This window comes from Petromyzon marinus, assembly GCF_048934315.1.
Source record: "Petromyzon marinus isolate PM22_M1 ecotype Great Lakes invasive population chromosome 76 unlocalized genomic scaffold, UKy_Petmar_22M1.pri1.0 chr76_unloc.1, whole genome shotgun sequence".
Lineage (NCBI taxonomy): Eukaryota > Metazoa > Chordata > Hyperoartia > Petromyzontiformes > Petromyzontidae > Petromyzon > Petromyzon marinus.
The window spans coordinates 1,635,204-1,705,734 of NW_027422618.1; the positions used below are offsets into that span (position 1 = coordinate 1,635,204).

The 70,531-nt window shown below is 52.0% G+C and overlaps 2 protein-coding genes across 2 annotated transcripts; one reads left to right on the forward strand and one right to left on the reverse strand.

Moving 5' to 3' along the window:
* Window positions 1-7,434: 7,434 nt before the first annotated feature.
* On the reverse strand, window positions 7,435-16,242 carry LOC116938313 (uncharacterized). The gene is made up of 4 exons (XM_076058518.1): window positions 16,151-16,242; window positions 10,337-10,414; window positions 8,899-9,121; window positions 7,435-8,018 (listed from the first exon to the last, which is right to left on the reverse strand). The coding sequence occupies exons 2-4, from the start codon at window positions 10,383-10,385 to the stop codon at window positions 7,613-7,615; spliced, it is 678 nt and encodes a 225-aa protein (XP_075914633.1). The 5' UTR covers window positions 10,386-10,414; window positions 16,151-16,242; the 3' UTR covers window positions 7,435-7,612.
* A 52-nt stretch (window positions 16,243-16,294) lies between these two features.
* On the forward strand, window positions 16,295-55,447 carry LOC142908192 (uncharacterized). The gene is made up of 4 exons (XM_076058510.1): window positions 16,295-16,520; window positions 41,164-42,274; window positions 47,074-47,157; window positions 55,124-55,447. Exons 1-2 carry the CDS (start codon window positions 16,295-16,297, stop codon window positions 42,198-42,200), a joined length of 1,263 nt encoding a protein of 420 aa, XP_075914625.1. The 3' UTR covers window positions 42,201-42,274; window positions 47,074-47,157; window positions 55,124-55,447.
* Window positions 55,448-70,531: the final 15,084 nt, after the last annotated feature.

Sequence of the window (70,531 nt, forward strand, 5' to 3'; positions counted from 1 at the left end):
TGGGTGGGTAAGTGAATCAGTGGGTGGGTGAGTGAATCAGTGGGTGGGTGAGTGAATCAGTGGGTTGGTGAGAGAATCAATGGGTTGGTGAGTGAATCAGTGGCTGGGTGACTGAATCAGTGGGTTGGTGACTGAATCAGTGGGTGGGTGAGTGAATCAGTGGCTGGGTGAGTTAATCAGTGGGTTGTTGAGTGAATCAGTGGGTGGGTGAGTGAATCAGTGGGTGTGTAAGTGAATCAGTGGGTTGGTGAGTGAATCAGTGGGTGGGTGAGTGAATCAGTGGGTGGGTGATTGAATCAGTGGGTGGGTGATTGAATCAGTGGGTGGTTGAGTGAATCAGTGGGTGGGTGAGTGAATCAATGGGTGGGTGAGTGAATCAGTGGGTGGATGAGTGAATCAGTGGGTGGTTGAGTGAATCAGTGGGTGGGTGAGTGATTCAGTGGGTTGGTGAGTGAATCAGTGGGTGGGTGAGTGAATCAGTGGGTGGGTGAGTGAATCAGTGGGTCCGTGAGTGAATCAGTGGGTGGGTGAGTGAATCATTGGGTGGCTGAGTGAATCAGTGGGTGGGTGAGTGAATCAGTGGGTGGGTGAGTGAATCAGTGGGTGAATGAGTGAATTGGTGGGTGGGTGAATCAGTGGGTGGGTAAGTGAATCAGTGGGTGTGTGAGTGAATCAGTATGTGGGTGAGTGAATCAGTGGGTTGGTGAGAGAATCAATGGGTTGGTGAGTGAATCAGTGGCTGGGTGAGTGAATCAGTGGGTTGGTGAGTGAATCAGTGGGTGGGTGAGTGAATCAGTGGCTGGGTGAGTGAATCAGTAGGTTGGTGAGTGAATCAGTGGGTGGGTGAGTGAATCAGTGGGTGTGTGAGTGAATCAGTGGGTGGGTGAGTGAATCAGTGGGTGGGTGAGTGAATCAGTGGGTGGATGAGTGAATTAGTGGGTGGGTGAGTGAATCAGTGGGTGGGTAAGTGAATCAGTGGGTGGGTGAGTGAATCAGTGGGTGGGTGAGTGAATAAGTGGGTGGGTGAGAGAATCAGTGGGTTGGTGAGTGAATCAGTGGCTGGGTGAGTGAATCAGTGGGTTGGTGAGTGAATCAGTGGGTCGGTGAGTGAATCATTGGCTGGGTGAGTGAATCAGTGGGTTGGTGAGTGAATCAGTGGGTGGGTGAGTGAATCACTGGGTGGATGAGTGAATCAGTGGGTGGGTGAGTGAATCTGTGGGTGGGTGAGTGAATCAGTGGGTGGATGAGTGAATTAGTGGGTGGGTGAGTGAATCAGTGGGTGGGTAAGTGAATCAATGGGTGGGTGATTGAATCAGTGGGTGGGTGAGTGAATCAGTGGGTGGGTGAGAGAATCAGTGGGTTGGTGAGTGAAACAGTGGGTGGGTGAGTGCATCGGTGGGGGGGTGGGTGAATCGGTGGGTACGTGAGTGAATCAGTGGGTGGGTGATTGAATCAGTGGGTGGGTGATTGAATCAGTGGGTGGGTGAGTGAAACAGTGGGTGGGTGAGTGAATCAGTGGCTGGGTGAGTGAATCAGTGGGTTGGTGAGTGAATCAGTGGGTGGGTGAGTGAATCAGTGGGTGTGTAAGTGAATCAGTGGGTTGGTGAGTGAATCAGTGGGTGGGTGAGTGAATCAGTGGGTGGGTGATTGAATCAGTGGGTGGGTGATTGAATCAGTGGGTGGTTGAGTGAATCAGTGTGTGGGTGAGTGAATCAGTGGGTGGGTGAGTGAATCAGTGGGTGGATGAGTGAATCAGTGGGTGGGTGAGTGAATCAGTGGGTGGGTGAGTGAATCAGTGGGTTGGTGAGAGAATCAGTGGGTGGGTGAGTGAATCAGTGGGTGGGTGAGTGAATCAGTGGGTGGGTGAGTGAATCAGTGGGTGGGTGAGTAAATCAGTGGGTGGGTGAGTGAATCAGTGGGTGGATGAGTGAATTAGTGGGTGGGTGAGTGAATCAGTGGGTGGGTAAGTGAATCAGTGGGTGGGTGAGTGAATCAGTGGGTGGGTGAGTGAATCAGTGGGTTGGTGAGAGAATCAATGGGTTGGTGAGTGAATCAGTGGCTGGGTGACTGAATCAGTGGGTTGGTGACTGAATCAGTGGGTGGGTGAGTGAATCAGTGGCTGGGTGAGTTAATCAGTGGGTTGTTGAGTGAATCAGTGGGTGGGTGAGTGAATCAGTGGGTGTGTAAGTGAATCAGTGGGTTGGTGAGTGAATCAGTGGGTGGGTGAGTGAATCAGTGGGTGGGTGATTGAATCAGTGGGTGGGTGATTGAATCAGTGGGTGGTTGAGTGAATCAGTGGGTGGGTGAGTGAATCAATGGGTGGGTGAGTGAATCAGTGGGTGGATGAGTGAATCAGTGGGTGGGTGAGTGAATCAGTGGGTGGGTGAGTGATTCAGTGGGTTGGTGAGTGAATCAGTGGGTGGGTGAGTGAATCAGTGGGTGGGTGAGTGAATCAGTGGGTCCGTGAGTGAATCAGTGGGTGGGTGAGTGAATCATTGGGTGGGTGAGTGAATCAGTGGGTGGGTGAGTGAATCAGTGGGTGGGTGAGTGAATCAGTGGGTGGGTAAGTGAATCAGTGGGTGTGTGAGTGAATCAGTATGTGGGTGAGTGAATCAGTGGGTTGGTGAGAGAATCAATGGGTTGGTGAGTGAATCAGTGGCTGGGTGAGTGAATCAGTGGGTTGGTGAGTGAATCAGTGGGTGGGTGAGTGAATCAGTGGCTGGGTGAGTGAATCGGTGGGTACGTGAGTGAATCAGTGGGTTGGTGAGTGAATCAGTGGGTTGGTGAGTGAATCAGTGGGTTGGTGAGTGAATCAGTGGGTTGGTGAGTGAATCAGTGGGCGGGTGAGTGAATCAATGGGTGAGTGAGTGAATCAGTGGGTTGGTGAGTGAATCAGTGGTTTGGTGAGTGAATCAGTGGGTGGGTGAGTGAATCAGTGGGTGAGTGAGTGAATCATTGGGTTGGTGAGTGAATCAGTGGGTGGGTGAGTAAATCAGTGGGTGGGAGAGTGAATCAGTGGGTGGGTGAGTGAATCAATGGGTGGGTGAGTGAATCAGTGGGTGGATGAGTGAATTAGTGGGTGGGTGAGTGAATCAGTGTGTGGGTAAGTGAATCAGTGGGTGGGTGAGTGAATCAGTGGGTGGGTGAGTGAATCAGTGGGTTGGTGAGAGAATCAAATGGGTTGGTGAATGAATCAGTGGCTGGGTGAGTGAATCAGTGGGTTGGTGAGTGAATCAGTGGTTGGGTGAGTGAATCAGTGGCTGGGTGAGTGAATCAGTGGGTTGGTGAGTGAATCAGTGGGTGGGTGAGTGAATCAGTGGGTGTGTAAGTGAATCAGTGGGTTGGTGAGTGAATCAGTGGGTGGGTGAGTGAATCAGTGGGTGGGTGATTGAATCAGTGGGTGGGTGATTGAATCAGTGGGTGGTTGAGTGAATCAGTGGGTGGGTGAGTGAATCAGTGGGTGGGTGAGTGAATCAGTGGGTGGATGAGTGAATCAGTGGGTGGGTGAGTGAATCAGTGGGTGGGTGAGTGAATCAGTGGGTTGGTGAGTGAATCAGTGGGTGGGTGAGTGAATCAGTGGGTGGGTGAGTGAATCAGTGGGTGGGTGAGTGAATCAGTGGGTGGGTGAGTAAATCAGTGGGTGGGTGAGTGAATCAGTGGGTGGATGAGTGAATTAGTGGGTGGGTGAGTGAATCAGTGGGTGGGTAAGTGAATCAGTGGGTGGGTGAGTGAATCAGTGGGTGGGTGAGTGAATCAGTGGGTTGGTGAGAGAATCAATGGGTTGGTGAGTGAATCAGTGGCTGGGTGACTGAATCAGTGGGTTGGTGACTGAATCAGTGGGTGGGTGAGTGAATCAGTGGCTGGGTGAGTTAATCAGTGGGTTGTTGAGTGAATCAGTGGGTGGGTGAGTGAATCAGTGGGTGTGTAAGTGAATCAGTGGGTTGGTGAGTGAATCAGTGGGTGGGTGAGTGAATCAGTGGGTGGGTGATTGAATCAGTGGGTGGGTGATTGAATCAGTGGGTGGTTGAGTGAATCAGTGGGTGGGTGAGTGAATCAATGGGTGGGTGAGTGAATCAGTGGGTGGATGAGTGAATCAGTGGGTGGTTGAGTGAATCAGTGGGTGGGTGAGTGATTCAGTGGGTTGGTGAGTGAATCAGTGGGTGGGTGAGTGAATCCGTGGGTGGGTGAGTGAATCAGTGGGTCCGTGAGTGAATCAGTGGGTGGGTGAGTGAATCATTGGGTGGCTGAGTGAATCAGTGGGTGGGTGAGTGAATCAGTGGGTGGGTGAGTGAATCAGTGGGTGGATGAGTGAATTGGTGGGTGGGTGAATCAGTGGGTGGGTAAGTGAATCAGTGGGTGTGTGAGTGAATCAGTATGTGGGTGAGTGAATCAGTGGGTTGGTGAGAGAATCAATGGGTTGGTGAGTGAATCAGTGGCTGGGTGAGTGAATCAGTGGGTTGGTGAGTGAATCAGTGGGTGGGTGAGTGAATCAGTGGCTGGGTGAGTGAATCAGTAGGTTGGTGAGTGAATCAGTGGGTGTGTGAGTGAATCAGTGGGTGTGTGAGTGAATCAGTGGGTGGGTGAGTGAATCAGTGGGTGGGTGAGTGAATCAGTGGGTGGATGAGTGAATTAGTGGGTGGGTGAGTGAATCAGTGGGTGGGTAAGTGAATCAGTGGGTGGGTGAGTGAATCAGTGGGTGGGTGAGTGAATAAGTGGGTGGGTGAGAGAATCAGTGGGTTGGTGAGTGAATCAGTGGCTGGGTGAGTGAATCAGTGGGTTGGTGAGTGAATCAGTGGGTCGGTGAGTGAATCATTGGCTGGGTGAGTGAATCAGTGGGTTGGTGAGTGAATCAGTGGGTGGGTGAGTGAATCACTGGGTGGATGAGTGAATCAGTGGGTGGGTGAGTGAATCTGTGGGTGGGTGAGTGAATCAGTGGGTGGATGAGTGAATTAGTGGGTGGGTGAGTGAATCAGTGGGTGGGTAAGTGAATCAATGGGTGGGTGATTGAATCAGTGGGTGGGTGAGAGAATCAGTGGGTTGGTGAGTGAAACAGTGGGTGGGTGAGTGCATCGGTGGGGGGGTGGGTGAATCGGTGGGTACGTGAGTGAATCAGTGGGTGGGTGATTGAATCAGTGGGTGGGTGATTGAATCAGTGGGTGGGTGAGTGAAACAGTGGGTGGGTGAGTGAATCAGTGGCTGGGTGAGTGAATCAGTGGGTTGGTGAGTGAATCAGTGGGTGGGTGAGTGAATCAGTGGGTGTGTAAGTGAATCAGTGGGTTGGTGAGTGAATCAGTGGGTGGGTGAGTGAATCAGTGGGTGGGTGATTGAATCAGTGGGTGGGTGATTGAATCAGTGGGTGGTTGAGTGAATCAGTGGGTGGGTGAGTGAATCAGTGGGTGGGTGAGTGAATCAGTGGGTGGATGAGTGAATCAGTGGGTGGGTGAGTGAATCAGTGGGTGGGTGAGTGAATCAGTGGGTTGGTGAGTGAATCAGTGGGTGGGTGAGTGAATCAGTGGGTGGGTGAGTGAATCAGTGGGTGGGTGAGTGAATCAGTGGGTGGGTGAGTAAATCAGTGGGTGGGTGAGTGAATCAGTGGGTGGATGAGTGAATTAGTGGGTGGGTGAGTGAATCAGTGGGTGGGTAAGTGAATCAGTGGGTGGGTGAGTGAATCAGTGGGTGGGTGAGTGAATCAGTGGGTTGGTGAGAGAATCAATGGGTTGGTGAGTGAATCAGTGGCTGGGTGACTGAATCAGTGGGTTGGTGACTGAATCAGTGGGTGGGTGAGTGAATCAGTGGCTGGGTGAGTTAATCAGTGGGTTGTTGAGTGAATCAGTGGGTGGGTGAGTGAATCAGTGGGTGTGTAAGTGAATCAGTGGGTTGGTGAGTGAATCAGTGGGTGGGTGAGTGAATCAGTGGGTGGGTGATTGAATCAGTGGGTGGGTGATTGAATCAATGGGTGGGTGAGTGAATCATTGGGTGGGTGAGTGAATCAATGGGTGGGTGAGTGAATCAGTGGGTGGATGAGTGAATCAGTGGGTGGGTGAGTGAATCAGTGGGTGGGTGAGTGATTCAGTGGGTTGGTGAGTGAATCAGTGGGTGGGTGAGTGAATCAGTGGGTGGGTGAGCGAATCAGTGGGTCCGTGAGTGAATCAGTGGGTGGGTGAGTGAATCATTGGGTGGGTGAGTGAATCAGTGGGTGGGTGAGTGAATCAGTGGGTGGGTGAGTGAATCAGTGGGTGGGTAAGTGAATCAGTGGGTGTGTGAGTGAATCAGTATGTGGGTGAGTGAATCAGTGGGTTGGTGAGAGAATCAATGGGTTGGTGAGTGAATCAGTGGCTGGGTGAGTGAATCAGTGGGTTGGTGAGTGAATCAGTGGGTGGGTGAGTGAATCAGTGGCTGGGTGAGTGAATCAGTGGGTTGGTGAGTGAATCAGTGGGTGGGTGAGTGAATCAGTGGGTGTGTGAGTGAATCAGTGGGTGGGTGAGTGAATCAGTGGGTGGGTGAGTGAATCAGTGGGTGGATGAGTGAATTAGTGGGTGGGTGAGTGAATCAGTGGGTGGGTAAGTGAATCAGTGGGTGGGTGAGTAAATCAGTGGGTGGGTGAGTGAATAAGTGGGTGGGTGAGAGAATCAGTGGGTTGGTGAGTGAATCAGTGGCTGGGTGAGTGAATCAGTGGGTTGGTGAGTGAATCAGTGGGTCGGTGAGTGAATCATTGGCTGGGTGAGTGAATCAGTGGGTTGGTGAGTGAATCAGTGGGTGGGTGAGTGAATCACTGGGTGGATGAGTGAATCAGTGGGTCGGTGAGTGAATCTGTGGGTGGGTGAGTGAATCAGTGGGTGGATGAGTGAATTAGTAGGTGGGTGAGTGAATCAGTGGGTGGGTAAGTGAATCAATGGGTGGGTGATTGAATCAGTGGGTGGGTGAGTGAATCAGTGGGTGGGTGAGAGAATCAGTGGGTTGGTGAGTGAAACAGTGGATGGGTGAGTGCATCGGTGGGGGGGTGGGTGAATCGGTGGGTACGTGAGTGAATCAGTGGGTGGGTGATTGAATCAGTGGGTGGGTGATTGAATCAGTGGGTGGGTGAGTGAAACAGTGGGTGGGTGAGTGAATCAGTGGGTGGGTGAGTAAATCAGTGGGTGGATGAGTGAATCAGTGGGTGGGTGAGTGAAACAGTGGGTGGGTGAGAGAATCAGTGGGTTGGTGAGTGAATCAGTGGGTGGGTGATTGAATCAGTGGGTTGGTGAGTGAATCAGTGGGTGGGTGAGTGAATCAGTGGGTTGGTGAGAGAATCAGTGGGTGCGTGAATGAGTCTGAGGAGGAGGCGGAAGGTGGAAGAGGTTGTGGAGGAGGTGCACCCCTGACACGGCCATTATGATCCCAGACCCCACACAGCACTGACAATCGAAGGCACCAAACACCACAAAGTCTGCAACGTCATTTCACCTCCTGCTGTCTGTATTTGCAATGACAATATTTACAATAATTATTTACAAAGCTATGAAATTATTTACAACGCGATACATAATGGGGTGGGTGGGTGGGTGGCTGGGTGGTGCTGCTTGTGGTGGCAGCTGGCACCGACGCCACCACCACCACCACCACCACGACCCCGCTAATGCGCCATGGGCCGGCCACCACAAATCAGCAGGCGGCGGAGGAGCGAGCGGAGCGCGCTGGCCACCTGCGCCAGGCACGCCCCTTGCTTCTTCTTGCTCTGCGGATGCTGCACCTCCTCCGCGTCCACCTCCTCCGCCTTCTCTTCAAGCTCCTTCACCTCCTCGTCCAACTCCACCACCACCTGCTCCGGCTCCACCACCACCTCCTCCTCCTTCTCCTCCTCCTCCTCCGTCTCCTCCTCATCCACCTCTGCCTTCCCTTCCACCTCCTTCACCGCCACCTCTTCCGCCTCCACAAACTCCGTCCACTCCACATTGGTGTAGATGAGCGGTGAGAACGATGAGGATGATGATGAGGAGGAGGAGGATGATGATGATGGGGGCATCTCCTCCGGATCAGCTCTGTGGAGGTAGCAGCAGCACCACAGCAGCACGGCGCCACCACTTTAGCCTCTCGCTACAATAGCCAGAGGCCGTAGTCGCTCTGCATCATCACCGCCACCACCACCACCAGCACCAGATCCTCCCGTGGGTGGACTAACGGACTCAACGCACGGTGGCGGATTTAAAAACAAAATCTAAAACTATCACTCTATTTTACCGGGTGTAAGAAGCGACCTGGCCACCACGAGAGATAGCAGCTCGATCAAGTGGCTGATATCACCGTGGTCATCATCATCATCATCGCGTGGAAATGTAGACACACCCGAAGAGACCCATGCAAAAACTAAACTCTTTTTATTATTTCACCAGGTCTAAGGCTTCCACTGAGCTACTGTGTAGCTATCTTTCAGAAGGCCCGCACAGAGACCCATAGAGATGCAGAGACTCGTGTAGAAGCATAGACACCCACAGAGACCCGCAGAGACCCATGCAAAAACTAAACTCTTTTTTTTATTTCACCAGGTCTAAGGCTTCCACTGATTTTTGTAGCTCTTGATCAGAAGCAGCGTCGCCATCGCAAATGATGGCTCAAGGCAGTGGCTGATATCATCGTGATCATCATCCCCACGTAAGAAATGTATCGCAGCCAAACACTCTAACCACGTGGTGATGTCGATTCTAAATGTGGAGGTGAAAACCCGGAGGGACCCGGAGAGAACCCACGCAGGCACGACCACGGGCAGAGAGACAGACAGACGCAGACTTCAAATATACAGCAGCAGCGGCAGGCGTCGTCAGCGGTCGGGATCGAGCCCATGAACTCCTGCGTACCGGGAAAGGGAGTCGACATCTCGTCCCCAACACCCCCAGCCCTATGAGCACACAGAGGGAGTCTCACCGTGGATCAGAAACCCCAGAGGCCTGCAGAGCACCAGCAGTGCTGATGATGACATTGGCTTCCCTGGAGGTGCCGGCGGCGACGGCGGCGGTGGTGGTGGTGGTGGTGGTCATGGGGTTGAGCCTTTGGCTTGTGAAGGTGCCCGTGCCGATTGGGGGGCGCTTCAGGATGAAGCATCTCGGTTTTTCCTTCTTGTTCAGGCAGCAGTGGCGGACCTGATGATCTGTAGAGAGACAGAGAGACAGAAAGACTCAGACACCGACCCACTTACCCACCCACGTACCGACCCACTCGCCCATTCACCCACCTACCAACCCACCCACGCACCGACCCACTCGCCCATTCACCCACCTACCAACCCACCCACGTACCGACCCACTCGCCCATTCACCCACCTACCAACCCACCCACGTACCGACACACTCGCCCATTCACCCACCTACCAACCCACCCACCCACGTACCGACCCACTCGCCCATTCACCCACCTACCAACCCACCCACGTACCGACCCACTCGCCCATTCACCCACCTACCAACCCACCCACGTACCGGCCCACTCGCCCATTCACCCACCTACCAACCCACACACGTACCGACCCACTCGCCCATTCACCCACCTACAACCCACCCACGTACCGACCCACTCGCACATTCACCCACCCACAAGCCCAGCCACAAGGCCACCCACCCACCAACTAGCCCAGCCACCCACCAACTCACCAACACACCCACCAAACCCACAAACCCACACACCCACTCACCCAACTACCCAATCACCTACTCACTCATTCACTCACCCACAAATCCAACCACTCACCCACTCACTTACTCACCAACAAAACCCACTCACTCATTCACTCACCAACAAACCAACCCACCAACCCACCAACCCACCCACCGACCCACCCACCCACCCACCGACCCACCGACCCACCCACCCACCCACCGACCCACCCACCCACCGACCCACCCACCCACCCACCCACCTACCAACCCACCCACGTACCGACCCACTCGCCCATTCACCCACTTACCAACCCACCCACGTACCGACCAACTCGCACATTCACCCACCCACAAGCCCAGCCACAAGCCCACCCACCCACCCACCAACTAGCCCAGCCACCCACCAACTCACCAACACACCCACCAAACCCACAAACCCACACACCCACTCACCCAACTACCCAATCACCTACTCACTCATTCACCCACCCACAAATCCAACCACTCACCCACTCACTTACTCACCAACAAAACCCACTCACTCATTCACTCACCAACAAACCAACCCACCAACCCACCAACCCACCCACCCACCGACCCACCCACCCACCCACCGACCCACCCACCGACCCACCCACCCACCGACCCACCCACCCACCGACCCACCCACCCACCCACCAACCCACCCACCCACCGACCCACCCACCCACCCATGACATGAATGCCCAGAGCAGCGTCGTTGTGTTGTGCGGCGTTCATGGCGTCTCTCGCTGTAATCCACAGGGTCTCTGTGTGGAGAGCGGTGGGGGGGGGGGAGAGGGTCACAACACAAACTCACCTCGTCACCACAGACTCACAACACAAACTCACCTCGTCACCACAAACCCACAACACAAACTCACCTCGTCACCACAGACTCACAACACAAACTCACCTCGTCACCACAAACCCACAACACAAACTCACCTCGTCACCACAGACTCACAGCACAAACTCACCTCGTCACCACAAACCCACAACACAGACTCACCTCGTCACCACAGACTCACAGCACAAACTCACCTCGTCACCACAAACCCACAACACACACTCACCTCGTCACCACAAACCCATAACACAAACTCACCTCATCAACACAAACTCACAACACAAACTCACCTCATCACCACAAACCCACAACACAAACTCACCTCATCACCACAAACCCACAACACAAACTCACCTCGTCACCACAAACCCACAACACAAACTCACCTCGTCACCACAAACCCACAACACAAACTCACCTCGTCACCACAAACCCACAACACAAACGCACCTCGTCACCACAAACTCACAGCACAAACTCACCTCATCACCACAGACTCACCTCGTCACCACAAACCCACAACACAAACTCACCTCATCACCACAAACCCACAACACAAACTCACCTCGTCACCACAAACCCACAACACAAACTCACCTCATCACCATAAACCCACAAGACAAACTCACCTCATCAACATAGACTGACAACACAGACTCACCTCATCAACACAGACTAACATCATCAACACAGACTCATATCATCAACACAGACTCACAACACAAAGTCACATCATCAACACAGACTCACATCATCAACACAGACTCACACCATCTACACAGACTCACATCATCAACACAGACTCACACCATCTACACAGACACATCAACACAGACTCACATCAACACAGACTCACATCGTCAACCACAGACTCACATCATCAACACAGACTCACATCATCAACACAGACTCACAACACAGACTCACATCATCAACACAGACTGACATCACAGACTGACAACACAGACTCACATCATCAACACAGACTCCCACCATCTACACAGACTCACATCATCAACACAGACTCACATCATCAACACAGACTGACATCACAGACTGACAACACAGACTCACATCATCAACACAGACTCACATAATCAAAACAGACTCACATCATCAACACAGATTCACATCATCAACACAGACTGGCAACACAGAATCACATCATCAACACAGACTCACATCATCAACACAGACTCACATCATCAACACAGACTCACATCATCAACACAGATTCACATCATCAACACAGACTGACAACACAGAATCACATCATCAACACAGACTCACATCATCAACACAGACTCACAACATCAACACAGACTCACAACACAGATTCACAACACGGACTCACAACACAGACTCACAACACAGACTCACATCATCAACACAGACTCACAACACAGACTCACAACACAGACTCACAACACAGATTCACATAATCAACACGGACTCACAACACGGACTCACAACACAGACTCACATCATCAACACGGACTCACAACACAGACTCACAACACAGACTCACATCATCAACACAGACTCACAACACAGACTCACAACACAGACTCACAACACAGACTCACATCATCAACACGGACTCACAACACAGACTCACAACACAGACTCACATCATCAACACAGACTGACAACACAGACTGACAACACAGACTCACATCACAGATTCACAACACAGACTCACATCACAGATTCACATCATCAACACGGACTCACAACACAGACTCACAACACAAAGTCACAACACAGACTCACAACACAGACTCACATCATCAACACAGATTCACATCATCAACACAGACTCACATCATCTACACAGACTCACAACACAGACTCACATCATCAACACAGACTCACATCATCAACACAGACTCACAACACAGACTCACATCACCAACCACAGACTCACATCATCTACACAGACTCACATCACCAACCACAGACTCACGACACAGACTCACATCACCAACCACAGACTCACAACACAGACTCACAACACAGAGTCACATCACCAACCACAGACTCACATCATCTACACAGACTCACAACACAGACTCACATCACCAACCACAGACTCACATCACCAACCACAGACTCACAACACAGACTCACAACACAGACTCACATCACCAACCACAGACTCACATCATCTACACAGACTCACAACACAGACTCACAACACAGACTCACATCACCAACCACAGACTCACAACACAGACTCACATCACCAACCACAGACTCACAACACAGACTCACAACACAAGACTCACAACACAGACTCACATCACCAACCACAGACTCACAACACAGACTCACATCATCAACACGGACTCACAACACAGACTCACATCATCAACACGGACTCACAACACAGACTCACAACACAGACTCACAACACAGACTCACATCATCAACACGGACTCACAACACAGACTCACAACACAGACTCACATCATCAACACAGACTGACAACACAGACTGACAACACAGACTCACATCACAGATTCACAACACAGACTCACATCACAGATTCACATCATCAACACGGACTCATAACACAGACTCACAACACAAAGTCACAACACAGACTCACAACACAGACTCACATCATCAACACAGATTCACATCATCAACACAGACTCACATCATCTACACAGACTCACAACACAGACTCACATCATCAACACAGACTCACATCATCAACACAGACTCACAACACAGACTCACATCACCAACCACAGACTCACATCATCTACACAGACTCACATCACCAACCACAGACTCACGACACAGACTCACATCACCAACCACAGACTCACAACACAGACTCACAACACAGAGTCACATCACCAACCACAGACTCACATCATCTACACAGACTCACAACACAGACTCACATCACCAACCACAGACTCACATCACCAACCACAGACTCACAACACAGACTCACAACACAGACTCACATCACCAACCACAGACTCACATCATCTACACAGACTCACAACACAGACTCACAACACAGACTCACATCACCAACCACAGACTCACAACACAGACTCACATCACCAACCACAGACTCACAACACAGACTCACAACACAAGACTCACAACACAGACTCACATCACCAACCACAGACTCACAACACAGACTCACATCACAGACTCACAACACAGACTCACATCACCAACCACAGACTCACAACACAGACTCACATCACAGACTCACAACACAGACTCACATCACCAACCACAGACTCACATCACCAACCACAGACTCACAACACAGAATCACAACACAGACTCACATCACCAACCACAGACTTACATCATCTACACAGACTCACAACACAGACTCACAACACAGACTCACATCACCAACCACAGACTCACATCACGGACTCACATCATCAACACGGACTCACAACACAGACTCACAACACAGACTTACATCATCTACACAGACTCACAACACAGACTCACAACACAAACTCACATCACCAATCACAGACTCACATCACGGACTCACATCATCAACACGGACTCACAACACAGACTCACAACACAGACTCACATCATCAACACAGACTCACAACACAGACTCACAACACAGACTCACATCACCAACCACAGACTCACAACACAGACTCACATCACCAACCACAGACTCACATCACCAACCACAGACTCACAACACAGACTCACAACACAGACTCACATCACTAACCACAGACTCACACCACAGAATCACAACACAGAGTCACATCACCAACCACAGACTCACATCACCAACCACAGACTCACAACACAGACTCACAACACAGACTGACATCACCAACCACAGACTCACATCATCTACACAGACTCACAACACAGACTCACAACACAGACTCACATCACCAACCACAGACTCACAACACAAACTCACATCACCAACCACAGACTCACAACACAGACTCACAACACAGACTCACAACACAGACTCACATCACCAACCACAGACTCACATCACAGACTCACATCATCAACACGGACTCACAACACAGACTCACAACACAGACTCACAACACAGACTCACAACACAGACTCACATCACCAACCACAGACTCACAACACAGACTCACAACACAGACTCACAACACAGACTCACATCACCAACCACAGACTCACATCACCAACCACAGACTCACAACACAGACTCACAACACAGACTCACATCACCAACCACAGACTCACATCACCAACCACAGACTCACATCACGGACTCACATCACAGACTCACAACACAGACTCACAACACAGACTCACATCATCTACACGGACTCACATCACCAACCACAGACTCACAACACAGACTCACAACACAGACTCACAACACAGACTCACAACACAGACTCACATCATCTACACAGACTCACAACACAGACTCACATCACGGACTCACATCACGGACTCACATCACAGACTCACAACACAGACTCACAACACAGACTCACATCACGGACTCACATCACCAACCACAGACTCACATCACGGACTCACATCACAGACTCACAACACAGACTCACATCACAGACTCACATCATCTACACAGACTCACATCACGGACTCACAACACAGACTCACAACACGGACTCACATCACAGACTCACATCACGGACTCACATCACGGACTCACAACACAGACTCACATCACGGACTCACATCACAGACTCACATCACGGACTCACATCACGGACTCACAACACAGACTCACATCACGGACTCACAACACAGACTCACATCACGGACTCACATCACAGACTCACAACACAGACTCACACCACAAACTCACATCACGGACTCACATCACGGACTCACAACACAGACTCACATCACAGACTCACATCACAGACTCACAACACAGACTCACATCACGGACTCACATCACGGACTCACATCACGGACTCACAACACAGACTCACATCATCATCACAGACTCACAACACAGACTCACATCACGGACTCACATCACGGACTCACATCACAGACTCACATCACGGACTCACATCACAGACTCACAACACAGACTCACAACACAGACTCACATCACGGACTCACATCACGGACTCACAACACAGACTCACATCACAGACTCACAACACAGACTCACATCACAGACTCACATCACGGACTCACAACACAGACTCACATCACAGACTCACATCACAGACTCACAACACAGACTCACATCACAGACTCACATCACGGACTCACATCACAGACTCACATCACAGACTCACATCACGGACTCACATCACGGACTCACAACACAGACTCACAACACGGACTCACAACACGGACTCACATCACAGACTCACATCACGGACTCACATCACGGACTCACATCACGGACTCACAACACGGACTCACAACACGGACTCACAACACGGACTCACATCACGGACTCACATCACGGACTCACATCACAGACTCACATCACGGACTCACATCACAGACTCACATCACAGACTCACAACACAGACTCACATCACGGACTCACATCACAGACTCACAACACAGACTCACAACACAGACTCACAACACAGACTCACATCACGGACTCACATCACGGACTCACATCACGGACTCACGCTCCCACCTGTCTGAGTGGTAACGCTCGGATCACGACGACCACGACGGGGAGCAATCTCAAGAAGCGGCCGTCTGCTGCGCACGTGACCAGGGCTCTGACGACACTTCCGACGACGTCACCTAACCCCGCCCCCAAGTCGATGACGGCGCAATGCTCGCCACGCCCACCAGCCCCGCCCACCAACCCAGCCAACCGCCCCCGTACCGCCCCCCAGCCCCGCCCACCACCCCATCCAACCGCCCCCGTCCCGCTCAACAGCCCCGCCCACCGCCCCAGCAAACCGCCCCCGCCCACCAGCATCGCCCCCACCAACAGCCACCGCCCATCGCCACGCCCCCAATTACCGCCCCGCCCCCATCCCCCGCCGCTACTTCCGGTTTGTCAGGCGCGAGGTCTCCGCCTCCTCGCCCCCCCTAGGTCGACTCAGCCTCAAATGGGCACGCCGGTGCCACGTGCGCGGTGGTCAACATCGCCAGCACTGTGGGAGAGACAAAGGCGGCCGGGCGGGCGTGGTGCTGGCCACCCACCCCCTCCTTGTATGTGTGTGTGTGAGTGTGTGTAAGTGAGTGTGTGTGTGTAAGTGAGTGTGTGTGAGTGTGTGTTAGTGAGTGTGTGTGAGTGAGTGTTAGTGAGTGTGTGTTAGTGAGTGTGTGTTAGTGTGTGTAAGTGATTGTGTGTTAGTGAGTGTGTGTAAGTGTGTGTAAGTGTGTGTGTGTTAGTGAGTGATAGTGAGTGTGTGTAAGTGTGTGATAGTGAGTGTGTGTTAGTGTGTGATAGTGAGTGTGTGTTAGTGTGTGATAGTGAGTGTGTGTGAGTGTGTGTAAGTGAGTGTGTGTGAGTGTGTGTAAGTGAGTGTGTGTAAGTGAGTGTGTGTTAGTGTGTGTAAGTGAGTGTGTGTAAGTGAGTGTGTGTTAGTGAGTGTGTGTTAGTGAGTGTGTGTTAGTGTGTGTAAGTGATTGTGTGTTAGTGAGTGTGTGTTAGTGAGTGTGTGTTAGTGAGTGTGTGTAAGTGAGTGTGTGTGAGTGTGTGTAAGTGAGTGTGTGTGAGTGTGTGATAGTGAGTGTGTGTGAGTGTGTGTGTAAGTGAGTGTGTGTGAGTGTGTGTAAGTGAGTGTGTGTGAGTGTGTAAGTGAGTGTGTGTTAGTGTGTGATAGTGAGTGTGTGTTAGTGTGTGTGTGTGTTAGTGTGTGTGTGTGTGTGTTAGTGAGTGTGTGATAGTGAGTGTGTGTAAGTGAGTGTGTGTTAGTGAGTGTGTGTTAGTGTGTGATAGTGAGTGTGTGTGAGTGTGTGTAAGTGATTGTGTGTTAGTGAGTGTGTGTAAGTGAGTGTGTGTAAGTGAGTGTGTGTGAGTGTGTGTAAGTGATTGTGTGTAAGTGATTGTGTGTTAGTGAGTGTGTGGCCACGTGGAATGTTCGAACGCTCACTGCAGAGGAGAGGCTGCCACTCCTCTGTCGGGAGCTGGACCGGTACCGCCTGGATCTATGCGGCATTCAGGAGGTCCGGTGGACCGGCTCTGGCTCCTGCCACCATGAGGGGTGGACAGTCCTCTACTCGGGGCAGCAGACTGCCAAACAACAGGGTGTGGGTCTTCTTTTGAACAAAAGAATGAAGGGGGCGTGGGAGCGTGGCGGTGAGGTGTGGGAAGCTGTAAGCCCCAGGCTACTTTGGGCTCGCCTTCCCATCAACCGGAGGCGAGGAATGGTAGTCGTGGTTACTTATGCCCCCACCGAAGATGAACATCCGTGGAGGGATGCAGGCAAAGCCGATGAGTCAGATGCCTTCTATGACCTCCTGTCACAGGTGCTGGCTAAAGTGGCCCCTCGGGATAGAGTCATCATGTTGGGTGACTTCAATGCCCGAGTTGGTCATGATACTGGCACCTGGTCTGGAGTGATTGGAGGGCATGGGCCAGATCAGCTCAATAACAACGGTAGGAGGCTGCTAGATTTTTGTGCAGCCCATGGGCTTGTAATTACCAACACGCTGTTCCGGCATCGGCGCATCCACACAACATCATGGATGCATGCCGGGTCCAAGCAAGAACATCTGCTGGACTACATAGTGACGGACCAGCGAATGCGAGCCCATGTCCTTGACACCAGGACCTACCGTGGAGCTGATCTGCCCTCTGACCATCGACTAGTCATCTGTAAGATGCGCCTGCCATTCTTCCACTCCGGTGGTGGGTGTACACCCAGGACCCCATTCCAACCTAAAGTGGCCTGGTCTCAGTTATCTGATGAAAGTTGCAAGCGAGAATTTCATCATCGCTTGCGGCTGGGATTGGCATCGTCCCCGACTCCTGATGTCGAGGGTAAATGGGCGAGGTTTAGGACTGTGACTCATGCAGCTGCAATGGCTGCTCTGGGTACGTGGTCCAGACCTCCCCAGACACCCTGGATGACAGAGGAGTTGTTCAGGATGGTTGAGAAAAAGCGACAGGCCCACTGTCATCGGCTACAGAATCCCACGTCAGAGAATGAGGAGGCTTACCGCAGCCTTCGCTCGGAGGTTCGGAGAGCCGTGAGGCGCTGCAAGGATGGGTGGTGGTCGCGGGTTGCTGAGGAGATGGAGTCTGCCTCAGTGGCCCGTGATCACAAATCTCTATTTAACTCCATCAAAAAAGTAACCTGCAGCGCCACACCTATTACCATCATTAGGGGAAAAAACGGTGATCCAATTTCCGACCCCCAGGAACAGGTTCGCAGATTTGCTGAGCATTTCTGTGAGGTCCTGGGGGAGGGAAAATCCCTCAGCCAGGAAAACATCGTGGCACAAAGTGAGGATGACCCTGCTGAGGCTGCGGTGCCTCAAATATTGGATGAAGTCACCCCCTGTGAGTGGCTGGCTGAGGTGCCATCTGCTGAGGAAGTATTGAAGGCGATCCGGAGTCTGAGACCAGGAAAGGCAGCGGGCAGAGATGATCTCCCAAGCGAAATGCTGAGGGAGGGTGGCGTTTGTGCACAGACTGCCCTATATGACATCATAACAACAGTCTGGACCACTGGACGGGTTCCGCAGGATTGGAAGGATGCCCTGGTGGTCCCCCTTTTTAAGAAGGGGGACCGCACAGACTGTAACAACTACAGGGGCATCTCACTCCTCAGTGTGCCGGGAAAGGTCCTGGCAAGGATTATTCAGCATCGCCTTGCCAGGCACGCTGAGGAGAGGCTTGCGGAGCCCCAATGCGGTTTCAGGAAAGGGCGGTCCTGCACAGATGCCATATTTTCTGTCCGTCTGCTACAGCAGAGGTGTAGGGAATTCCAACAAGACCTACATCTCTGCTTTATTGACCTGGTCAAGGCCTATGATACCATCAGTAGGCCTGGGCTCTGGGTCGTTCTTCGTGCTTTTGGAGTACCTGACCCTCTGCTCACGATCATTAAGGACCTTCATGATGGTGAGCGGGCCGGGGTAAAACTACGTGGCCGGGAGTCAGAGCCATTCCCTGTACACCTTGGGGTGCGACAGGGATGTCCTCTGGCTCCCACATTATTTAACATCTATTTTGACCACGTAGTTCGTGAAGCCTTCAATAGCTGTACCGGGGGAATCTCCATATGGTACAGATATAATGGGAGGCTAATCGATGCCCGGGTGCGGTCAAGGGATGGCTCCCTATTGCTCAACCACGTTATGTATGCTGATGATTTGGTAATAGCTGCTCAGTCAGAGGAGGAGTTGGAGACGCTGCTGCTGAGACTGGAGCGTGCCACTAAGAGGTGGGGCCTTACCATCAGCCCCACCAAAACTAAGCACCTGCCTGGGTATTTTGTACCATCGGACACTCCACCCCCACAACTCCCAATCGGTGATGGGGCAGTTGTGGAGAGAGTGGAGAGTTTCCCATACCTGGGCAGTGTGCTTATGACTGGCTCCAGTTTAACAGCAGAGGTCTCACTCCGAATCAGTCGAGCGGCAATATCTTTTCATCGGTTGCGTAACGTTGTGTGGAAGCTACCTGGTCTGTCGCTCCGCACTAAGCTTCAGGTCTTCTCGGCCACGGTCATTCCCTCCCTTCTCTACGCTTGCGAAACGTGGACCCCCCTAATGGAACATCTTCGCCGGTTAGAAACATTTAGGCTGGCCTGCCTACGATCCATCCTGGGTTTAACCAGACTGGATTGTGTGAGGAGCTCACAAATCCTTGAAAGATCTGGGCAGGGTCCCATCGGTGAGCTCCTCCGGCAGGCAAGGCTGCGATGGCTGGGTCATGTAGCCCGCATGCCCAGCCACCGCATGCCGAAACAGCTTTTGTTTGGCCGGATTGAGGGGGCCAAGCGGGCGCGGCGCGGGCTAGAGAAGAGATGGAGTGATGTGGTACAGGAGGACGTGGACCTGAGTGGACTTGCCGATAACTGGTACCAGCGGTGTCAAGATCGGCCTCTGTGGAGGAGGCTCGTGAAGGATGCTACTGGGCAGTTGGAGGCAGTCGCCCTCCAACAACAACGGAGGGCGGAGGAGCGACGCTCACAACAGCGAGCGGAGCGCCGGGTGGCTAAAGCACAGCAGGTTGGCACAGTAGGGGGCACAGGTGGTGCATCAGCCAGTCATCTCAGTCAGTCGACCCGTGGCACCTGGGTCTGCCCCGTGACCTCCTGCCAGCGGGCGTTCGACACTTCACGTGGCCTCAGGGTGCACATAGCCTGGCACAAGCGTCGTGGTGACGTCACCGCCACTTAGTGGCGAATGGCGGTTGTTGTTGTTGTTGTTGTGTGTAAGTGAGTGTGTGTTAGTGAGTGTGTAATAGTGAGTGTGTGTTAGTGTGTGTAAGTGATTGTGTGTTAGTGAGTGTGTGTTAGTGAGTGTGTTAGTGTGTGATAGTGAGCGTGTGTTAGTGTGTGTAAGTGATTGTGTGTTAGTGAGTGTGTGTTAGTGAGTGTGTGTTAGTGTGTGATAGTGAGTGTGTGGGGGAGCGGTAGTGTAGCGGTTAGCGCTACGCTGCGCTATGAACCTGGCCACCCGGGTTCGATTCCCGCTCACGGCCAACACCAGTGACGATTATCTGAACCGGTCCTGGGCCTCCCCTAGGTCGACTCAGCCTCAAATGAGTACCTAGTGCGGGCTGGCCACTCACCCCCTCGTGTACCGTTCCGGCCTTCATAGGTGCTCGCTAACAGCACTTGCCCCTAGAGTCTGTTAAGGCTATATGGGGGATCTTTGTCTTTGTGTGTGTGTGGTGTGGTATGGTGTGTGTGTGTGGTATGGTGTGTTTGTGTGGTATGGTGTGTGTGTGTGTGGTATGGTGTGTGTGTGTGGTATGGTGTGTGTGTGTGGTATGGTGTGTGTGTGTGTGTGGTATGGTGTGTGTGTGTGGTATGGTGTGTTTGTGTGGTATGGTGTGTGTGTGTGTGGTATGGTGTGTGTGTGTGGTATGGTGTGTGTGTGTGGTATGGTGTGTGTGTGTGTGTGTGTGGTATGGTGTGTGTGTGGTATGGTGTGTGTGTGTGTGTGGTATGGTGTGTGTGTGTGTGGTATGATGTGTGTGTGTGGTATGGTGTGTGTGTGTGGTATGGTGTGTGTGTGTGGTATGGTGTGTGTGTGTGGTATGGTGTGTGTGTGTGCTATGGTGTGTGTGTGTGCTATGGTGTGTGTGTGTGTGTGGTATGGTGTGTGTGTGTGGTATGGTGTGTGTGTGTGTGGTATGGTGTGTGTGTTATGGTGTGTGTGGTATGGTGTGTGTGTTATGGTGTGTGTGGTATGGTGTGTGTGTGTGGTATGGTGTGTGTGTGTGGTATGGTGTGTGTGTGTGGTATGGTGTGTGTATGTGTGTGGTATGGTGTGTGTGTGTGGTATGGTGTGTGTGGTATGGTGTGTGTGTGTGTGTGGTATGGTGTGTGTGTGTGGTATGGTGTGTGTGTGTGGTATGGTGTGTGTGTGTGTGGTATGGTGTGTGTGTGTGGTATGGTGTGTGTGTGTGGTATGGTGTGTGTGTGTGGTATGGTGTGTGTGTGTGTGGTATGGTGTGCGTGTGGTATGGTGTGTGTGTGGTATGGTGTGTGTGTGGTATGGTGTGTGTGGTATGGTGTGTGTGTGGTATGGTGTGTGGTATGGTGTGTGTGTGTGGTATGGTGTGTGTGTGGTATGGTGTGTGTGTGTGGTATGGTGTGTGTGTGGTATGGTGTGTGGTATGGTGTGTGTGTGTGGTGTGGTGTGTGTGTGGTGTGGTGTGTGTGTGGTATGGTGTGTATGTTGGTATGGTGAGGTATGTGTGTGTTGGTGTGTGTGTGTGTGTGGAGTGGTATGGTGTGTGTGTGAGTGGTATTGTGTGTGTGTGTGGTATGGTGTGTGTGTGGTATGGTGTGTGTGTGGTATGGTGTGTGTGTGTGGTATGGTGTGTGTGTGTGGTATGGTGTGTGTGGTATGGTATGGTGTGTGTGTGTGTGGTATGGTGTGTGTGTGTGTGGTATGGTGTGTGTGTGTGGTATGGTGTGTGTGTGGTATGGTGTGTGTGTGGTATGGTGTGTGTGTGGTATGGTTTGTGTGTGGTGTGGTGTGTGTGGTGTGGTGTGTGTGTGGTGTGGTGTGTGTGTGGTGTGTGTGTGGTGTGGTGTGTGTGTGGTGTGTGTGTGGTGTGTGTGGTGTGTGTGTGGTGTGTGTGTGTGGTGTGGTGTGTGTGTGGTGTGTGTGGTGTGTGTGTGGTGTGGTGTGTGTGTGGTGTGTGTGTGTTGTGGTGTGTGTGTGGTGTGGTGTGTGGTGTGGTGCGTGTGTGGTGTGGTGTGTGTGTGGTGTGGTGTGTGTGTGGTGTGTGTGTGGTGTGGTGTGTGGTGTGGTGTGTGTGTGTGTGGTGTGTGTGTGGTGTGGTGTGTGTGTGTGGTATGGTGTGTGTGTGTGTGGTATGGTGTGTGGTATGGTGTGTGTGTGTGTGGTATGGTGTGTGTGTTATGGTGTGTGTGTGTGTGGTATGGTGTGTGTGTTATGGTGTGTGTGTGTGTGGTATGGTGTGTGTGTGTGGTATGGTGTGTGTGTGTGGTATGGTGTGTGTGTGTGGTATGGTGTGTGTGTGTGGTATGGTGTGTGTGTGTGGTATGGTGTGTGTGTGTGTGGTATGGTGTGTGTGTGTGTGGTATGGTGTGTGTGTGTGGTATGGTGTGTGTGTGTGTGGTATGGTGTGTGTGTGTGGTATGGTGTGTGTGTGTGGTATGGTGTGTGTGTGTGGTATGGTGTGTGTGTGTGGTATGGTGTGTGTGGTATGGTGTGTGTGTGTGGTATGGTGTGTGTGTGGTATGGTGTGTGTGGTATGGTGTGTGTGTGGTATGGTGTGTGTGTGGTATGGTGTGTGTGTGTGGTATGGTGTGTGTGGTATGGTGTGTGTGTGTGGTATGGTGTGTGTGTGTGGTATGGTGTGTGTGTGGTATGGTGTGTGTGTGGTATGGTGTGTGTGTGTGGTATGGTGTGTGTGTGGTATGGTGTGTGTGTGTGGTATGGTGTGTGTGTGTGGTATGGTGTGTGTGTGGTATGGTGTGTGTGTGTGGTATGGTGTGTGTGTGTGGTATGGTGTGTGTGTGTGGTATGGCGTGTGTGTGTGGTATGGTGTGTGTGTGTGGTATGGTGTGTGTGTGTGGTATGGTGTGTGTGTGGTATGGTGTGTGTGTGGTATGGTGTGTGTGTGTGTATGGTATGGTGTGTGTGTGGTATGGTGTGTGTGTGTGGTATGGTGTGTGTGTGTGGTATGGTGTGTGTGGTATGGTATGGTGTGTGTGTGTGTGGTATGGTGTGTGTGTGGTATGGTGTGTGTGTGGTATGGTGTGTGTGTGGTATGGTGTGTGTGTGTGGTATGGTGTGTGTGGTATGGGGTGTGTGTGTGGTATGGTGTGTGTGTGGTATGGTGTGTGTGTGGTTTGGTGTGTGGGTGGCATGGTTTGTGTGTGGTGTGTGTGTGGTGTGGTGTGTGGTGTGGTGTGCGTGGTGTTTGCGTGTTGTGTGTGTGGTGTGTGTGTGGTGTGGTGTGTGTGTGTGGTGTGGTGTGTGTGTGGTGTGGTGTGTGTGTGGTGTGGTGTGTGTGGTGTGGTGTGTGTGTGGTGTGGTGTGTGTGGTGTGGTGTGTGTGTGGTGTGGTGTGTGTGTGGTGTGGTGTGTGTGGTGTGTGTGTGTGGTGTGTGTGTGGTGTGTGTGTGGTATGGTGTGTGTGTGTGGTGTGGTGTGTGTGTGGTGTGGTGTGTGTGTGGTGTGGTGTGTGTGTGGTGTGGTGTGTGGTGTGGTGTGTGTGTGTGGTGTGGTGTGTGTGTGGTGTGGTATGGTGTGTGGTGTGGTGTGGTATGGAGTGTGTGTGGTGTGGTATGGTGTGGTGTGTGTGTGGTATGGTGTGTGTGTGTGGTATGGTGTGTGTGTGGTATGGTGTGTGTGTGGTATGGTGTGTGTGTGGTATGGTGTGTGTGTGGTATGGTGTGTGTGTGGTATGGTGTGTGTGTGTGGTATGGTGTGTGTGTGTGGTATGGTGTGTGTGTGTGGTATGGTGTGTGTGTGTGGTATGGTGTGTGTGTGGTATGGTGTGTGTGTGTGTGGTATGGTGTGTGTGTGGTATGGTGTGTGTGTGGTATGGTGTGTGTGTGGTATGGTGTGTGTGTGTGTGGTATGGTGTGTGTGGTATGGTATGGTGTGTGTGGTATGGTATGGTGTGTGTGTGTGTGGTATGGTGTGTGTGTGGTATGGTGTGTGTGTGGTATGGTGTGTGTGTGGTATGGTGTGTGTGTGTGGTATGGTGTGTGTGGTATGGTGTGTGTGTGTGGTATGGTGTGTGTGTGGTATGGTGTGTGTGTGGTTTGGTGTGTGGGTGGCATGGTTTGTGTGTGGTGTGGTGTGGTGTGTGGTGTGTGTGTGGTGTGGTGTGTGTGTGGTGTGGTGTGTGTGTGGTGTGGTGTGTGTGGTGTGGTGTGTGTGTGGTGTGGTGTGTGTGTGGTGTGGTGTGTGTGTGTGGTGTGGTGTGTGTGTGGTGTTGTGTGTGTGTGGTGTGGTGTGTGTGTGGTGTGTGGTGTGGTGTGTGTGTGGTGTGTGTGTGTGGTGTGTGTGTGTGGTGTGGTGTGTGGTGTGGTGTGTGTGGTGTGTGTGTGGTGTGGTGTGTGTGTGGTGTGGTGTGTGTGTGGTGTGGTGTGTGTGCGGTGTGGTGTGTGTGTGGTGTGTGTGTGGTGTGGTGTGTGTGTGGTGTGGGGTGTGTAGTGTGGTGTGTGTGTGGTGTGCTGTGTGTGTGGTGTGTGGTGTGGTGTGTGTGTGGTGTGGTGTGTGTGGTGGTGTGTGTGTGGTGTGGTGTGTGTGTGGTGTGGTGTGTGTGGTGTGGTGTGTGGTGTGGTGTGTGTGTGGTGTGGTGTGTGTGTGCTGTGGTGTGTGGTGTGGTGTGGTGTGTGTGTGGTGTGTGGTGTGGTGTGTGTGTGGTGTGTGTGTGGTGTGGTGTGCGTGTGGTGTGTGTGTGTGTGGTATGGTGTGTGTGTGGTGTGGTGTGTGTGTGGTGTGGTGTGTGTGTGGTATGGTGTGTGTGTGGTATGGTGTGTGTGTGTGTGGTATGGTGTGGGTGTGTGTGTGGTATGGTGTGTGTGTGGTATGGTGTGTGTGTGTGTGTGGTATGGTGTGTGTGTGTGTGTGGTATGGTGTGTGTGTGTGTGTGGTATGGTGTGTGTGTGGTATGGTGTGTGTGTGGTATGGTATGTGTGTGATATGGTGTGTGTGTGATATGGTGTGGCTAGAGAAGAGATGGAGTGATGTGGTACAGGAGGACGTGGAGCTGAGTGGACTTGCCGATGACTGGTACCAGCGGTGTCAAGATCGGCCTGTGGAGGAGGCTTGTGAAGGACGCTACTGGGCAGTTGGAGGCAGTCGCCCTCCAACAACAACAGAGGGCGGAGGAGCGACGCTCACAACAACGAGCGGAGCGCCGGGTGGCCAAAGCACAGCAGGTTGGCACAGTAGGGGGCACAGGTGGTGCATCAGCCCGTCATCTCAGTCAGTCGACCCGTGGCACCTGGGTCTGCCACGTGACCTCCTGCCAGCGGGCGTTCGACACTCCACGTGGCCTCAAGGTGCACATGTCCTGGCACAAGCGTCGTGGTGACGTCACCGCCACTTAGTGGCGAATGGCGGTTGTTGTGTGGTATGGTGTGTGTGGTATGGTGTGTGTGTGGTATGGTGTGTGTGTGGTGTGTGTGTGGCATGCTGTGTGTGTGGTATGGTGTGTGTGGTGTGTGTATGGTGTGCTGTGTGTGTGGTATGGTGTGTGTGTGTGGTATGGTGTGTGTGGTGTGTGTGTGTGTTATGCTGTGTGTGGTATGGTGTGTGTGTGTGGTATGATGTGTGTTTGTATGGTGTGTGTGTGGTATGGGTGTGAGTGGTATGGTGTGTGTGTGGTATGGTGTGTAAGCCCCAGGTTGTTGTGTGGTTGTCCGGCAAAACAACCCCCTACCTCCTCGCGGTGCCGGACGGGCAACTCTGTCGTGGACAGTGCTGTGGGGGGATGTCCAATTCCGATTGGCCCTCTCCCCTTCATGGAGTGTCTGTGACCACCACAGTGGCTAAAAGGGGGCTCTGGACGGGTGCGAGGGGCTGGCAACCCCTCCACCTTCATAAAATTACCACAAAAGTACGACTTAAATATGTAACTAATAAGCTTCTGCCGGAAGCCCCGGGTGGACAGGTGTCTATGACATCTCCTGGCCAAACCCCAATTGGCAGAGCCAGGAGATTGAATCTCTACCCTCGGGGCTCCTCCAGAAACAACGAAAAGCCACTTCGTGTGGCCACGTGGAATGTTCGAATGCTCACTGCGGAGTAGAGGCTGCCACTCCTCTGTTGGGAGCTGGACCGGTACCGCCTGGATCTCTGTGGCATTCAGGAGGTCCGGTGGACCGGTTCTGGCTCCTGCCACCATGAGGGGTGGACAGTCCTCTACTCGTGGCAGCAGACTGTCAAACAACGTGGCTCTTATTTTGAACAAAATAATGAAAGGAGCGTGGGAGCGTGGCGGTGAGGTGTGGGAAGCTGTAAGCCCCAGGCTACTTTGGGCTCGCCTTCCCATCAATTGGAGGCGAGGATTGGTGGTTGTGGTTACTTATGCCCCCAACGAAGACGAACATCCATGGAGGGATGCAGGCAAAGCCGATGAGTCAGATGCCTTCTATGACCTCCTGTCACAGGTGCTGGCTAAAGTGGCCCCTCGGGATAGAGTAATCTTGTTGGGCGACTTCAATGCCCGAGTTTGTCATGATGCTGGCACCTGGTCTGGAGTGATTGGAGCACATGGGCCGGATCAGCTCAATAACAACGGTAGGAGGCTGCTAGATTTTTGTGCAGCCCATGGGCTTGTAATTACCAACACGCTGTTCCGGCATCGGCGCAACCACACAACATCATGGATGCATGCCGGGTCCAAGCAAGAACATCTGCTGGACTACATAGTGACGGACCAGCGGATGCGAGCCCATGTCCTTGACACCAGGATCTAACGTGGAGCTGATCTGCCATTTTTACCATCGACTAGTCATCTGTAAGATGCGCCTGCCATTGTTCCGCTCCGGTGGTGAGTGTACACCCAGGACCCCATTTCAACCAAAAGTGGCCTGGTTTCAGTTATCTGATGAAAGTTGCAAGCGAGAATTTCATCATCGCTTGCGACTGGGATTGTCATCGTCCCCCACTCCTCCTGATGTCGAGGGTAAATGGGCGATGTTTAGGACTGTGACTCATGAAGCTGCAATGGCTGCTTTGGGTACGCGGTCCAGACCTCCCCAGAAACCCTGGCTGACAGAGGAGGTGTTCAGGATGGTTGAGAAAAAGCGACAGGCCCACTGTCATCGGCTACAGAATCCCACATCAGAGAATGAGGAGGCTTGCCGCACCCTTCGCTCAGAGGTTCAGAGAGTCGTGAGGCGCTGCAAGGATGGGTGGTGGTCGCGGGTTGCTGAGGAGATGGAGTCTGCCTCAGTGGCCCGCGATCACAAATCTCTATTTAACTTCATCAAAAAAGTAACCTGCAGCGCCACACCTATTACCATCATTAGGGGAAAAAACTGTGATCCAATCTCTGACCCCCAGGAACAGGTTTGCAGATTTGCTGAGCATTTCTGTGAGGTCCTGGGGGAGGGAAAATCCCACAGCCAGGAAAACATCGTGGCACAAAGTGAGGATGACCCTGCTGAGGCTGCGGTGCCTCAAATATTGGAAGAAGTCACCCCCTGTGAGTGGCTGGCTGAAGTGCCATCTGTTGAGGAAGTATTGAAGGCGATCCGGAGTCTGAGACCATGAAAGGCAGCGGGCAGAGATGATCTCCCAAGCAAAATGCTGAAGGAGGGTGGCGTTTGTGCACAGACTGCCCTATATGACATCATAACAACAGTCTGGACCACTGGACGGGTTCTGCAGGATTGGAAGGATGCGCTGGTGGTCCCCCTCTTTAAGAAGGGGGACCGCACAGACTTTAACAACTACAGGGGCATTTCACTCCTCAGTGTGCCGGGAAAGGTCCTGGCAAGGATTATTCAATATCGCCTTGCCAGGCACGCTGAGGAGAGGCTTGCAGAGCCCCAATGCGGTTTCAGAAAAGGGCGGTCCTGCACAGATGCCATATTTCTGTCTGTCTGCTACAGCAGAGGTGTACGGAATTCCAGCAAGACCTATATCTCTGCTTTATTGACCTGGTGAAGGCCTATGATACCATCAGTAGGCCTGGGCTCTGGGTTGTTCTTCGTGCTTTTGGAATACCTGACCCTCTGCTCACGATCATTAAGGACCTTCATGATGGTGAGCGAGCTTGGGTAAAACTACGTGGCCGGGAGTCCGAGCCATTCCCTTTTCACCTTGGGATGCGACAGGGATGTCCTCTGGCTCCCACATTATTTAACATCTATTTTGACCACGTAGTTCCTGAAGCCTTCAATAGCTGTATCGGGGGAATCTCCATATGGTACAGATATAATGGGAGTCTGATCGATGCCCGGGTGCGGTCAAGGGATGGCTCCCTATTGCTCAACCACGTTATGTATGCTGATGATTTGGTAATAGCTGCTCATTCAGCGGAGGAGTTGGAGACGCTGCTGCTGAGACTGGAGCATGCCACTAATAGATGGGGCCTTACCATCAGCCCCACCAAAACTAAGCACCTGCCTGGGTATTTTGTACCATCGGACACTCCACCCCCACAACTCCCAATCGGTGATGGGGCAGTTGTGGAGAGAGTGGAGAGTTTCCCATACCTGGGCAGTATGCTTATGACCGGCTCCAGTTTAACAGCAGAGGTCTCACTTCGAATCAGTCAAGCGGCAATATCTCTTCATCGGTTGCGTAACACTGTGTGGAAGCTACCTGGTCTGTCGCTCTGCACTAAGCTTCAGGTCTTCTCGGCCACGGTCATTCCCTCCCTTATCTACGCTTGCGAAACGTGGACCCCCTTAATGGAACATCTTCGCCGGTTAGAAACATTTAGGCTGGCCGGCCTACGATCCATCCTGGGTTTAACCAGACTGGATTGTGTGAGGAGCTCACAAATCCTTTAAAGATCTTGGGAAGGTCCCATCGGTGAGCTCCTCTGGTGGGCAAGGCTGCGATGGCTGGGTCATGTAGCCCGCATGCCCAGCCACCGCATGCCGAAACAGCTTTTGCTCGGCCGGATCGAGGGGGCTAAACGGGCGCGGCACGGGCTAGAGAAGGGATGAGTGATGTGGTATAGGAGGACGTGGAGCTGAGTGGACTTGCCGATGACTGGTACCAGCGGTGTCAAGATCGGCCTCTGTGGAGGAGGCTCGTGAAGGACGCTACTGGGCTGTTGGAGGCAGTCTCCCTCCAAAAACAACGGAGGGCGGAGGAGCGATGCTCACAACCACGAGCGGAGAGACGGGTGGCTAAGGCACAGCAGGTTGGCACAGTAGGGGGTACAGGTGGTGCATCAGCCAGTCATCTCAGTCATCTCAGTCAGTCGACCCGTGGCACCTGGGTCTGCCCCGTGACCTCCTGCCAGCGGGCGTTCGATACTTTACGTGGCCTTCAGGTGCACATGGCCTGGCACAAGCGTCGTGGTGACATCACCGCCACTTAGTGGCGAATGGCGGTTGTTGTTTTATGTTTGTATGTGTGTGGGTGTGTGTGAGTGTGTGTGAGTGTGTGTGTGTAAGTGAGTGTGTGGGGGAGCGGTAGTGTAGCGGTTAGCGCGCTGCGCTATGAACCTGGCGACCCGGGTTCGATTTCCGCTTACGGCCAACACCAGTGACGATTATCTGAACCGGTACTGGGCCTCCCCTAGGTCGACTCAGCCTCAAATGAGTACCTGGTGCGGTGGAAAAAAAAAACATTTCCTCTGGGGAGACAAAGGCGGTCGGGCTGGCCACTCACCCCCTCGTGTACCGTTCCGGCCTTCATAGGTGCTCGCTAACAGCACTTGCCCCTACAGTCTGTTAAGGTTATACGGGGGATCTTTGTCTTTGTCTTTGTTTTCCGTGTTTGTGTTTGTATGTGTGTGAGTGTGTGTGTGTATATGTGAGTGTGTGTAAGTGAGTGTGTGTGTGTGTTTGAGTGTGTGTATGTGTGTGTGTGTAAGTGAGTGTGTGTGTTTTAGTGTGTGTGTGTAAGTGAGTGTGTGTGTGTGAGTGTGTGTAAGTGAGTGTGTGTATGTGTGTAAGTGAGTGTAAGTGAGTGTGTGTGAGTGTGTGTGAGTGTGTGTGAGTGTGTTTGAGTGTGTGTCTAAGTGAGTGTGTGTGAGTGTGTGTATGTATGTGTGTGAGTGTGTGTATGTGTGTAAGTGAGTGTGTGTGAGTGTGTGTTTGTGTGTAAGTGAGTATGTGTCTTTGTGAGTGTGTATGTGTGTGTGTAAGTGAGTGAGTGTGTTTGAGTGTGTGTATGTGTGTAAGTGAGTGTGTGTGAGTGTGTTTTAGTGTGTGTATGTGTGTGTGTAAGTGAGTGTGTGTGAGTGTGTGTATGTGTGTAAGTGAGTGTGTGTGAGTGTGTGTATGTGTGTAAGTGAGTGTGTGTCTTTGTGAGTGTGTTTGAGTGTGTGTGTGTAAGTGAGTGAGTGTGTTTGAGTGTGTGTATGTGTGTAAGTGAGTGTGTGTGAGTATGTGTATGTGTGTAAGTGAGTGTGTGTCTTTATGAGTGTGTTTGAGTGTGTGTCTTTATGAGTGTGTTTGAGTGTGTGTATGTGTGTAAGTGAGTATGTGTATGTGTGTAAGTGAGTGTGTGTATGTGTGTAAGTGAGTGTGTGTATGTGTGAGTGTGTGTATATGTGTGTGTGTGTGTAAGTGAGTGAGTGTGTTGAGTGTGTGTATGTGTGTAAGTGAGTGTGTGTGAGTGTGTGTATTTGTGTAAGTGAGTGTGTGTGAGTGTGTGTATGTGTGTAAGTGAGTGTGTGTCTTTATGAGTGTGTTTGAGTGTGTGTATGTGTGTAAGTGAGTGTGTGTATGTGTGTAAGTGAGTGTGTGTATGTGTGTAAGTGAGTGTGTGTCTTTGTGAGTGTGTGTATGTGTGTGTGTGTAAGTGAGTGAGTGTGTTTCAGTGTGTGTATGTGTGTAAGTGAGTGTGTGTGAGTGTGTGTATGTGTCTAAGTGAGTGTGTGTGAGTGTGTGTATGTGTGTAAGTGAGTGTGTGTGAGTGTGTTTATGTGTGTAAGTGAGTGTGTAAGTGAGTGTGTAAGTGAGTGTGTGTATGTGTGTGTGTGTGAGTGAGTGTGTTTCAGTGTGTGTATGTGTGTAAATGAGTGTGTGTGAGTGTATGTGTGTAAGTGAGTGTGTAAGTGAGTGTGTGTATGTGTGTAAGTGAGTGTGTAAGTGAGTGTGTAAGTGAGTGTGTGTATGTGTGTGTGAGTGAGTGTGTTTCAGTGTGTGTATGTGTGTGTGTGAGTGTGTGTGAGAGTGTGTATGTGTGTAAGTGAGTGTGTGTGTATGTGTGTGTGAGTGAGTGTGTTTCAGTGTGTGTATGTGTGTAAGTGAGTGTGTGTATGTGTGTATGTGAGTGGAAGGGTAACATCTGGTTCAGTTTATCGCCGGGAGCCTCGCGTCTCGCCGTGTGGGGGTTGGTGGCTTCCAGAGCCAGCCCAGCCCATCCCACGAATGGTGGTGAGGCGGTGGTGGTGGTGGCGTGGTTGTGGTGGTGGTGGTGGTGGCGTGGTGGTGGTGGTGGCGTGGTGGTGGTGGTGGCGTGGCGGTGGTGGTGGCGTGGTGGTGGTGGTGGCGCGGTGGTGGTGGTGGCGTGGTGGTGATGGTGGTGGTGGCTCGGTGGTGGTGGCGTGGCGGTGGTGGTGGTGGTGGTGGCGTGGTGGTGGTGGTGGTGGCGTGGTGGTGGTGGTGGCGTGGTGGTGGTGGTGGTGGCGGTGGCGTGGTGGTGGTGGTGGTGGCGTGGTGGTGGTGATGGTGGTGGTGGTGGCGTGGTGGTGGTGGTGGTGGCGGTGGCGTGGTGGTGGTGGTGGTGGTGGCGTGGTGGTGGTGGCGTGGTGGTGGCGTGGTGGTGGTAGCGTGGTGGTGGTGGTGGCGTGGTCGTGGTGGTGGTGGCGTGGTGGTGGTGGTGCGGTGGTGGTGGTGGCGTGGTGGTGGTGGTGCGGTGGTGGTGGTGGCGTGGTGGTGGTGGTGGCGTGGTGGTGGTGGTGGCGTGGTGGTGGTGGTGCTGTGGTGGTGGTGGCGTGGTCGTGGTGGTGGTGGCGTGGTGGTGGTGGCGTGGTGGTGAATAATGAACAGGATAATCCCCTCCCTTACTCCAGACCAACTCACACGGTATTAACCACCCATGCCCCACTATGAATATCAACGTCCACCCCACAAAGTCCCATCACAAGGGGAGAGACACAAACGAGCGGACAGGACGATTTTGGTTGCGAAACTGCAAACGAAAATCGATGCCATCAATGGCACCTGGAAATCCAATTTCACCTGGGCAATAACGGGGGTGGACTTTGATTTGAAGCTTTCGAGACCGCAGGGATCAATACTGTTTGGTGCTTTCGGTTAAAGTCGATCGAAACGTCACGATCTATTATTATTATTTATTAATTTTTCTCTCCCACGCTCATGTACCGAAGGAGCCAATTCAGTAGGGGGTAATAAACTGTGCGGGTTGACACGGTGAGCTCTTTATCAAGAGTTGAACAGCTCAGATCAGCCTTACCTGGTCAAATACAAATACATTCTCTTTGGGGGTTTTTCGGTAAAGTCACGTAGGTAAAATAAAATAAAACAACTAAATTAAATTCGCGACGTTTCGGAGGCAAACACCAGCTTCAGTCTTCAGGTGGAACAGTCTGCAGGTGGAACAGTCTCCAGGTGGAACAGTCACAGCAGAATAGCTGAGACTGTTCCACCTGAAGACTGTTCCACTTGAAGACTGTTCTGCCTGAAGACTGTTCCGCCTGATGACTGTTCCGCCTGAAGACTGTTCCACCTGAAGACTGTTCCACCTGAACACTGTTCCACCTGAAGACTGTTCCACATGAAGACTGTTCCACCTGAAGACTGTTCCACCTGGAGACTGTTCCACCTGGAGACTGTTCCACCTGAAGACTGTTCCAACTGAAAACTGTTCCACCTGAAGACTGTTCCACTTGAAGACTGTTCCAACTGAAGACTGTTCCACCTGAAGACTGTTCCAACTGAAGACTGTTCCACTTGAAGACTGTTCCAACTGAAAACTGTTCCACCTGAAGACTGTTCCACTTGAAGACTGTTCCACATGAAGACTGTTCCAACTGAAGACTGCTCCACCTGAAGACTGTTCCAACTGAAAACTGTTCCACCTGAAGACTGTTCCACTTGAAGACTGTTCCACATGAAGACTGTTCCAACTGAAGACTGCTCCACCTGAAGACTGTTCCACCTGAAGACTGTTCCACCTGGAGACTGTTCCGCCTGAAGACTGTTCCAACTGGAGACTGTTCCACCTGGAGACTGTTCCACTTGCAGACTGTTCCAACTGAAGACTGTTCCAACTGAAGACTGTTCCGCCTGAAGACTGTTCCACCTGGAGACTGTTCCACTTGCAGACTGTTCCAACTGAAGACTGTTCCAACTGAAGACTGTTCCGCCTGAAGACTGTTCCGCCTGAAGACTGTTCCACCTGGAGACTGTTCCAACTGAAGACTGTTCCAACTGAAGACTGTTCCGCCTGAAGACTGTTCCACCTGCAGACTGTTCCACCTGAAGACTGTTCCGCCTGAAGACTGTTCCACCTGAAGACTGTTCCGCCTGAAGACTGTTCCACCTGAAGACTGTTCCACCTGAAGACTGTTCCACCTGAAGACTGTTCCACATGAAGACTGTTCCAACTGAAGACTGTTCCAACTGAAGACTGTTCCACCTGGAGACTGTTCCACCTGAAGACTGTTCCACCTGAAGACTGTTCCACCTGAAGACTGTTCCACCTGAAGACTGTTCCACCTGAAGATTGTTCCACCTGAAGACTGTTCAGCCTGAAGACTGTTCCACCTGAAGACTGTTCCACCTGAAGACTGTTCCACCTGAAGACTGTTCCACCTGAAGACTGTTCCACCTGAAGACTGTTCCACCTGAAGACTGTTCCACCTGAAGACTGTTCCACCTGAAGACTGTTCCACCTGCAGACTGTTCCACCTGAAGATTGTTCCACCTGAAGACTGTTCCACCTGAAGACTGTTCCACCTGAAGACTGTTCCACCTGAAGATTGTTCCACCTGAAGATTGTTCCACCTGAAGACTGTTCAGCCTGAAGACTGTTCCACCTGAAGACTGTTCCACCTGAAGACTGTTCCACCTGAAGACTGTTCCACCTGAAGACTGTTCCACCTGAAGACTGTTCCACCTGAAGTCTGTTCCACCTGAAGACTGTTCCACCTGCAGACTGTTCCACCTGAAGACTGTTCCGCCTGAAGACTGTTCCACCTGAAGACTGTTCCACCTGAAGACTGTTCCACCTGAAGACTGTTCCACCTGCAGACTGTTCCACCTGAAGATTGTTCCACCTGAAGACTGTTCCAACTGAAGACTGTTCCGCCTGAAGACTGTTCCACCTGAAGACTGTTCCACCTGAAGACTGTTCCACCTGAAGACTGTTCCACCTGGAGACTGTTCCGCCTGAAGACTGTTCCACCTGAAGACTGTTCCACCTGAAGACTGTTCCACCTGAAGACTGTTCCAACTGAAGACCGTTCCACCTGAAGACTGTTCCACCTGAAGACTGTTCCACCTGAAGACTGTTCCAACTGAAGACTGTTCCACCTGGAGACTGTTCCACATGAAGACTGTTCCACCTGCAGACTGTTCCACCTGCAGACTGTTCCAACTGAAGACTGTTCCGCCTGAAGACTGTTCCGCCTGAAGACTGTTCCACCTGGAGACTGTTCCACTTGCAGACTGTTCCAACTGAAGACTGTTCCAACTGAAGACTGTTCCACCTGCAGACTGTTCCACCTGGAGACTGTTCCACCTGGAGACTGTTCCACCTGGAGACTGTTCCATCTGAAGACTGTTCCACCTGAAGACTGTTCCATCTGAAGACTGTTCCAACTGAAGACTGTTCCACCTGAAGACTGTTCCACCTGAAGACTGTTCCGCCTGGAGACTGTTCCACCTGAAGACTGTTCCACCTGAAGATTGTTCCACCTGCAGACTGTTCCACATGAAGACTGTTCCACCTGCAGACTGTTCCAACTGAAGACTGTTCCACCTGAAGACTGTTCCACATGAAGACTGTTCCAACTGAAGACTGTTCCAACTGAAGACTGTTCCATCTGAAGACTGTTCCACCTGAAGACTGTTCCACCTGAAGACTGTTCCAACTGAAGACTGTTCCACCTGAAGACTGTTCCATCTGAAGACTGTTCCACCTGAAGACTGTTCCAACTGAAGACTGTTCCACCTGAAGACTGTTCCACCTGAAGACTGTTCCACCTGAAGACTGTTCCACCTGAAGACTGTTCCGCCTGAAGACTGTTCCACCTTCAGACTGTTCCACCTTCAGACTGTTCCACCTGAAGACTGTTCCACCTGATGACTGTTCCAACTGAAGATTGTTCCACCTGAAGACTGTTCCACCTGAAGACTGTTCCAACTGAAGACTGTTCCACCTGAAGACTGTTCCGCCTGAAGACTGTTCCGCCTGAAGACTGTTCCGCCTGAAGACTGTTCCGCCTGAAGACTGTTCCACATGAAGACTGTTCCACCTGAAGACTGTTCCACCTGAAGACTGTTCCACCTGGAGACTGTTCCACCTGAAGACTGTTCCACCTGAAGACTGTTCCACCTGAAGACTGTTCCACCTGAAGACTGTTCCACCTGGAGACTGTTCCACCTGGAGACTGTTCCAACTGAAGACTGTTCCACCTGAAGACTGTTCCACCTGAAGACTGTTCCACCTGAAGACTGTTCCAACTGAAGACTGTTCCACCTGGAGATTGTTCCACCTGAAGACTGTTCCAACTGAAGACTGTTCCACCTGAAGACTGTTCCACCTGAAGACTGTTCCACCTGAAGACTGTTCCAACTGAAGACTGTTCCACCTGGAGATTGTTCCACCTGATGACTGTTCCACCTGAAGACTGTTCCACCTGAAGACTGTTCCACCTGAAGACTGTTCCACCTGAAGATTGTTCCACCTGAAGACTGTTCCACCTGAAGACTGTTCCAACTGAAGACTGTTCCACCTGGAGACTGTTCCACCTGGAGACTGTTCCACCTGCAGACTGTTCCAACTGAAGACTGTTCCACCTGAAGACTGTTCCACCTGGAGACTGTTCCACCTGAAGACTGTTCCACCTGCAGACTGTTCCAACTGAAGACTGTTCCACCTGAAGACTGTTCCACCTGAAGACTGTTCCACATGAAGACTGTTCCAACTGAAGACTGTTCCACCTGAAGACTGTTCCAACTGAAGACTGTTCCAACTGAAGACTGTTCCACCTGAAGACTGTTCCACCTGAAGACGGGAGCTGGTGTTGCCTCCGAAACGTCGTGATTTAATTTAGTTGTTTTATTTTATTTTTCCTACGTGACTTGACCGACAAAACCAAAGAGTATTTAATCCTTTGCAGTCACGAAAGCTTCAAATCTAGAATACAAATACACTGTTTAGTATATGTGTCTCTATGTATCTCTATGTGTCTCTGTGTGTCTCTGTGTGTCTCTGTGTGTCTCTATGTATCTCTATGTGTCTCTATGTGTCTCTGTGTCTCTGTGTGTCTCTGTGTGTCTCTATGTATCTCTATGTGTCTCTGTGTGTCTCTATGTATCTCTATGTGCCTCTATGTGTCTCTATGTGTCTCTGTGTGTCTCTATGTATCTCTATGTATCTCTATGTGTCTCTGTGTCTCTGTGTATCTCTATGTGTCTCTATGTGTCTCTATGGTTCTCTATGTGTCTCTATGTGTCTCTACGTGTCTCTATGTGTCTCTGTGTATCTCTATGTGTCTCTATGTGTCTCTATGGTTCTCTATGTGTCTCTATGTGTCTCTATGTGTCTCTGTGTATCGCTATGTGTCTCTATGTGTCTCTGTATCGCTATGGGTCTCTATGTGTCTCTATGTATCTCGATGTGTCTCTATGTGTCTCTATGTATCTCTATGGGTCTCTATGTATCTCTATGTATCTCTGTGTCTCTATGTATCTTTACGTGCCTCTATGTATCTCTATGTGTCTCTGTGGGTCTCTATGTATCTCGATGTATCTCTATGGGTCTCTATGTATCTCTATGGGTCTCTGTGTATCTCCATGTATCTCTATGTAGCTCTATGGGTCTCCATATATCAACAAGGGTCTCTATGTATCTCTATGTATTTCTATGGGTGTCCATGTATCTCTAAGGGCCTCTATGTATTTCTATGGGTGTCCAAGTATCTCTATGGGTCTCAATGGGTCTCTACGTATCTCTATGGGTCTCTATGGGTCTCTATGTGTCTCTATGGGTCTATATATATCTGTGGGTCTCTATGTATCTCTATGTATCTCTATGGGTCTCTATGTATCTCCATGGGTCTCTATGTATCTCTATGGGTCTCTGTATCTCCATGGGTCTCTATGTATCTCTATGGTTCTCTATGTATCTCTATGGGTCTCTGTATCTCTATGTATCTCTATGGGTCTCTGTGTATCTCTAAGGGTCAAACCGGAGCTGGCCATGAGCACACTGCCCAGGTATGGGAAACTCTCCACTCTCTCCACAACTGCCCCATCACCGATTGGGAGTTGTGGGGGTGGAGTGTCCGATGGTACAAAATACCCAGGCAGGTGCTTAGTTTTGGTGGGGCTGATGGTAAGGCCCCACCTCTTAGTGGCACGCTCCAGTCTCAGCAGCAGCATCTCCAACTCCTCCTCTGAATGAGCAGCTATTACCAAATCATCAGCATACATAACGTGGTTGAGCAGTAGGGAGCCATCCCTTGACCGCACCCGGGCATTGATCAACCTCCCATTATATCTGTACCAAATGGAGATTCCTTTGGTACAGCTATTGAAGGCTTCACGAACTACGTGGTCGAAATAGATATTACACACACGGACACAGAGACACACACAGACACTTAGAGACACACACACACAAACACACATAGGCACACACAACCACCGGCATTCGCCACTAAGTGGCGGTGACGTCACCACGACGCTTGTGCCAGGCCATGTGCACCTTGAGGCCACGTGAAGTGTCGAACGCCCGCTGGCAGGAGGTCACGGGGCAGACCCAGGTGCCACGGGTCGACTGACTGAGATGACCGAGACGAATGGCTGATGCACCACCTGTGCCTTTTGCTGTGCCAACATGCTGTGCTTTAGCCACCCGGCGCTCCGCTCGTTGTTGTGAGCGTCGCTCCTCCGCCCTCCGTTGTTGTTGGAGGGCGACTGCCTCCAACTGCCCAGTAGCGTCCTTCACGAGCCTCCTCCACAGAGGCCAATCTTGACACCGCTGGTACCAGTCATCGGCAAGTCCACTCAGCTCCACGTCCTCCTGTACCACATCACTCCATCTCTTCTCTAGCCCGTGCCGCGCCCGTTTAGCCCCTCAATCCGGCCGAACAAAAGCTGTTTCGGGATGCGGTGGCTGGGCATGCGGGCTACATGACCCAGCCAATGCAGCCTTGCCTGCCGGAAGAGCTCACCGATGGAACTTTGCCCAGATCTTTCAAGAATTTGTGAGCTCCTCACACAATCCAGGCTGGTTAAACCCAGGATGGATCGTAGGCAGGCCAGCCTAAATGTTTCTAACCGGCGATGATGATCCATTATGGGGGTCCACGTTTCGCAAGTGTAGAGAAAAGACGGAATGACCATTGCCGAGAAAACCTGAAGCTTCGTGCGGAGCGACAGACCAGGTAGCTTCCACACAGCGTTATGCAACCGATGAAAATATATTGCCGCTCGACTGATTCGGAGTGAGACCTCTGCTGTTAAACTGGAGCCAGTCATAAGCACACTGCCCAGGTATGGGAAACTCTCCACTCTCTCCACAACTGCCCCATCACCGATTGAGAGTTGTGGGGGTGGAATGTCCGATGGTACAAAATACCCAGGCAGGTGCTTAGTTTTGGTGGGGCTGATAGTAAGTCCCCATCTCTTAGTAGCACGCTCCAGTCTCAGCAGTAGCGTCTCCAACTCCTCCTCTGAATGAGCAGCTATTACCAAATCATCAGCATACATAACGTGGTTGAGCAATAGGGAGCCATCCGTTGACCGAACCCGGGCATCGATCAGCCTCCCATTATATCTGTACCATATGGAGATTCCCCCGGTACAGCTATTGAAGGCTTCACAAACTACATGGTCAAAATAGATGTTAAATAATGTGGGAGCCAGAGGACATCCCTGTCGCACCCCAAGGTGAACAGGGAATGGCTCTGACTCCCGGCCACGTAGTTTTACCTGGGCCCGCTCACCATCATGAAGGTCCTTAATGATCGTGAGCAGAGGGTCAGGGACTCCGAAAGCACGAAGAACAACCCAGAGCCCAGGCCTACTGATGGTATCATAGGCCTTGACCAGGTCAATAAAGCAGAGATGTAGGTCTTGTTGGAATTCCCTACACCTCTGCTGTAGCAGACGGACAGAAAATATATAGCATCTGTGCAGGACACACCCACAGACGCACACACATAGACACACACACTCAGACACACAGACACACACACAGACACACAAGCAGTGAGTGGGTGGGTGGGTGAGTGAGTGGGTGAGTGAGTGGGTTGGCAAGTGAGTGGGTGGGTAGGTGAGTGAGTGGGTGATTGGGTGAGTTAGTGGGTGACTGGGTGGGTGAGTGAGTGAGTGGGTGAGTGAGTGAGTGGGTGAGTAGGTGGGTAGGTGAGTAGGTGAGTGAGTGGGTTGGTGAGTGTGTTACTGCTACTCGCTACGAACAGCACTTGCCCCAACAGTCTATTCAAGTCTTCACGAGAGTGGATCTTTGTCTCTGTGGGGGAGACAAAGGCGTCCGGGCGCGGTGAGTCAGTGGTTGCTGGCCTCCCCACCTCCTCTGTGTGTGCCACAGTGCCGCTATCCTTCATAGGCGCTGCTGCTGCTACTGCTGCTGCTACGGCGAGTACACAGCACTTGCCCCTGCAAGCTGTGGGGCCTACACGGGGAAGCTTTGTCTGTGTGGACTCCACCACGGCCCCTTCCCGTCGTCAGAGCGAATTCCCTCCTCCCATTTCCTCTCCTCGCCTTCCTCTCGCCAGAGGAGCCGGGAACACACAGACACAGACAGACACACACACACTCACACACACACCCACACACACACTCACACACACACCCACACACACTCACACACACACTCACACACTTACACACACACCCACACACTCATACACCGACACACTCATACACCCACACACCCACCCACTCACAGACACAGACAGACACACACACTCACACACTCACACACACCCACACACTCATACACACACTCACACACACACCCACACACACACACACCCACCCACCCACTCACACACACACACCCGCACACTCACACACTCACAGACACACACACTCACACACTCACACACTCACAGACACACACACTCACACACACACACACCCACTCACACACTCACACACACACCCACACACTCACACACTCACAGACACACACCCACACACCCACCCACTCACAGACACAGACAAAGACACACTCACACACACACACCCACACACTCACACACACACACACCCACACACTCACACACCCACACACTCACACACTCACACACACACCCACCCACTCACAGACACAGACAGACACACACACACCCACACACACACACCCACCCACACACTCATACACCCACACACTCACAGACACACACACACACACCCACACACCCACCCACTCACAGACACAGACAGACACACACTCACACACACACACTCACCCACACACACTCACACACACACTCACACACACTCACACACACACCCACCCACTCACACACACTCACACACACACTCACTCACCCACCCACTCACACACTCACACACACAGACACAGACACTCACACTCACTCACCCACCCACTCACACACCCACTCACACACACACACAGACACAGACAGACACACACAAACTCACACACACACTCACACACTCACACACCCACACACTCACACACCCACTCACTCACACACCCACACACTCATCCACTCACACACCCACACACTCACACACCCACCCACCCACTCACACACCCACACACTCACACACCCACACACTCACACACTCACTCACTCACACACTCACCCACTCACTCACTCACCCACCTACCTACTCACTCACCCACCCACTCACTCACCTACCCACACACTCACCCACCCACACACTCAGTCACCTACCCACACACTCACTCACTCACCCACCTACTCACTCACCCACTCACTCACTCACCTACCCACACACTCACTCACCTACCCACACACTCACTCACTCACCCACCTACCTACTCACTCACCCACCCACTCACTCACCTACCCACACACCCACTCACCCACTCGCTCACTACCTCACCCACTCACCCACCCATCCATTTAGCCCACCCACCTCTCCCTCACAACTACCACCACCACCACCACCAACTCCGCCCTTCTATAAACATTTTGTGTGGATCTGGTCTCTCTGTGAGCGAGTGCCTTGGGGTGAGCGGTGGCGCAGTGGTTAGCACAGCACAGCGCCTTGTGCTCGCTCCTCCTGGCGGGGTGAGGGAGTTTGGTGGGTGAGGGAGTCGGTGAGTTGGTGAGTTGGTGGGTGGGTGAGTTGGTGAGTGGGTGAGTTGGTGGGTGTGTGTGTGTGAGTGCGTGAGTGAGTTGGTGGGTGAGTTGGTGAGTTGGTGGGTGAGTTGGTGAGTGAGTCGGTGAGTTGGTGAGTTGGTGGGTGGGTGAGTTGGTGAGTCGTTGAGTGGGTGAGTTGGTGGGTGGGTGAGTGAGTTGGTGAGTTGGTGAGTTGGTGGGTGAGTGAGTGTGTTTGGTGCGTGGGTGTGTGAGTGCGTGCGTGAGTTGGTGGGTGAGTTGGTGAGTTGGTGAGTGGGTGAGTGAGTTGGTGAGTGAGTCGGTGAGTTGGCGAGTGAGTGAGTTTGGTGGGTGTGTGTGTGTAAGTGCGTGAGTGAGTTGGTGGGTGAGTGAGTTGGTGGGTGGGTGAGTTGGTGGGTGAGTTGGTGGGTGAGTCGGTGAGTGGGGGAGTTTGTGGGTGAGTGAGTGAATTTGGTGGGTGTGTATGTAAGTGCGTGAGTGAGTTGGTGGGTGAGTGAGTTGGTGAGTGAGTTGGTGAGTGAGTTGGTGGGTGAGTTGGTGGGTGAGTCGGTGAGTGGGGGAGTTGGTGGGGGAGTGAGTTAGTTTGGGTATGTGTGTGTGTGAGTGCGTGAGTGATTTGTGAGTGAGTCGGTGAGTTGGTGAATGAGTGAGTTTGGTGGGTGTGTGTCTAAGTGCGTGAGTGAGTTGGTGGGTGAGTGAGTTGGTGAGTGAGTTAGTGGGTGAATGAGTTGGTGGGTGGGTGAGTTGGTGGGTGAATCGGTGAGTGGAGGAGTTGGTGGGTGAGAGAGTGAGTTTGGTGGGTGCGTGTGTGAGTGCGTGAGTGAGTTGGTGAGTTGGTGAGTGGGAGAGTTTGTGGGTGGGTGAGTGGGTGGGTGGGTGAGTGAGTTTGGTGGGTGGGTGAGTGAGTTTTTGTGGGTGGGTGAGTGGGTGGGTGAGTGTGCCGGTGAATGGGTGAGTGACTTAGTGGGTGGGTGAGTGGGTGGGTGAGTGGGTGGGTGAGTGAGTTTGGTGGGTGGGTGAGTGGGTGGGTGAGTGTGCCGGTGAATGGGTGAGTGAGTTGGTGAGTGACTTAGTGGGTGGGTGAGTGGGTGGGTGAGTGAGTGGGTGGGTGAGTGAGTTTGGTGGCTGTGTTAGTCTGTGTGTGTAACGGCACTTGCCCCTACAGCCTTCTACAGGCTACCCGGGGCAGCTTTGTCTGTGTCTGGGCGCGAGCGTCTGGAATCCCTTCAGGTTCAGAGTCTGTGAGTGTCTCTCTCCCTTAACTCTCTCTTTTAACTCTCTCTTAAATCTCTCTTAACTCTCCCCAAACACTCTCAATCCCCATCTCTCCATCAAGTTATCTCTCTCCCCACTCTCTCTTAACTCTCTCTTTTAACTCTCTCTTAACTCTCACCAAACACTCTCAATCCCCATCTCTCCATCAAGTTATCTCTCTCCTTACTCTCTCTTTTAACTCTCTCTTAACTCTCCCCAAACACTCTCAATCCCCATCTCTCCATCAAGTTATCTCTCTCCCCACTCTCTATTAACTCTCTTTTTTAACTCTCCCCAAACACTCTCAATCCCCATCTCTCCATCAAGTTATCTCTCTCCCCACTCTCTCTTAACTCTCCCCAAACACTCTCAATCCCCATCTCTCCATCAAGTTATCTCTCTCCCCACTCTCTATTAACTCTCTCTTTTAACTCTCTCTTAACTCTCCCCAAACACTCTCAATCCCCATCTCTCCATCAAGTTATCTCTCTCCCCACTCTCTCTTAACTCTCTCTTTTAACTCTCTCTTAACTCTCCCCAAACACTCTCAATCTCCATCTCTCCATCAAGTTATCTCTCTCTTTTAACTCTCTATTAACTCTCTCTTTTAACTCTCTCTTAACTCTCCCCAAACACTCTCAATCTCCATCTCTCCATCAAGTTATCTCTCTCCTTACTCTCTATTAACTCTCTCTTTTAACTCTCTCTTAACTCTCCCCAAACACTCTCAATCCCCATCTCTCCATCAAGTTATCTCTCTCTTTTAACTCTCTATTAACTCTCTCTTTTAACTCTCTCTTAACTCTCCCCAAACACTCTCAATCTCAATCTCTCCATCAAGTTATCTCTCTCCTTACTCTCTATTAACTCTCTCTTTTAACTCTCTCTTAACTCTCCCCAAACAATCTCAATCCCCATCTCTCCATCAAGTTATCTCTCTCCCCACTCTCTCTTAACTCTCCCCAAACACTCTCAATCTCAATCTCTCCATCAAGTTATCTCTCTCCCCTCTCTCTCTTAACTCTCCCCAAACACTCTCAATCTCAATCTCTCCATCAAGTTATCTCTCTCCTTACTCTCTATTAACTCTCTCTTTTAACTCTCTCTTAACTCTCCCCAAACACTCTCAATCCCCATCTCTCCATCAAGTTATCTCTCTCCTTACTCTCTCTTAACTCTCTCTTTTAACTCTCTCTTAACTCTCCCCAAACACTCTCAATCCCCATCTCTCCATCAAGTTATCTCTCCCCACTCTCTCTTAACTCTCTTTTTTAACTCTCTCTTAACTCTCCCCAAACACTCTCAATCCCCATCTCTCCATCAAGTTATCTCTCTCCCCACGCTCTCTTAACTCTCTCTTTTAACTCTCTCTTAACTCTCACCAAACACTCTGAATCTCCATCTCTCCATCAAGTTATCTCTCCTTACTCTCTATTAACTCTCTCTTTTAACTCTCTCTTAACTCTCCCCAAACACTCTCAATCTCCATCTCTCCATCAAGTTATCTCTCTCCACTCTCTATTAACTCTCTCTTTTAACTCTCTCTTAACTCTCCCCAAACACTCTCAATCCCCATCTCTCCTTCAAGTTATCTCTCTCCCCACTCTCTCTTAACTCTCTCCCTACTCTCTCTTAACTCTCCCCAAACACTCTCAATCCCCATCTCTCCATCAAGTTATCTCTCTCTCTCTCTCTCTACTCTCTATTAACTCTCTCTTTTAACTCTCTCTTAACTCTCCCCAAACACTCTCAATCCCCATCTCTCCATCAAGTTATCTCTCTCCCCACTCTCTCTTAACTCTCCCCAAACACTCTCAATCTCAATCTCTCCATCAAGTTATCTCTCTCCTTACTCTCTATTAACTCTCTCTTTTAACTCTCTCTTAACTCTCCCCAAACACTCTCAATCCCCATCTCTCCATCAAGTTATCTCTCTCCTTACTCTCTCTTAACTCTCTCTTTTAACTCTCTCTTAACTCTCCCCAAACACTCTCAATCCCCATCTCTCCATCAAGTTATCTCTCTCCCCACTCTCTCTTAACTCTCTTTTTTAACTCTCTCTTAACTCTCCCCAAACACTCTCAATCCCCATCTCTCCATCAAGTTATCTCTCTCCCCACGCTCTCTTAACTCTCTCTTTTAACTCTCTCTTAACTCTCCCCAAACACTCTCAATCCCCATCTCTCCATCAAGTTATCTCTCTCCCCACTCTCTCTTAACTCTCTCTTTTAACTCTCTCTTAACTCTCCCCAAACACTCTGAATCTCCATCTCTCCATCAAGTTATCTCTCCTTACTCTCTATTAACTCTCTCTTTTAACTCTCTCTTAACTCTCCCCAAACACTCTCAATCTCCATCTCTCCATCAAGTTATCTCTCTCCACTCTCTATTAACTCTCTCTTTTAACTCTCTCTTAACTCTCCCCAAACACTCTCAATCCCCATCTCTCCTTCAAGTTATCTCTCTCCCCACTCTCTCTTAACTCTCTCCCTACTCTCTCTTAACTCTCCCCAAACACTCTCAATCCCCATCTCTCCATCAAGTTATCTCTCTCTCTCTCTCTACTCTCTATTAACTCTCTCTTTTAACTCTCTCTTAACTCTCCCCAAACACTCTCAATCCCCATCTCTCCATCAAGTTATCTCTCTCCCCTCTCTCTCTTAACTCTCCCCAAACACTCTCAATCCCCATCTCTCCATCAAGTTATCTCTCTCTCTACTCTCTATTAACTCTCTCTTTTAACTCTCTCTTAACTCTCCCTAAACACTCTCAATCCCCATCTCTCCATCAAGTTATCTCTCTCCACTCTCTCTTAACTCTCTCTTTTAACTCTCTCTTAACTCTCCCCAAACACTCTCAATCCCCATCTCTCCATCAAGTTATCTCTCTCCCCACTCTCTCTTAACTCTCTCTTTTAACTCTCTCTTAACTCTCCCCAAACACTCTCAATCCCCATCTCTCCATCAAGTTATCTCTCTCCACTCTCTCTCTCTTAACTCTCCCCAAACACTCTCAATCCCCATCTCTCCATCAAGTTATCTCTCTCCCCACTCTCTCTTAACTCTCTCTTTTAACTCTCTCTTAACTCTCCCCAAACACTCTCAATCCCCATCTCTCCATCAAGTTATCTCTCTCCCCACTCTCTTTTAACTCTCCCCAAACACTCTCAATCCCCATCTCTCCATCAAGTTATCTCTCTCCACTCTCTCTTAACTCTCTTTTAACTCTCTCTTAACTCTCCCCAAACACTCTCAATCCCCATCTCTCCATCAAGTTATCTCTCCCCCCCCTCTCTCTCTCCCCCCCTTCGCTCTCAACTCGCCATCTCTACTCTGATCCATTTCGCTCTCCGTGCATCTCTTTAATATTATTATTTTTATTATTTTTTCTTCACCATCAGTGGAAACGAGAAGATGCTCGTTGTGGTCGGCACTTTGCCTCCTTCATCATTTCCTTTTTTTAAAAGTTTTCTTTTTTGTAATGCCTTGCTTATTGTGGACCACGCCCCCCAATTCCCCTTTTAAATGAAAGATTTCACGAAAGATTTCACGAAAGATTTCACGGTCTGCCCTCGCTCTCACTCCGAACTCTCTCAGCCCTTCCAAGGACTCCCAAGTAAGTGACTGTGTGTGTGAACCTAGCCTGGCACCAGCGTCAGTGTGTGTGTGTGTGTGTGAACCTAGCCTGGTACCAGCGTCACTGTGTGTGTGTGTGTGAACCTAGCCTGGCACCAGCGTCACTGTGTGTATGTGAACGTAGCCTGGCACCAGCCTCACTGTGTGTGTGAACCTAGCCTGGCACCAGCCTCACTGTGTGTGTGAACCTAGCCTGGCACCAGCGTCACTGTGTGTGTGAACCTAGCCTGACACCAGCGTCACTGTGTGTGTGTGAACCTAGCCTGGCACCAGCGTCACTGTGTGTGTGTGAACCTAGCCTGGCACCAGCGTCACTGTGTGTGAACCTAGCCTGGCACCAGCGTCACTGTGTGTGTGAACCTAGCCTGGTACCAGCGTCACTGTGTGTGTGTGTGAACCTAGCCTGGCACCAGCGTCACTGTGTGTGTGAACCTAGCCTGGCACCAGCGTCACTGTGTGTGTGTGAACCTAGCCTGGCACCAGCGTCACTGTGTGTGTGAACCTAGCCTGGTACCAGCGTCACTGGGTGTGTGTGAACCTAGCCTGGTACCAGCGTCACTGTGTGTGTGTGTGAACCTAGCCTGGTACCAGCGTCACTGTGTGTGTGTGTGAACCTAGCCTGGCACCAGCCTCACTGTGTGTGTGTGAACCTAGCCTGGTACCAGCGTCACTGTGTGTGTGTGAACCTAGCCTGGCACCAGCGTCACTGTGTGTGTGAACCTAGCCTGGCACCAGCGTCACTGTGTGTGTGAACCTAGCCTGGTACCAGCATCACCGTGTGTGTGTGAACCTAGCCTGGTACCAGCGTCACTGTGTGTGTGTGAACCTAGCCTGGCACCAGCGTCACTGTGTGTGAACCTAGCCTGGTACTAGCGTCACTGTGTGTGTGAACCTAGTCTGGTACCAGCGTCACTGTGTATGTGAACCTAGCCTGGTACCAGCGTCACTGTGTATGTGAACCTAGCCTGGTACCAGCGTCACTGTGTGTGTGAACCTAGCCTGGCACCAGCGTCACTGTGTGTGTGTGAACCTAGCCTGGTACCAGCGTCACTGTGTGTGAACCTAGCCTGGCACCAGCGTCACTGTGTGTGTGAACCTAGCCTGGCACCAGCGTCACTGTGTGTGAACCTAGCCTGGTACCAGCGTCACTGTGTGTGTGAACCTAGCCTGGTACCAGCGTCACTGTGTGTGTGTGAACCTAGCCTGGTACCAGCGTTACTGTGTGTGTGTGAACCTAGCCTGGTACCAGCGTCACTGTGTGTGTGTGTGAACCTAGCCTGGCACCAGCGTCACTGTGTGTGTGAACCTAGCCTGGTACCAGCGTCACTGTGTGTGTGTGAACCTAGCCTGGTACCAGCGTCACTGTGTGTGTGTGTGAACCTAGCCTGGTACCAGCGTCACTGTGTGTGTGAACCTAGCCTGGTACCTGCGTCACTGTGTGTGTGTGAACCTAGCCTGGCACCAGCGTCACTGTGTGTGTGAACCTAGCCTGGCACCAGCGTCACTGTGTGTGTGTGTGAACCTAGCCTGGTACCAGCGTCACTGTGTGTGTGAACCTAGCCTGGTACCAGCGTCACTGTGTGTGTGTGAACCTAGCCTGGTACCAGCGTCACTGTGTGTGTGTGAACCTAGCCTGGTACCAGCGTCACTGTGTGTGTGTGTGAACCTAGCCTGGTACCAGCGTCACTGTGTGTGAACCTAGCCTGGTACCAGCGTCACTGTGTGTGTGTGAACCTAGCCTGGCACCAGCGTCACTGTGTGTGTGCGTGTGAACCTAGCCTGGTACCAGCGTCACTGTGTGTGAACCTAGCCTGGTACCAGCGTCACTGTGTGTGTGTGAACCTAGCCTGGCACTAGTGTCACTGTGTGTGTGTGTGTGAACCTAGCCTGGTACCAGCCTCACTGTGTGTGAACCTAGCCTGGTACCAGCGTCACTGTGTGTGAACCTAGCCTGGCACCAGCGTCACTGTGTGTGAACCTAGCCTGGCACCAGCGTCACTGTGTGTGTGAACCTAGCCTGGTACCAGCGTCACTGTGTGTGTGAACCTAGCCTGGTACCAGCGTCACTGTGTGTGTGTGAACCTAGCCTGGTACCAGCGTCACTGTGTGTGTGAACCTAGCCTGGCACCAGCGTCACTGTGTGTGTGTGAACCTAGCCTGGTACCAGCGTCACTGTGTGTGTGTGTGAACCTAGCCTGGCACCAGCGTCACTGTGTGTGTGAACCTAGCCTGGTACCAGCGTCACTGTGTGTGTGAACCTAGCCTGGTACCAGCGTCACTGTGTGTGTGTGAACCTAGCCTGGTACCAGCGTCACTGTGTGTGAACCTAGCCTGGTACCAGCGTCACTGTGTGTGTGTGAACCTAGCCTGGCACCAGCGTCACTGTGTGTGTGAACCTAGCCTGGCACCAGCGTCACTGTGTGTGAACCTAGCCTGGCACCAGCGTCACTGTGTGTGTGTGAACCTAGCCTGGTACCAGCGTCACTGTGTGTGTGTGAACCTAGCCTGGCACCAGCGTCACTGTGTGTGAACCTAGCCTGGCACCAGCGTCACTGTGTGTGTGAACCTTGCCTGGCACCAGCGTCACTGTGTGTGTGAACCTAGCCTGGCACCAGCGTCATTGTGTGTGTGTGAACCTAGCCTGGTACCAGCGTCACTGTGTGTGTGAACCTAGCCTGGTACCAGCGTCACTGTGTGTGTGTGTGTGAACCTAGCCTGGCACCAGCGTCACTGTGTGTGTGAACCTAGCTTGGTACCAGCGTCACTGTGTGTGAACCTAGCCTGGTACCAGCGTCACTGTGTGTGTGAACCTAGCCTGGCACCAGCGTCACTGTGTGTGCGAACCTAGCCTGGCACCAGCGTCACTGTGTGTGTGAACCTAGCCTGGCACCAGCGTCACTGTGTGTGTGTGAACCTAGCCTGGCACCAGCGTCACTGTGTGTGTGTGAACCTAGCCTGGCACCAGCGTCACTGTGTGTGAACCTAGCCTGGCACCAGCGTCACTGTGTGTGTGAACCTAGCCTGGCACCAGCGTCACTGTGTGTGTGAACCTAGCCTGGCACCAGCGTCATTGTGTGTGTGTGAACCTAGCCTGGTTCCAGCGTCACTGTGTGTGTGAACCTAGCCTGGTACCAGCGTCACTGTGTGTGTGTGTGAACCTAGCCTGGCACCAGCGTCACTGTGTGTGTGAACCTAGCTTGCTACCAGCGTCACTGTGTGTGTGAACCTAGCCTGGTACCAGCGTCACTGTTTGTGTGTGAACCTAGCCTGGCACCAGCGTCACTGTGTGTGAACCTAGCCTGGTACCAGCGTCACTGTGTGTGTGTGAACCTAGCCTGGCACCAGCGTCACTGTGTGTGTGTGTGAACCTAGCCTGGTACCAGCGTCACTGTGTGTGAACCTAGCCTGGCACCAGCGTCACTGTGTGTGAACCTAGCCTGGTACCAGCGTCACTGTGTGTGTGAACCTAGCCTGGTACCAGCGTCACTGTGTGTGTGTGAACCTAGCCTGGTACCAGCGTCACTGTGTGTGTGTGAACCTAGCCTGGTACCAGCGTCACTGTGTGTGTGAACCTAGCCTGGTACCAGCGTCACTGTGTGTGAACCTAGCCTGGTACCAGCGTCACTGTGTGTGTGAACCTAGCCTGGCACCAGCGTCACTGTGTGTGTGTGTGAACCTAACCTGGTACCAGCGTCACTGTGTGTGTGTGTGAACCTAGCCTGGCACCAGCGTCACTGTGTGTGTGTGAACCTAGCCTGGCACCAGCGTCACTGTGTGTGTGAACCTAGCCTGGCACCAGCGTCACTGCGTGTGTGTGTGAACCTAGCCTGGTACCAGCGTCACTGTGTGTGTGAACCTAGCCTGGTACCAGCGTCACTGTGTGTGTGTGAACCTAGCCTGGCACCAGCGTCACTGTGTGTGTGAACCTAGCCTGGTACCAGTGTCACTGTGTGTGTGAACCTAGCCTGGTACCAGCGTCACTGTGTGTGAACCTAGCCTGGCACCAGCGTCACTGTGTGTGTGTGTGTGAACCTAGCCTGGCACCAGCGTCACTGTGTGTGTGAACCTAGCCTGGTACCAGCGTCACTGTGTGTGTGTGAACCTAGCCTGGCACCAGCGTCACTGTGTGTGTGAACCTAGCCTGGTACCAGTGTCACTGTGTGTGTGAACCTAGCCTGGTACCAGCGTCACTGTGTGTGAACCTAGCCTGGCACCAGCGTCACTGTGTGTGTGTGTGTGAACCTAGCCTGGCACCAGCGTCACTGTGTGTGTGAACCTAGCCTGGTACCAGCGTCACTGTGTGTGTGTGTGTGAACCTAGCCTGGCACCAGCGTCATTGTGTGTGTGAACCTAGCCTGGCACCAGCGTCACTGTGTGTGAACCTAGCCTGGTACCAGCGTCACTGTGTGTGTGTGTGTGTGAACCTAGCCTGGCACCAGCGTCACTGTGTGTGTGAACCTAGCCTGGTAGCAGCGTCACTGTGTGTGTGTGAACCTAGCCTGGTACCAGCGTCACTGTGTGTGTGTGAACCTAGCCTGGTACCAGCATCACTGTGTGTGTGTGAACCTAGCCTGGCACCAGCGTCACTGTGTGTGTGAACCTAGCCTGGCACCAGCGTCACTGTGTGTGTGAACCTAGCCTGGCACCAGCGTCACTGTGTGTGTGTGAACCTAGCCTGGCACCAGCGTCACTGTGTGTGTGTGAACCTAGCCTGGTACCAGCGTCACTGTGTGTGTGTGAACCTAGCCTGGCACCAGCGTCACTGTGTGTATGAACCTAGCCTGGCACCAGCGTCACTGTGTGTGTGTGTGAACCTAGCCTGGCACCAGCGTCACTGTGTGTGTGTGAACCTAGCCTGGTACCAGCGTCACTGTGTGTGTGAACCTAGCCTGGCACCACCGTCACTGTGTGTGTGAACCTAGCCTGGCACCAGCGTCACTGTGTGTGTGTGAACCTAGCCTGAGTGTATAGTGGTGTAGTGTGTATTGTTGTTGTTTATAGTAGTGTAGTGTGTACTGTATAGTAATGTATTGTATAGTGTAGTGTATATTGTAGTGTATTGTATAGTGTAGTGTATATTGTAGTGTATATTAGTGTAGTGTATAGTGTAGTGTATATTAGTTTAGTGTGTAGTAGTGTATAGTAGTGTAATAGTGTAGTGTAAGGTAGTGTAGTAGTGTATAGTAGTGTACTATACACTACTACACACTACTACACACTACACTGCCATACACTATACACTACACTAATATACACTACTACACACTACACTGCCATACACTATACACTACACTACTACACACTACACTACTACATACAACACTACTATACGCTTCACTATATACTACACGACTATACACTACTATACACTACACTACACCACTATACACTACACTATACACTACACTACTATACACTACACTATACAATACACTACTACACACCACACTACTATACACTACACTACTATACACTACACTACTATACACTGTACACTACACTATACACTACACTACTATACACTACACTATACACTACACTACTATACACTACACTACTATACACTACACTATACACTACATGACACCACTCTACACTACTATACACTTCACTACTATACACTACACTATTATACACTGTACACTACACTATGTACTACACTACTATACACTACTATACACTACACTATACACTACACCACTATACACTACACTACTATACTCTTTGGTTCTATTCGGTAGAGTCACGTAGGTAAAAAATAAAACAACAAAAAATCACCACGACGTTTCGGCCACAACACAAGCGGCCTTCATCAGGTGAAGGGACCAGGCTGTCTGGAGGACAGCGCTGGAGTGAAACACAGCCACGCTCAGACCGCGACCTTTAAGCTGTGTGCGAGGAAACAAGGTGCCTTGACAAAGGAATTAGCATAAAAAAATTAGCATTTGATTGGCCGACTTAGCATAGAGGTGGTGTACATTCGGGTGAACTTGCCGTTTGGCGCGGGGGGCGGAGGGGGAGTTTCCCTATTGGTGGTGTGAAAAGGGAATTTGTAAGAGCTGCGAAAGTTTGGGGTACCACTACTTGAAAAAATATACTGTACCATTGAAATTAGTTTAATGTTTGGTTCGATTTAGAACATCTTTCCAATGGTTGCTTAATTTGAAACCATCCTCTCGGTTGAAATTGTGTCTGTGCTTGTAGATCTGAATTGCCTCGTGAACAAATCTCTGATAAAAACCCGTGGGTTTGCAAAGAACCTTGGTATCGGAGAAAATTATATCGTGATCACCCACAGCGTTGTAACAGTGATCAGCCACGGCAGAAGAATTCGTTTTGCCGTGTTTCAAATCTGATTTGTGCTCGCGAATTCGGTCAGAGACATGTCGCTTTGTCTCCCCGATATAGCAGTCACCGCAGGTACAACTCAATTTGTAAACCCCGGGGTACTGTAAGTCAGGAATGACATCCTTCACGGATGGGATCAGATCACGAATTTTGTGTACTGTATTGAACCGGACCTGGGTCTTGTGTTTGTTTAGAATTTTGGAAATCCTTTTAGTAACGCCTGCTATATATGGTAGTGTGATGGTTTTGACCGGAGTATCAAGTGTTTTTTTCTGTATGGAGGGAGAAACAGCTTGGCGGATGGTACGGTCAGAGTATCCATTCCTTTTGAGGGCCAGGTGTACATGTTTTAATTCACTGGTCAGGTGGTGTTGGTCCGAAATGCAATGAGCCCTATTGTATAAAGTTTTGATGAGAGAATTCTTCTGGGCTGGGTGGTGGTGGGAATCAGGCTTCAAGTAGGAATCCGTGTGGGTGGGTTTCCTGTAGACAGAATGCCCCAATGAGCCATCAGGTCTCCTCTCAAACAGAACATCCAAGAATGGCAGCTTGCCATCTTTCTCCACCTCCATGGTGAATTTGATGGCGGGATGTCTGGAATTGATGTGGTGTAGGAAAAGGTTCAGAGCTGGGAGGCCATGTGGCCAAATGACGAAAGTGTCATCCACATATCTCTTCCACAGGGAAGGTCTGCGGGTGGAAGTCTGGATGGCGTCTGATTCAAATTTCTCCATGAAAATATTGGCTATCACTGGTGACAAGGGGGATCCCATGGGGGTACCCTCATTTTGTTTGTAGAAGGAACCATTCCAAGTAAAGTAGGTATTGTTGAGGCAGTGCCTGACTAGTGCAGGTGTATCGGGGTCTAGTCCATGTTGGACCACTACACTACTATACACTTCACTATACACTACACTACTACACACTACACTACTATACACTTCACTATACACTACACTACTATACACTACACTGCCATACACTATACACTACACTACTATACACTACACTACTACACACTACACTGCTATACACTACACCACTATATACTACACTATACACTACACTACTACACACCACACTGCTATACACTTCACTATACACTACACTATACACTACTATACACTACACTATACACTACTATACACTACACTGCCATACACTATACACTACACTACTATACACTACACTATACACTACTATACAATTCACTATACACTACACTGCTATACACTATACACTACACTATACACTACACTGCTATACACTATACACTACACTACTATACACTACACTACTATACACTACACTACTTTATACTAGACTACTATACACTAAACAGTCTGCGGAAGGCTACACGTGCGGATGAATGCCTTCGTCCTGTCTTACGGCTTTTGGTTTTCACAATAAACGTTTCAGGGTTAGATCCCGTTATTCACAAATGTGCCGTAACCCTCCACCACCCGACACGGCCAATCGGTAAAAAAAAAAAGCGTCACGTTGACAAAAGACAAAATAGTTCGCTGCTTCAGCCCACCCGCGATGTCGAAGAGTTGAATCCACAACATTTACACATTTCGTTTTTGGGGTTTTTGCAGAATCGCGCTTCGGAGTCATCCTCGCAAGTGGACGACTCGTCCAGGATGGGACGGGGCGACGGGGAAGTTTCCCTCCGGAGCGGAATCGGTGTCCACCTCTCGCCGAGTGAAAAGATTTTAAACGTAGCAACGGCGACAAATTAAAAAATCTAAATCCAAGACGCGGCCTTTGGGAAAGTCAACGATGGCTCGGAGAATCACAAGTCCAGGCCGACAGTCGTCCGCGAGGATTGCGCGCATCCTTACCCTCTGCCTGACCTTGAGCTCAGTCTTGAAGGCTGCGGCTGATGGCGGCGGTGGTGGTGGTGGTGGTCGTGAAGGCGATGGTGGTGGTGGTGTAGGTTGTGGTGGTGTTGATGGTGGTGGTCGTGAAGGCGATGGTGGTGTCGGTGGTGGTGGTGGTGGTGGTGTAGGTTGTGGTGGTGTTGATGGTGGTGGTCGTGAAGGCGATGGTGGTGTCGGTGGTGGTGTTGTTGGTGGTGATGGTGGTCGTGAAGGCGATGGTGGTGTCGGTGGTGGTGGTGGTGGTGTAGGTTGTGGTGGTGTTGATGGTGGTGGTCGTGAAGGCGGTGGTGGTCCTGAAGGCGATGGTGGTGGTGTAGGTTATGATGGTGTTAATAGTCGTGAAGGCGATGGTGGTGTCGATGGTGGTGGTGGTGGTGGCGTAGGTGACGGTGGTGTTGATGCTGGCGGTGGTGGTGATGGTGGCGGTGTTGATTGGGGTGGTGGTGATGGTGGTGATGGTGGCGGTGGTGGTGGTGAAGGTTATGGTGGTGTTGACGGTGGTGTTGACGGTGGTGATGGTGGTGTTGATTGGGTTGGTGGTGGTGGTGATGGTGGTGATGGTGGCGGTGGTGGTGAAGGTGATGGTGGTGTTGATGGTGGCGAAGGTGATGGTGGTGGTGCTGATGGTGGTGGTGAAGTCTTCCGTATGGCAGGCAAGACCTCCTCAATGTGCTCACCACCTCCTCCTCCACCACGACGACCATCATCGTCAACGTCGTTCGCTCATTTCAAGGCCCAGGCTCGAGGTCCTCAGGAGGGAAGGGTCACTTCTGCAGGGCCAGGCTCTCATACCGCATCGACCAGCAACAACAACAACACCGTCAACAGCAACAACATCAACACCGTCAACGACAACAACATCAACACCGACAACAACATCAACACCGTCAATAACAACAACAACATCAACACCGTCAATGACAACAACATCAACACCATCAACGACAACAACATCAACACCGTCAACGACAACAACATCAACACCGTCAACGACAACAACAACGTCAACAACAACATCAACACCGTCAACGACAACATTAACACCGTCAATAGCAACAACATCAACACCGTCAATAGCAACAACATCAACACCGTCAATGACAACAACATCAACACCGTCAATGACAACAACATCAACACCGTCAACGACAACAACATCAACACCGTCAACAACAACAACATCAACACCGTCAACAACAACAACATCATCAACACCGTCAATGACGACATCATCGCCGACGGCGACATCAAGGACAACAACATCATCAACACCGTCAACGACAACGACATCAACATCGTCAACAACAACATCATCGCCGACAGCGACATCATCAACAACAACAACAACGACATCAACATCGTCAACAACAACATCATCGCCGACAGCGACATCATCAACAACAACAACAACGACATCAACATCGTCAACAACAACATCAACACCGACAGCGACATCATCAACAACAACAACAAGAACAACAACAACAACAACAAGGACAACATCAAGGACAACAACGGGCCGGGGCACCGCAGGCGTCGATCGAAGCCGAGGCCGACGCCAAGTGGCGGCCGAGGTGGCCTCTTGGCCACCGCCACGACGGTCAAAGACGTCAATGGCGAGGCCTGGGGGCCCCGGGTGCCCTGGGGGCCCGGGGTGCCCTGGGGGCACGGGGTGCCCGGAGTGCCCTGGGTGCCCTGGGGGCCCTGGGGGACCCTGGGGCCCAGGCCGAGTGGAGGATCGGCCACAGCGCGCCGCGGTTCGGTCGAAGTGGGCGGAGATTCGGAGGAAGTGGGCGGAGATTCGGAGGAAGTGGGCGGAGATTCGGAGGAAGTGGGCGGAGATTCGGTCGAAGTGGGCGGAGATTCGGAGGAAGTGGGCGGAGATTTGGAGGAAGTGGGTGGAGATTCGGTCGAAGTGGGCGGAGATTCGGTCGAAGGGGGCGGGGATTCCGGCGAAGCGGGCGGGCCTTTTGTGAAAGTGGGCGGGGCTCCCGAAGAAGTGGGCGGGCATTCGGATGGAGCGGGCGTGGCCTCGGAGCAGGGGGAGGAGATTGTAACCGAGGTGCAGGCTGCACGGATGACGTTCATCGATTCCCCATTCTCCTCGTCGTCTTCTGAGCTCGCGCTCGACACGCAGGAGGTGAGGAGCGCCCCCCCCCACACCCCCCCCACACACCCCCCCCCACACAACCCCCCACAACCCCCCCCCCCACAACCCCATCAAGCTGCAGAGGTTCAAACCCGGCGGGCCGCCCGGGTTAATACCGCCACCTATGAGTCTCTGTGTGCTGAGTCTGTGGGTCTCTGTGTGATGAGTCTGTGGGTCTCTGTGTGGTGAGTCTGTGGGTCTCTGTGTGGTGAGTGTGTGGGTCTCTGTGTGGTGAGTCTGTGGGTCTCTGTGTGGTGAGTCTGTGGGTCTCTGTGTGGTGAGTCTGTGGGTCTCTGTGTGGTGAGTCTGTGTGTCTCTGTGTGGTGAGTCTATTGGTCTCTGTGTTGTGAGTCTGTGAGTCTCTGTGTGCTGAGTCTGTGGGTCTCTGTGTGGTGAGTCTGTGGGTCTCTGTGTAGTGAGTCTGTGGGTCTCTGTGTGGTGAGTCTATGGGTCTCTGTGTTAGGAGTCTGTGGGTCTCTGTGTGGTGAGCCTGTGGGTCTGTGTGTGGTGAGTCTGTGGGTCTCTGTGTGATGAGTCTATGGGTCTCTGTGTGGTGAGTCTGTGGGTCTCTGTGTGGTGAGTCTATGGGTCTCTGTGTGGTGAGTCTTTGGGTCTCTGTGTGGTGAGTCTATGGTTCTGTGTGTGGTGAGTCTGTGGGTCTCTGTGTGCTGAGTCTATGGGTCTCTGTGTGGTGAGTCTGTGGGTCTCTGTGTGGTGAGTCTGTGGGTCTCTGTGTTGTGAGTCTGTGGGTCTCTGTGTGGTGAGTCTGTGGGTCTCTGTGTGGTGAGTCTGTGGGTCTCTGTGTAGTGAGTCTGTGGGTCTCTGTGTGGTGAGTCTATGGGTCTCTGTGTGGTGAGTCTGTGGGTCTCTGTGTGGTGAGTCTGTGGGTCTCTGTGTGGTGAGTCTGTGGGTCTCTGTGCGGTGAGTCTGTGGGTCTCTGGGTGGTGAGTCTGTGGGTCTCTGTGTGGTGAGTCTGTGGGTCTCTGTGTGGTGAGTCTGTGGGTCTCTGTGTGGTGAGTCTGTGGGTCTCTGTGTGGTGAGTCTGTGGGTCTCTGTGTGGTGAGTCTGTGGGTCTCTGTGTGGTGAGTCTAAGGGTCTCGGTGTTGTGAGTCTGTGAGTCTCTGTGTGCTGAGTCTGTGAGTTTCTTTGTGGTGAGTCTGTGGGTCTCTGTGTGGTGAGTCTGTGGGTCTCTGTGTGGTGAGTCTATGGGTCTCTGTGTTAGGAGTCTGTGGGTCTCTGTGTGGTGAGCCTGTGGGTCTCTGTGTGCTGAGTCTATGAGTCTCTGTGTGGTGAGTCTGTGGGTCTCTGTGTGGTGAGTCTATGGGTCTCTGTGTGGTGAGTCTATGGGTCTCTGTGTGGTGAGTCTATGGGTCTGTGTGTGATGAGTCTATGGGTCTCTGTGTGGTGAGTCTGTGGGTCTCTGTGTGGTGAGTCTATGGGTCTCTGTGTGGTGAGTCTTTGGGTCTCTGTGTGGTGAGTCTATGGGTCTGTGTGTGGTCAGTCTGTGGGTCTCTGTGTGCTGAGTCTATGGGTCTCTGTGTGGTGAGTCTATGGGTCTCTGTGTGGTGAGTTTGTGGGTCTCTGTGTGGTGAGTCTGTGGGTCTCTGTGTTGTGAGTCTGTGGGTCTCTGTGTGGTGAGTCTGTGGTTCTCTGTGTGGTGAGTCTGTGGGTCTCTGTGTGGTGAGTCTGTGGGTCTCTGTGTGGTGAGTCTATGGGTCTCTGTGTGGTGAGTCTGTGGGTCTCTGTGTGGTGAGTCTGTGGGTCTCTGTGTGGTGAGTCTGTGGGTCTCTGTGTGATGAGTCTATGAGTCTCCGCGTGTTGTGAGTCTGTGGGTCTCTGTGTGGTGAGTCTGTGGGTCTCTATGTGGTGAGTCTATGGGTATCTGTGTGGTGAGTCTATGGGTCTCTGTGTGATGGGTTTATGGGTCTCTGTGTGGTGAGTCTGTGGGTCTCTGTGTGGTGAGTCTATGGGTCTCTGTGTTAGGAGTCTGTGGGTCACTGTGTGCTGAGTCTATGGGTCTCTGTGTGGTGAGTCTGTGGGTCTCTGTGTGGTGAGTCTGTGGGTCTCTGTGTTGTGAGTCTGTGGGTCTCTGTGTGATGAGTCTATGGGTCTCTGTGTGGGGACGCTGTGGGTCTTTGTGTGGTGAGTCTGTGGGTCTCTGTGTGGTGAGTCTATGGGTCTCTGAGTCTGTGAGTCTCTGTGTGGTGAGTCTATGGGTCTCTGTGTAGTGAGTCTATGAGTCTCTGTGTGGTGACGCTGTGGGTCTCTGTGTGGTGAGTCTATGGGTCTCTGTGTGGTGAGTCTGTGGGTCACTGTGTGGTGAGTCTGTGGGTCTCTGTGTGGTGAGTCTATGGGTCTCTGTGTGGTGAGTCTGTGGGTCTCTGTGTGGTGAGTCTGTGGGTCTCTGTGTGGTGAGTCTGTGTGTCTCTGTGTGGTGAGTCTATTGGTCTCTGTGTTGTGAGTCTGTGAGTCTCTGTGTGCTGAGTCTGTGGGTCTCTGTGTGGTGAGTCTGTGGGTCTCTGTGTAGTGAGTCTGTGGGTCTCTGTGTGGTGAGTCTATGGGTCTCTGTGTTAGGAGTCTGTGGGTCTCTGTGTGGTGAGCCTGTGGGTCTGTGTGTGGTGAGTCTGTGGGTCTCTGTGTGATGAGTCTATGGGTCTCTGTGTGGTGAGTCTGTGGGTCTCTGTGTGGTGAGTCTATGGGTCTCTGTGTGGTGAGTCTTTGGGTCTCTGTGTGGTGAGTCTATGGTTCTGTGTGTGGTGAGTCTGTGGGTCTCTGTGTGCTGAGTCTATGGGTCTCTGTGTGGTGAGTCTGTGGGTCTCTGTGTGGTGAGTCTGTGGGTCTCTGTGTTGTGAGTCTGTGGGTCTCTGTGTGGTGAGTCTGTGGGTCTCTGTGTGGTGAGTCTGTGGGTCTCTGTGTGGTGAGTCTGTGGGTCTCTGTGTGGTGAGTCTATGGGTCTCTGTGTGGTGAGTCTGTGGGTCTCTGTGTGGTGAGTCTGTGGGTCTCTGTGTGGTGAGTCTGTGGGTCTCTGTGTGGTGAGTCTGTGGGTCTCTGTGTGGTGAGTCTGTGGGTCTCTGTGTGATGAGTCTATGAGTCTCCGCGTGTTGTGAGTCTGTGGGTCTCTGTGTGGTGAGTCTGTGGGTCTCTATGTGGTGAGTCTATGGGTATCTGTGTGGTGAGTCTATGGGTCTCTGTGTGATGGGTTTATGGGTCTCTGTGTGGTGAGTCTGTGGGTCTCTGTGTGGTGAGTCTATGGGTCTCTGTGTTAGGAGTCTGTGGGTCACTGTGTGCTGAGTCTATGGGTCTCTGTGTGGTGAGTCTGTGGGTCTCTGTGTGGTGAGTCTGTGGGTCTCTGTGTTGTGAGTCTGTGGGTCTCTGTGTGATGAGTCTATGGGTCTCTGTGTGGGGACGCTGTGGGTCTTTGTGTGGTGAGTCTGTGGGTCTCTGTGTGGTGAGTCTATGGGTCTCTGAGTCTGTGAGTCTCTGTGTGGTGAGTCTATGGGTCTCTGTGTAGTGAGTCTATGAGTCTCTGTGTGGTGACGCTGTGGGTCTCTGTGTGGTGAGTCTATGGGTCTCTGTGTGGTGAGTCTGTGGGTCACTGTGTGGTGAGTCTGTGGGTCTCTGTGTGGTGAGTCTATGGGTCTCTGTGTGGTGAGTCTGTGGGTCTCTGTGTGGTGAGTCTGTGGGTCTCTGTGTGGTGAGTCTGTGTGTCTCTGTGTGGTGAGTCTATTGGTCTCTGTGTTGTGAGTCTGTGAGTCTCTGTGTGCTGAGTCTGTGGGTCTCTGTGTGGTGAGTCTGTGGGTCTCTGTGTAGTGAGTCTGTGGGTCTCTGTGTGGTGAGTCTATGGGTCTCTGTGTTAGGAGTCTGTTGGTCTCTGTGTGGTGAGCCTGTGGGTCTGTGTGTGGTGAGTCTGTGGGTCTCTGTGTGATGAGTCTATGGGTCTCTGTGTGGTGAGTCTGTGGGTCTCTGTGTGGTGAGTCTATGGGTCTCTGTGTGGTGAGTCTTTGGGTCTCTGTGTGGTGAGTCTATGGTTCTGTGTGTGGTGAGTCTGTGGGTCTCTGTGTGCTGAGTCTATGGGTCTCTGTGTGGTGAGTCTGTGGGTCTCTGTGTGGTGAGTCTGTGGGTCTCTGTGTTGTGAGTCTGTGGGTCTCTGTGTGGTGAGTCTGTGGGTCTCTGTATGGTGAGTCTGTGGGTCTCTGTGTGGTGAGTCTGTGGGTCTCTGTGTGGTGAGTCTATGGGTCTCTGTGTGGTGAGTCTGTGGGTCTCTGTGTGGTGAGTCTGTGGGTCTCTGTGTGGTGAGTCTGTGGGTCTCTGTGTGATGAGTCTATGAGTCTCCGCGTGTTGTGAGTCTGTGGGTCTCTGTGTGGTGAGTCTGTGGGTCTCTATGTGGTGAGTCTATGGGTCTCTGTGAGGTGAGTCTATGGGTCTCTGTGTGATGGGTTTATGGGTCTCTGTGTGGTGAGTCTGTGGGTCTCTGTGTGGTGAGTCTATGGGTCTCTGTGTTAGGAGTCTGTGGGTCTCTGTGTGGTGAGTCTGTGGGTCTCTGCGTGGTGAGTCTGTGGGTCTAGGTGTGGTGAGTCTGTGGGTCTCTGTGTGGTGAGTCTGTGGGTCTCTGTGTAGTGAGTGTGTGGGTCTCTGTGTGGTGAGTCTGTGGGTCACTGTGTGCTGAGTCTATGGGTCTCTGTGTGGTGAGTCTGTGGGTCTCTGTGTGGTGAGTCTGTGGGTCTCTGTGTTGTGAGTCTGTGGGTCTCTGTGTGGTGAGTCTGTGGGTCTCTGTGTGGTGAGTCTGTGGGTCTCTGTGTGGTGAGTCTGTGGGTCTCTGTGTGGTGAGTCTATGGCTCTCTGTGTGGTGAGTCTGTGGGTCTCTGTGTGGTGAGTCTGTGGGTCTCTGTGTGCTGAGTCTATGAGTCTCTGTGTGGTGAGTCTGTGGGTCTCTGTGTGGTGAGTCTATGGGTCTCTGTGTGGTGAGTCTATGGGTCTCTGTGTGGTGAGTCTATGGGTCTGTGTGTGGTGAGTCTGTGGGTCTCTGTGTGGTGAGTCTGTGGGTCTCTGTATGCTGAGTCTGTGGGTCTCTGTGTGGTTGGTCTGTGGGTCTCTGTGTGGTGAGTCTGTGGGTCTCTGTGTTGTGAGTCTGTGGGTCTCTGTGCGGTGAGTCTGTGGGTCTCTGGGTGGTGAGTCTGTGGGTCTCTGTGTGCTGAGTCTGTGGGTCTCTGTGTGGTGAGTCTGTGGGTCTCTGTGTGGTGAGTCTGTGGGTCTCTGTGTGGTGAGTCTGTGGGTCTCTGTGTGGTGAGTCTGTGGGTCTCTGTGTGGTGAGTCTAAGGGTCTCGGTGTTGTGAGTCTGTGAGTCTCTGTGTGCTGAGTCTGTGAGTCTCTGTGTGGTGAGTCTGTGGGTCTCTGTGTGGTGAGTCTGTGGGTCTCTGTGTGGTGAGCCTGTGGGTCTCTGTGTGCTGAGTCTATGAGTCTCTGTGTGGTGAGTCTGTGGGTCTCTGTGTGGTGAGTCTATGGGTCTCTGTGTGGTGAGTCTATGGGTCTCTGTGTGGTGAGTCTATGGGTCTGTGTGTGGTGAGTCTGTGGGTCTCTGTGTGATGAGTCTATGGGTCTCTGTGTGGTGAGTCTGTGGGTCTCTGTGTGGTGAGTCTATGGGTCTCTGTGTGGTGTGTCTTTGGGTCTCTGTGTGGTGAGTCTATGGGTCTGTGTGTGGTCAGTCTGTGGGTCTCTGTGTGGTGAGTCTGTGGGTCTCTGTGTGGTGAGTCTGTGGGTCTCTGTGTGGTGAGTCTAAGGGTCTCGGTGTTGTGAGTCTGTGAGTCTCTGTGTGCTGAGTCTGTGAGTCTCTGTGTGGTGAGTCTGTGGGTCTCTGTGTGGTGAGTCTGTGGGTCTCTGTGTGGTGAGCCTGTGGGTCTCTGTGTGCTGAGTCTATGAGTCTCTGTGTGGTGAGTCTGTGGGTCTCTGTGTGGTGAGTCTATGGGTCTCTGTGTGGTGAGTCTGTGGGTCTCTGTGTGGTGAGTCTGTGGGTCTCTGTGTGGTGAGTCTATGGGTCTCTGTGTGGTGAGTCTGTGGGTCTCTGTGTGGTGAGTCTGTGGGTCTCTGTGTTGTGAGTCTGTGGGTCTCTGTGTGGTGAGTCTGTGGGTCTCTGTGTGGTGAGTCTGTGGGTCTCTGTGTGGTGAGTCTGTGGGTCTCTGTGTGGTGAGTCTATGGCTCTCTGTGTGGTGAGTCTGTGGGTCTCTGTGTGGTGAGTCTGTGGGTCTCTGTGTGCTGAGTCTATGAGTCTCTGTGTGGTGAGTCTGTGGGTCTCTGTGTGGTGAGTCTATGGGTCTCTGTGTGGTGAGTCTATGGGTCTCTGTGTGGTGAGTCTATGGGTCTGTGTGTGGTGAGTCTGTGGGTCTCTGTGTGGTGAGTCTGTGGGTCTCTGTGTGCTGAGTCTGTGGGTCTCTGTGTGGTTGGTCTGTGGGTCTCTGTGTGGTGAGTCTGTGGGTCTCTGTGTTGTGAGTCTGTGGGTCTCTGTGCGGTGAGTCTGTGGGTCTCTGGGTGGTGAGTCTGTGGGTCTCTGTGTGCTGAGTCTGTGGGTCTCTGTGTGGTGAGTCTGTGGGTCTCTGTGTGGTGAGTCTGTGGGTCTCTGTGTGGTGAGTCTGTGGGTCTCTGTGTGGTGAGTCTGTGGGTCTCTGTGTGGTGAGTCTAAGGGTCTCGGTGTTGTGAGTCTGTGAGTCTCTGTGTGCTGAGTCTGTGAGTCTCTGTGTGGTGAGTCTGTGGGTCTCTGTGTGGTGAGTCTGTGGGTCTCTGTGTGGTGAGCCTGTGGGTCTCTGTGTGCTGAGTCTATGAGTCTCTGTGTGGTGAGTCTGTGGGTCTCTGTGTGGTGAGTCTATGGGTCTCTGTGTGGTGAGTCTATGGGTCTCTGTGTGGTGAGTCTATGGGTCTGTGTGTGGTGAGTCTGTGGGTCTCTGTGTGATGAGTCTATGGGTCTCTGTGTGGTGAGTCTGTGGGTCTCTGTGTGGTGAGTCTATGGGTCTCTGTGTGGTGTGTCTTTGGGTCTCTGTGTGGTGAGTCTATGGGTCTGTGTGTGGTCAGTCTGTGGGTCTCTGTGTGGTGAGTCTGTGGGTCTCTGTGTGGTGAGTCTGTGGGTCTCTGTGTGGTGAGTCTAAGGGTCTCGGTGTTGTGAGTCTGTGAGTCTCTGTGTGCTGAGTCTGTGAGTCTCTGTGTGGTGAGTCTGTGGGTCTCTGTGTGGTGAGTCTGTGGGTCTCTGTGTGGTGAGCCTGTGGGTCTCTGTGTGCTGAGTCTATGAGTCTCTGTGTGGTGAGTCTGTGGGTCTCTGTGTGGTGAGTCTATGGGTCTCTGTGTGGTGAGTCTATGGGTCTCTGTGTGGTGAGTCTATGGGTCTGTGTGTGGTGAGTCTGTGGGTCTCTGTGTGATGAGTCTATGGGTCTCTGTGTGGTGAGTCTGTGGGTCTCTGTGTGGTGAGTCTATGGGTCTCTGTGTGGTGTGTCTTTGGGTCTCTGTGTGGTGAGTCTATGGGTCTGTGTGTGGTCAGTCTGTGGGTCTCTGTGTGCTGAGTCTATGGGTCTCTGTGTGGTGAGTCTATGGGTCTCTGTGTGGTGAGTTTGTGGGTCTCTGTGTGGTGAGTCTGTGGGTCTCTGTGTTGTGAGTCTGTGGGTCTCTGTGTTGTGAGTCTGTGGGTCTCTGAGTGGTGAGTCTGTGGGTCTCTGTGTGGTGAGTCTGTGGGTCTCTGTGTGGTGAGTCTGTGGGTCTCTGTGTGGTGAGTCTATGGGTCTCTGTGTGGTGAGTCTGTGGGTCTCTGTGTGGTGAGTCTGTGGGTCTCTGTGTGGTGAGTCTGTGGGTCTCTGTGTGATGAGTCTATGAGTCTCCGCGTGTTGAGTCTGTGGGTCTCTGTGTGGTGAGTCTGTGGGTCTCTATGTGGTGAGTCTATGGTTCTCTGTGTGGTGAGTCTATGGGTCTCTGTGTGATGGGTTTATGGGTCTCTGTGTGGTGAGTCTGTGGGTCTCTGTGTGGTGAGTCTATGGGTCTCTGTGTTAGGAGTCTGTGGGTCACTGTGTGCTGAGTCTATGGGTCTCTGTGTGGTGAGTCTGTGGGTCTTTGTGTGGTGAGTCTGTGGGTCTCTGTGTTGTGAGTCTGTGGGTCTCTGTGTGATGAGTCTATGGGTCTCTGTGTGGGGACGCTGTGGGTCTTTGTGTGGTGAGTCTGTGGGTCTCTGTGTGGTGAGTCTATGGGTCTCTGAGTCTGTGAGTCTCTGTGTGGTGAGTCTATGGGTCTCTGTGTAGTGAGTCTATGGGTCTCTGTGTGGTGACGCTGTGGGTCTCTGTGTGGTGAGTCTATGGGTCTGTGTGTGGTGAGTCTGTGGGTCACTGTGTGGTGAGTCTGTGGGTCTCTGTGTGGTGAGTCTATGGGTCTCTGTGTGGTGAGTCTGTGGGTCTCTGTGTGGTGAGTCTGTGGGTCTCTGTGTGGTGAGTCTGTGTGTCTCTGTGTGGTGAGTCTATTGGTCTCTGTGTTGTGAGTCTGTGAGTCTCTGTGTGCTGAGTCTGTGGGTCTCTGTGTGGTGAGTCTATGGGTCTCTGTGTGGTGAGTTTGTGGGTCTCTGTGTGGTGAGTCTGTGGGTCTCTGTGTTGTGAGTCTGTGGGTCTCTGTGTTGTGAGTCTGTGGGTCTCTGAGTGGTGAGTCTGTGGGTCTCTGTGTGGTGAGTCTGTGGGTCTCTGTGTGGTGAGTCTGTGGGTCTCTGTGTGGTGAGTCTATGGGTCTCTGTGTGGTGAGTCTGTGGGTCTCTGTGTGGTGAGTCTGTGGGTCTCTGTGTGGTGAGTCTGTGGGTCTCTGTGTGATGAGTCTATGAGTCTCCGCGTGTTGAGTCTGTGGGTCTCTGTGTGGTGAGTCTGTGGGTCTCTATGTGGTGAGTCTATGGTTCTCTGTGTGGTGAGTCTATGGGTCTCTGTGTGATGGGTTTATGGGTCTCTGTGTGGTGAGTCTGTGGGTCTCTGTGTGGTGAGTCTATGGGTCTCTGTGTTAGGAGTCTGTGGGTCACTGTGTGCTGAGTCTATGGGTCTCTGTGTGGTGAGTCTGTGGGTCTTTGTGTGGTGAGTCTGTGGGTCTCTGTGTTGTGAGTCTGTGGGTCTCTGTGTGATGAGTCTATGGGTCTCTGTGTGGGGACGCTGTGGGTCTTTGTGTGGTGAGTCTGTGGGTCTCTGTGTGGTGAGTCTATGGGTCTCTGAGTCTGTGAGTCTCTGTGTGGTGAGTCTATGGGTCTCTGTGTAGTGAGTCTATGGGTCTCTGTGTGGTGACGCTGTGGGTCTCTGTGTGGTGAGTCTATGGGTCTGTGTGTGGTGAGTCTGTGGGTCACTGTGTGGTGAGTCTGTGGGTCTCTGTGTGGTGAGTCTATGGGTCTCTGTGTGGTGAGTCTGTGGGTCTCTGTGTGGTGAGTCTGTGGGTCTCTGTGTGGTGAGTCTGTGTGTCTCTGTGTGGTGAGTCTATTGGTCTCTGTGTTGTGAGTCTGTGAGTCTCTGTGTGCTGAGTCTGTGGGTCTCTGTGTGGTGAGTCTGTGGGTCTCTGTGTGGTGAGTCTGTGGGTCTCTGTGTGGTGAGTCTATGGGTCTCTGTGTTAGGAGTCTGTGGGTCTCTGTGTGGTGAGCCTGTGGGTCTGTGTGTGGTGAGTCTGTGGGTCTCTGTGTGATGAGTCTATGGGTCTCTGTGTGGTAAGTCTGTGGGTCTCTGGGTGGTGAGTCTATGGGTCTCTGTGTGGTGAGTCTTTGGGTCTCTGTGTGGTGAGTCTATGGTTCTGTGTGTGGTGAGTCTGTGGGTCTCTGTGTGCTGAGTCTATGAGTCTCCGCGTGTTGTGAGTCTGTGGGTCTCTGTGTGGTGAGTCTGTGGGTCTCTATGTGGTGAGTCTATGGGTCTCTGTGTGGTGAGTCTATGGGTCTCTGTGTGATGGGTTTATGGGTCTCTGTGTGGTGAGTCTGTGGGTCTCTGTGTGGTGAGTCTATGGGTCTCTGTGTTAGGAGTCTGTGGGTCTCTGTGTGGTGAGTCTGTGGGTCTCTGCGTGGTGAGTCTGTGGGTCTAGGTGTGGTGAGTCTGTGGGTCTCTGTGTGGTGAGTCTGTGGGTCTCTGTGTAGTGAGTGTGTGGGTCTCTGTGTGGTGAGTCTGTGGGTCACTGTGTGCTGAGTCTATGGGTCTCTGTGTGGTGAGTCTGTGGGTCTCTGTGTGGTGAGTCTGTGGGTCTCTGTGTTGTGAGTCTGTGGGTCTCTGTGTGGTGAGTCTGTGGGTCTCTGTGTGGTGAGTCTGTGGGTCTCTGTGTGGTGAGTCTGTGGGTCTCTGTGTGGTGAGTCTATGGGTCTCTTTGTGGTGAGTCTGTGGGTCTCTGTGTGGTGAGTCTGTGGGTCTCTGTGTGCTGAGTCTATGAGTCTCTGTGTGGTGAGTCTGTGGGTCTCTGTGTGGTGAGTCTATGGGTCTCTGTGTGGTGAGTCTGTGGGTCTCTGTGTGGAGAGTCTGTGGGTCTCTGTGCGGTGAGTCTGTGGGTCTCTGTGTGCTGAGTCTGTGGGTCTCTGTGTGGTGAGTCTATGGGTCTCTGTGTGGTGAGTCTGTGGGTCTCTGTGTGGGGACGCTGTGAGTCTCTGTGTGGTGAGTCTGTGGGTCTTTGTGTGGTGAGTCAGTGGGTCTCTGTGTGGTGAGTCTATGGGTCTCTGAGTCTGTGAGTCTCTGTGTGGTGAGTCTATGGGTCTCTGTGTAGTGAGTCTATGGGTCTCTGTGTGGTGACGCTGTGGGTCTCTGTGTGGTGAGTCTATGTATCTCTGTGTGGTGAGTCTGTGGGTCACTGTGTGGTGAGTCTGTGGGTCTCTTTGTGGTGAGTCTATGGGTCTCTGTGTGGTGAGTCTGTGGGTCTCTGTGTGGTGAGTCTGTGGGTCTCTGTGTGGTGAGTCTGTGGGTCTCTGTGTGGTGAGTCTATGGGTCTCTGTGTTGTGAGTCTGTGAGTCTCTGTGTGCTGAGTCTGTGGGTCTCTGTGTGGTGAGTCTGTGGGTCTCTGTGTGGTGAGTCTGTGGGTCTCTGTGTGGTGAGTCTGTGGGTCTCTGTGTGGTTGGTCTGTGGGTCTCTGTGTGGTGAGTCTGTGGGTCTCTGTGTTGTGAGTCTGTGGGTCTCTGTGCGGTGAGTCTGTGGGTCTCTGGGTGGTGAGTCTGTGGGTCTCTGTGTGCTGAGTCTGTGGGTCTCTGTGTGGTGAGTCTGTGGGTCTCTGTGTGGTGAGTCTGTGGGTCTCTGTGTGGTGAGTCTGTGGGTCTCTGTGTGGTGAGTCTGTGGGTCTCTGTGTGGTGAGTCTAAGGGTCTCGGTGTTGTGAGTCTGTGAGTCTCTGTGTGCTGAGTCTGTGAGTCTCTGTGTGGTGAGTCTGTGGGTCTCTGTGTGGTGAGTCTGTGGGTCTCTGTGTGGTGAGCCTGTGGGTCTCTGTGTGCTGAGTCTATGAGTCTCTGTGTGGTGAGTCTGTGGGTCTCTGTGTGGTGAGTCTATGGGTCTCTGTGTGGTGAGTCTATGGGTCTCTGTGTGGTGAGTCTATGGGTCTGTGTGTGGTGAGTCTGTGGGTCTCTGTGTGATGAGTCTATGGGTCTCTGTGTGGTGAGTCTGTGGGTCTCTGTGTGGTGAGTCTATGGGTCTCTGTGTGGTGTGTCTTTGGGTCTCTGTGTGGTGAGTCTATGGGTCTGTGTGTGGTCAGTCTGTGGGTCTCTGTGTGGTGAGTCTGTGGGTCTCTGTGTGGTGAGTCTGTGGGTCTCTGTGTGGTGAGTCTAAGGGTCTCGGTGTTGTGAGTCTGTGAGTCTCTGTGTGCTGAGTCTGTGAGTCTCTGTGTGGTGAGTCTGTGGGTCTCTGTGTGGTGAGTCTGTGGGTCTCTGTGTGGTGAGCCTGTGGGTCTCTGTGTGCTGAGTCTATGAGTCTCTGTGTGGTGAGTCTGTGGGTCTCTGTGTGGTGAGTCTATGGGTCTCTGTGTGGTGAGTCTATGGGTCTCTGTGTGGTGAGTCTATGGGTCTGTGTGTGGTGAGTCTGTGGGTCTCTGTGTGATGAGTCTATGGGTCTCTGTGTGGTGAGTCTGTGGGTCTCTGTGTGGTGAGTCTATGGGTCTCTGTGTGGTGTGTCTTTGGGTCTCTGTGTGGTGAGTCTATGGGTCTGTGTGTGGTCAGTCTGTGGGTCTCTGTGTGCTGAGTCTATGGGTCTCTGTGTGGTGAGTCTATGGGTCTCTGTGTGGTGAGTTTGTGGGTCTCTGTGTGGTGAGTCTGTGGGTCTCTGTGTTGTGAGTCTGTGGGTCTCTGTGTTGTGAGTCTGTGGGTCTCTGAGTGGTGAGTCTGTGGGTCTCTGTGTGGTGAGTCTGTGGGTCTCTGTGTGGTGAGTCTGTGGGTCTCTGTGTGGTGAGTCTATGGGTCTCTGTGTGGTGAGTCTGTGGGTCTCTGTGTGGTGAGTCTGTGGGTCTCTGTGTGGTGAGTCTGTGGGTCTCTGTGTGATGAGTCTATGAGTCTCCGCGTGTTGAGTCTGTGGGTCTCTGTGTGGTGAGTCTGTGGGTCTCTATGTGGTGAGTCTATGGTTCTCTGTGTGGTGAGTCTATGGGTCTCTGTGTGATGGGTTTATGGGTCTCTGTGTGGTGAGTCTGTGGGTCTCTGTGTGGTGAGTCTATGGGTCTCTGTGTTAGGAGTCTGTGGGTCACTGTGTGCTGAGTCTATGGGTCTCTGTGTGGTGAGTCTGTGGGTCTTTGTGTGGTGAGTCTGTGGGTCTCTGTGTTGTGAGTCTGTGGGTCTCTGTGTGATGAGTCTATGGGTCTCTGTGTGGGGACGCTGTGGGTCTTTGTGTGGTGAGTCTGTGGGTCTCTGTGTGGTGAGTCTATGGGTCTCTGAGTCTGTGAGTCTCTGTGTGGTGAGTCTATGGGTCTCTGTGTAGTGAGTCTATGGGTCTCTGTGTGGTGACGCTGTGGGTCTCTGTGTGGTGAGTCTATGGGTCTGTGTGTGGTGAGTCTGTGG

Excerpts from the sequence above, each read along its gene's own strand:
- LOC116938313 (XM_076058518.1), bottom strand. The coding sequence starts at position 10,385 with ATGAACGCCGCACAACACAACGACGCTGCTCTGGGCATTCATGTCATG. Across the intron at positions 9,122-10,336 it reads TCTGGGCATTCATGTCATGG|ATCATCAGGTCCGCCACTGC; the intron begins GTGGGTGGGTGG and ends GTCTCTCTACAG. Across the intron at positions 8,019-8,898 it reads TCTGGGGTTTCTGATCCACG|AGCTGATCCGGAGGAGATGC; the intron begins GTGAGACTCCCT and ends CTACCTCCACAG.
- LOC142908192 (XM_076058510.1), top strand. The coding sequence starts at position 16,295 with ATGCTCGCCACGCCCACCAGCCCCGCCCACCAACCCAGCCAACCGCCC. Across the intron at positions 16,521-41,163 it reads ATCCCCCGCCGCTACTTCCG|ACACAGACAAAGACACACTC; the intron begins GTTTGTCAGGCG and ends ACCCACTCACAG.